The following is a 72,089-nucleotide window of genomic DNA, read 5'->3' as shown; positions in this document are numbered from 1 at the left end:
AAATGTGAATATAAAGAAAGCAAAAATCAGAGCAGAGAGAGGCTAAAGGGCTGGCCAATCAAAACGTATTTTTAAAAGTACAATATTGGCAATGTGTTGACAGCCAAATTATTTGTTAGTGAAAATTTTTGTTGTTGGAAATGAGCTGGAAATGTTTCCAGCATTCTCCTATGAATGAGTACTGCAGAATTACCTTAAGGAACCAGTTTTTCACTTAAATGCAGTCAAATACCTATATGTAGGGCCTGTTTCACTTGTACTCGTTTCTCACGGACTTGCTTCTCATGCTTAAGATGCTCTTGATATCCTGCTAGAATTTGACCTGAGTAACTGGCATCAGCACTTCTGAATCTCAAAATCTGCTATATTTTGGCATAATAATACTTCCAAAAGATATGCATTTTATTTCTTCATTAGATCCCTGTTGCTTTTGAAATTTGCATCTTTATTCACTTCTTACAGAAAACCAAGGGCTAATGCCTGAATGTGGTCTCTCTTGGGCTTTTCCATCACTTCTATGCCCAAGTACTTCTGTTCCCAGGGAACTAATTCCTCTGCCTGAAATTTCCATCCTTCTCTTTTTCACACTTGATTCTATCCTGGTTCAAACACTCTATGCTCATGTGGTTGAGACAGATAAATTCTTTACCAAAGTATTTTCTTTCTCCTCCTGGGCATACTGCTAGATGACCAATTAACTCTTGTCATGTTACTAAATTCTGGCCAAAGTAATATGGACAGAAGTGACATAGTCATTTTCAAGCTTATTGACCCTCTGTTCTCCCCCGCCTACCTCCAAAATATATCCCATTTATTTTTTATCTCAACCATATCTGTTGGCTGAATGGAAAGAACCAGAACCTGAAGGAGGGCATGGTTACAACATGGAAGGAGCCTGGGTCCTTATGTCACCACTTAGAAGAAAGTTGCCCAGGAGAGACATTCTTCCAAAAATACCCATCCTGGACTGTTGTGCAAATAAAAATAAAAATTATTGAGATAAGAAAGACAGTGAGACTATAGTACCTCTTGGTGGATTAAAACGACAAACATTATTATCTCATATTTTCTGTGGGTCAGGAGTTCAGACATGACTTAGCTGAGTGCCCGTGGCTCATGGAGTCTTGTGAAATTCAAACTATAAGGCAGGGCTGTGGACTTATTTGAAGCTTCACTTGGTGGAAGGGGGAGGGTGGCATTTGCTTCCAAGGTCATTCATGTGGCTGTGGGCATGTCTTGGTCCTTGGCTTTGTGGGCCTCTCCACAGGACTGCCTCATGACATAGCAACTCACTTCACCCAGAGCAAGCATTGAGAGAGAATGAGAGAGAGCGAGCAAGTGAGCAAGAGTTCCTGACTGAAATAAATGTTTTTTGAAACTTAATCTGAGAAGTTCCATTCCTGCAATGTTCTATTTGTTAGAAGGGTTTTGCAAGATGTGCATACTAAGGTGAGGATCACTGGAAACCATCTTGGAAATCTAGCTCCCATGTTATATATGTTTCGCTGATTATCTCTCTTTTCTGGAACAGAATTGATCACAACCTTTGCCTTATTGGGCTATGGAAGGAAGTCCAAAGATGCCATGTATGAACGGGGAGAATGCATCTTATATGCAAAATACCAACCCAAGAGTTCAAAGTGGCTGAAATTCAGCCCATGTTTGTGAGTCTTATACTTACAAAGACACTACACAGGCTAGAGATGAATTAAATGGTGAAATTCTCACTAAACTTTAAATAGAAAAAACAGTTTCAGGGCAATCATTTGTCCCTTTCTGTCTGACACATTGTACTATGACCTGCACTTGGCATTAACACAATACATATTAGTTGATCAAAAACAAAAGCATACTTGAAGACGCAATGAATGAGTGCTTGAATGATGGCTAAATTCTCGTTATTTTATATGGTTACTTCGGGAGCAAAAGTCTTATTTGGGAGGAATTACAAGGAACTGGCTCAAGAAATGCTTGCAAACATCAAGTACTAATTCAGAGCTCCGAGAGCAAAATGTACATGACATATTTTAAAACTTTCAAGTTTCTCAGTGCAGTTCACATATAAAGAACAATTAATTCAAGGGCACTCTGTTTACACACTTTGACTAAAATTCTTGGACCATAATTTGAAATCATTAAAATTATATTAAAGAAGAACATTCCTCAATAATGTAGAGAATTTTCAGAGATATATTTGCCTCTCATATATGGTTATTTAAGATAATACTCAGATCACACTTTTTTCCCTAATTCACAACAACATTTATGAATGGATTCAGCCTACTGTACGGGTGATACACAGACCATGGTCAATTCTAGCCATTTGGATTAACTCCATGGTGATCAATAAGTTGCTTGGTGAATATTATTATGACTGCAAAAGTAACTATCATCTATAAAACTGTATACGTGGGCATGTGTATAACAATGGATTGTGTCTTTCTTTAGTATTCTCTCCATTCACTCTCAGTATTCAAAAGGAGATATTGAACCTCTGTAGAGACATTGATGTTTACAAAGGTCACAGAAAACAGACATCGATGCACTGTCCCAACTACTGAAAATTTCTGGTAGAAGAGATGCAGACTTGGAAAACTTTCTATGTAACTAAGTGTTAAAACATGTTATTGAATTTATAATAGAGCATGTGAACAGCATTTTTAATTAAGTAGAATAGATGAAGTTATTGCTAATTTTATTTTCTAAAACTTAATATTCCAAAACAAGTTTGGTTTTATTTTAGTTGTTGATTTGAAAAAATATTCACCTATCTTTGACTCTTGAGAAATTCCGTTGTGAGAAATTTAGACAAGGATATCATCATTAAAAAAGGCTAGAACTAGGCAAAAATTAAGAAAAAACTTGTACCATTTGGGGAGAGGAAACTCTGAAAATAGAGAAATATCTTCTGTACTCCACATCCCTAAATTTATATTCACAATATCATAAATTTGACTCCAAGCAAATTTTTAAAATAGTTTTCCTTTAATGCCATTCATATAATAAATAATAAATATTCTTGTAATTGTGCTATTAAGGATCTTAACCACAATACTAATTATGAGGTTATTACCCTTAAGGGCAACATCTGTGTATTTCTACCAGGATGGGAGTGATAAATTGCCTCGGTTTCTTTTTAAAAAGGTAGGGTTTTGAGATAATGGCGGTAGTTCATTAATCTTTGATTCTGACACATAATACAAGCTTATAAGTATTTTCTGAATAAATGAGTGAATGAATGAAAAGAAAAAGGAATGGAATGAAAGGGAAAGAGATGAGTGAGGGACTCTGTAGGGAATCCAAACTGGTCTGGATTAAATAAGGTCTGTGAGCCAATCGCACGTGAGATGATTTGGACAAAGATTCCAGTAGTCTGAGTGCTTTACTTTTTAAAAAACTTTTACTTGTAACACACTCTTACCTAAAAGAAAAATAATAAAAATCTACTATCTCCAAAAGTCAATTCCATCAGTTACCAGGTAGGAAGCACTATTCTTCCAAACATTATGTAGAGTGTATTAGATTGAGCATTTTTCATACGCATAAACTATATTTCCCATGAACATTATCATCTCTCAGTACATTATGTATTTCTGATGATCAATAAATAATGAAGAGTAACAATAACAACAACATCAACAAAGCCCCTGGGGACAGCGAGGTTTGCACTCAGGCAAAGGTCTGAGCAAACACATGGTTTCTGCCTTGTGCCCTGAAAGCAAGCTCCGTTGCCTTCTATAGAACCACTAAAGGCAGTAAATCCCCAAGCAATTGGCCTTCCATCAAAAACAGTCTGTATCCGGTCTCGGGGAGTTCACAACGAGGGACTTTTGGCAATGGCGTCTCAGTTGATCACTTCTGTAATGGGGCAATTATAGTCAGAGAGGTTGTCTGTGATGTCACCCAAGCCCTCATTTCTACACAGCTGTGCAGACCATCAACTCAAATTGTACCAAGAAGTCAACTGGGAGCCTATTCAGAATATGGGATATTTATTGGCTGAGGATGAGGAAAGCCTATTTGTTCAACCACAGTGGAATTTATCTTTGTCGGCACTGGGCACGGACATTCGAGCATGTACAAATAGCAGCACCGCTCCCGCCAAGCAGGCTGTTCTGGGCTCTCCTCTGACCCCACTCTCTTGGGCCCTGTCTGTCACTCCCGTCTCAGACCAGCCTGCTGCAGGGGTTCCCTCTGTACGTTCTCTGACTCCACGAACTTGCACACACCAACTTCTTAACTTCTGTGACTGCTCAAATGAATTTTTCAGAATTTTGATATTTAATCAATATATAAGGACAGTGGCGAGGGCCCAGCTGACAGGAGCCAGCATAATATTTTTAATAGAGGTCTTCTTGACTTTCCTTGATAACCTTTGGCCACTTGAGGGACAACTGAGATTTGGTAGTGAGACTTCCCCAGAGCCAGAGACTGGCACAGTGGGGGGAGCCAATGAGGTAAAAGTTTAGGAGAGTATTTAATGCATTCTCGTGATGCCTGCCCATATGTCACAGCTGTTCAAGGAGTTTAGGGGAAGGAGGGCACAAGCGATGGCCTGCAAACAAATGGAGGCTCAAATGAATGGAGACTGTGCTAGAGATAAAGAGTAGGTTTGTGGGTGAGGAAGTCAGAAAGGTTTGGGGACAGAGGTTGTGATTAGAGAAGGAGAATCAAACCTTGAGTTCTGGAAGTAATTTGGCCGTGGATGGTTAGTAGTCCTAAGTTTGTTTGACTCTCCACTCTTCTAACTCATAAGAAACAGTTGACATGGATTTCAAGTAATAAAGCTGGATGCATCAAAGAACAGTGGGCATCAAAGAACATTTCCTTAATCTGCATGTATGGAGGGGCTGTGGGGACCAAACAATAGGGAAAAATCAGACTTCGCCGATGTGAAGAAATAGAATCTACAAGAACAGGCTCAAGTTCGCCATACAGCTCCTAAGAAAACATGTCCAGCTCTTATGAAATGTGTGCAACTATTTGACTGATACCAAATTGAGCATTACTTTATTATGAGAGGTCACAATCAATCTACAAATGTTAATGTTTGTGTTTTATTTCTGAAAGAAAAATAGTTAAGTATTTTACATAAGCGGATGGAGGCAGAAGTTACAGAAGGAGAGCCGTACCCAAAAAAAGAAAGAGGCTATTACCGTCAGGTGAGGGGAGAGGAAGGAAAAACAATCTGGAATGCAGACATATGACAGGACAGGAGGACTTTGTCTGCAGCGTGTTGAGATATGTTCCTGGCGCCACGTTAGCACAGCACACAAGTGTGAGCGTGACATGTTTCTAGTTGTCCGGAGTCAGTATAGAGCTTTGGGTCCACGAAGATCTGAATGTGTGCAGTACAGGAGGAATTCAGGGGTCACTTTAATGAATGGAGTGTCAATGAAAGGGGTGGAAGTGAAATTGCCATCTTCTAAGTGCCACACGATGAGAGGGGCAGCAAGCAGGAACGGCTGTGCTGGAGAGGAGGGCAGAAACGATCTGGAAGTGACAAAGCAGAGTGATAAGAGACCACTCACAAGCCTTCTCACTCCCTGATTTCTCATAGTGGTTGCAACTCAGGTATGTGTGTGGCTCCAAAAAGACCAGATGTGGGAGCTCAACCCCTATTGTCTGGAGTGGCAAATTAGGGGGAAGCAAAGCTCAGAATGAGGCCCAAGAGCGGAAGGATTCGTTTTTCATCTTTGCTTTATCCTACTAGCTTGGTCTTGTGAACTCTTTTAATCCCTATGGTTCTTTATTCTCCTAATCTATGCCAATTTCAAAAATATTTCAGCAGGATTTTGTAGATATTTTCTTCTGAGTACACTGAATAAGAATGAGACCTCTAATAAAGTATAATGATGTATTTAGTAGCCATAGAAGTCAAGTATGATAAATGCTTTCAAATAACCTCTCTCAATGGATCAGAAAGATGGAAAATGGATCTCCTAATTATTGATATCCAATGAAACGAACAAACTAAATCCAACAACGAAAACAAAAATATTATATTTGAAACATGTATTTCTAAAGTTCATTGAACACTTATTTGAATAAAAGAGTTAACTGTGACATATGTGCTGGGTATCATCTGCAAATGCCTCACATTATATCTTTGTTGTCGGAACTGACTCCATGCAGTTAAAGTATGATTTCTGTCTTTTTCAAGTAATTGATGTGTACAGTAAAGAAAAGCACGTTTTTTAAAAGTTTATTTATTGGGGCGCCTGGGTGGCTCAGTGGGTTAAGTGTCGGACTTCGGCTCAGGTCATGATCGCCTGGTTCGTGGGTTTGAACCCTGCGTTGGGCTCTGTGCTGACTGCTCAGAGCCTGGATCCGACTTCGGATTCTGTGTCTCCCTCTCTCTTTGTTCCTCCCCTACTCATGCTGTGATTCTCTCTCTCTCCCTCCCTCAAAAATAAATAAACAAACATTTAAAAAAGAGTTTATTCATTTATTTTGAGAGAGGGAGAGAGAGAGAGGAGAGGAGGCACAGAGAGAGAAGGAGAGAGAATCCTAAGCAGGCTCCGCACTGCCACCACAGAGCACAATGTGGGGCTTGAACTCACGAAACTATGAGATCGCGACCTGAGCAGAAACCAAGAGTCAGACACTTAGCCGACTGAAGTCACCCAGGTGCTCCAAGAAAAGCATATTTTGATGCATTCCGTATAGATATAACATCTTGCTCTTTTCCAGACTCTTTCTATAAAATATGAAAACCAAAATGATAACAACTGGAAAACTCTGGGATTATGTTCTAAATCTAAAACACCTTAGAATTTCAGGTACTCTCTTATTTTTACTGGTGAGAAAGTCTGAAACTAGGCTTTACCAACAACCACATGGTTGAAAGCACAAGACTGAGATCTGGGTTTCTTAGCCCCACAGGCCAGGGTTATTCCAGCTAAACTATTGATATAAAGCCTAAGTTATTTATTGTCAATGGCCCTTATTGAGGAGAAGAAAACAAAATGCATTTGATAAGGCAAAATGCACTCATAGGGAACTCTAACTTCTTCTGTAACTCGTAGGAAACACTGACTTTTCCTGTGGGAAGTGCCTGGTTATTCTTTCAATCCCATATTTCCACTCAGAATGTAAAAAAAAGAGGCATTGATCTCCTCTGACTTCCTTAAGTTTTAGACATTCAGCAAGGCACTGATAATGTGAAAACATCATTTAGGTAAACCAGGGAGTCAATTTCAGCCTTAATTCTTAAATTACAAAAAAGTCCACAAAACAGGAGGAATCAATCCCAAGCTTATATTTAATCACCAAAAGGGGGAAAAAATAAGCTGATTCATTTCAGGAGAATAATAAACACAATTATTAATATTGCTTCTAATTTGAATTGTCATTTAAAAGCTAATCTAATAATCGCTTTTTGAAATTTTCTAACCCTCACCCAGAGACAGTGGTGCATGTTCACAGAGCATCGGTGGATGTTCATAATTTCTTTAATTACTGAAAAGACATGGGCTATATTCCTAACACTGCACCAGGATGACAGCTAAAGAGCAGATCTGTGATTAAATTGCTCCCTTAAAATTAATGTGGGTTTTGTGAACTTTTCTACCGTTCTGTAATGGCTTATTTATGATGATAAGTAGTAAACATTCAATCCCTCCTGCAGGAAATTGTGCATCCATGTGCTGAAATATGCATTATAGTTGAAAGTAAGGATGTGACTGAGTAAAGAGAAATCAGAATTCTCAAGAACATACCTTCTTTGAAGACATTAACATTATTTATGTAGAGGTGTCCCTTCATTAAATTTATAAAATGCTGCATCATTCCAAATAATTCACTATGCATAATTCTTTTCAGTATACCCAACTATTTTTAAGTGCTTATGTATTTATTTTGAGAGAGAGAGAGAGAGGGAAGGAGGGAGGGGGAGAGGGGGGAGGGGGGATAGAGAGATGGGGAGACAGAGAGAGAGAGAATCCCAATCAGGCTCTGCATTCACTGCAAGAGCCTGACGTGGGACTTGATCCAACGAACAGTGAGATCGTGACCTGAGCCAAAATCAAGAGTTGGAGGCTTAACCAACTGAGCCACCCAGGCACCCCAACTATTTTCCAACTATTAATGTATTACCATCAGTGAGTCCTTAAAGAACAAAGAAAGGACATCTGGGTCTTGAAGTAGCTGGAGAAGAGAACACAAGTTTCTACAAATCCCTGATGCTGTTTTAACTGAGGTTATTATTTCCAGTTTTAATAACGTTAATCGTGTTATGAGATTAATGTTAAAAATGCTCACCTGTTTAACATTTATTTGCATTGCTTAAAAGTGACCGAAACATAATTACTGACGTAGGCAAAAAAATTGACCAAAAACACTCTAAATTCAAACAAACATGAGGATGTTAATAAGTGCAACCTCCATATCCAATTCACCAGTCAAATCCTTCTAGTTTTTTTTTTCTTCCAGAACATATCCAAAAGAGAACTACGTCTTGCTGCCTCCACTACCGCAGCCGTAGCTCAAACCACTACTATCTTTTTCCCAAACTATTAGCAGAGTGATTCTCCATATGGCAAAAGGAGTGAGAGCTCACTTGTCTTAGTTTGTGAACATACGCTGTTCAATTATCAGGGATTTTGCCAGCCAGTTGATAAACACAGCAATTACTAAAAATCAAATTATATGTACTTTTTTAATCAAGTTGCACTAAAAACAAAACAGTTACTCAAAATTCATCACTGCATTAGTATAGTAGTATATTTGAATATTAAGCAAGCTCTTAAGATGATTTATGTTCACTTGGTCAGTATGGTGTGAATCGTATATAACAATGGGCTACTGAGAATCTCGCCCCAACTCCATATCCAGTGATGTCACATTGATAGCTTAACATCAGCCATGATGGTGAACTTACGCCATTGATATTGGAAAATGCTGCAAGTTACGATTTGACCCACAGTTCTGTTGGTGATCTAGATCGAATCAAAGTAATGGGAAAATAATAATCTAGACTATGTTTAGGAATGAACTGAGCCTGTAGCCCTTACATTTTGAATAACAACAACAAAAAATTAAAGAAAAAAGTCCTCCCATAGCTGCAAAATATTATGTTTCAGCAAAATGGCTCTCATAATAGCTGAAAGAGCAAAGTTCCAACATGCATCTTTGTTGTTTGAATTTCATCTCACTCGTTACCATAAATAAAAACATCAGCTAACATTCATGACAGAATGACATGTTTTCTGAGCACCTATGGTATTCCCAGAATATAACAGGAGCTCACAACATATCTCTTGAATGAATTGATTAATGTAGCCTAACATCTCCTCACTCCCTCTCCTCCCTCATTTCCTCACTGAGGTCAGTAGTATTGATTATCATTGTGACAAAGGAATCAGGTTGAAGGATCCAGTCCTGCAAATGCCAGAGTCACCAAGGACCTGGCCAGACACCTCAAGTCCTTTGTCACCTATCATTTTTGCACTTCCTGCACAAAAATACCACTGCCCCCAAACCATCACCTCAGGGCATTTCTAGCAACTCACTGGAGAACTTATCATGAAAGACAAAAATGAACCCGAAAGGAGCACTGTTACCAGAAAACTTTTGGGGACCTTCCAAATATGATGATTGTATATCTCCTTTAACACTTAAAAATCATAAATGCAAGTCTGTGGTGCAGATGCTATTAAATTGTGGATGCCAATTAAAGTTTAATGGTTAATCTTCACTAAAAAAGAAGTGCTTCATATACCATGCAAAATTATCTGCCACAGCATTAACAAAAACCGATTAGTTAACTAGCTAAACAGATTAAATACAGACTTTCAAGTTTATGGGGAAATGAAAAGGCCTTAACTTTAATAGTATGGAATATTCTTTTATTTAAATTTTACGACTCCTCATCCAGTTTCATTTAAAATGTCAAAATTGTAATGGTAGTGACATTCATTTTATAATAGTGTTTGAAACATATGCAGTAAAAGGGGTTGTAATAATAATACTACAAATTACATGCTTATTTTTCCAGATCATACCTAATAGACTGTAATATCATTTTCAGTCACAGTTCACCGGAGTTAAATTTAAAGCATAATATTAAAGTCAAGGTTCCTTCACATCTAATTAGACATTAGAAACAAATGTGGCCAGGTCTGCATTCTGTTAAATGTATGCAAATAACCCCTCAGAGGCAACAGAACCATTTAACAAGGTAAAAGTAACCCACTCTAAAGGTATACAATAAATTACTGTAAATTTACCTTCCGCATTGTGCAATATGACATCTCAGTTGCTGTAGGACACGCTGAAGCATAAATTGTAGCCAGCTTGTCTCATATTGCAAAATATTCAGGACAAACATAGAATATTTTATGCTTAGAAGCCTAACTTCTGGAAATTATGCCAGGAGTGAGGCAGTTCAACAAAGCACCTATCATTGGGGTATGGATAGCACCATTGCATATCTTGGCAGAGTCATTTATTTTCAGGAGCAGTGGGGAAACATTAAAAAGAATGCATTTTGTTCATTCTTTGAAAAATCATATAAATACGTCTTAGCTATAAACTGTATTTACAGGTGAGAACTGGATTTTTTTTTTTTTTTGATGGTGGTGGAAGGTTTTGTTTTGTTTTGTTTTGTTTTCCTTAAGCCCATCCCCACGAATGGTTTTGCTGTATTCATTCACAGAAATGTATGAAGTATTTCCCTAAAGTTCCATCACAGAAGATCATAGTTAGCTTTTTCTCTACTTCTGCTTTTTATCATCTTGTTAAAAAAAAAATGGCATTGGGAAGTAAAGGTGATTTTACATTTGTTGGCCTGCCATACAGATTGGCATGCTGACTGACATTTTCCAGACAAAGCCTTTTGATTGGCTCTCCATGGACCAATCAGAGTCATGGCCTGTCTTTAATGGCCCTTTAACCACATAGGGGCCAGCAACACAGTGTTACTTGAAAAAGCTTTTATTGAATATTTCTGTAGTAATCCAAACACAAAGAAAATCATCTTTTCTCAACCATTATGTAGGTAGACACTGAAATCACTGTAATAAGGACTTGGTAAATATAAATTTTTAGAGAATACAAACAAATCAGTACCCTCATCTCACGTATTATATTAGACCTTTTTAACATAGAACTTTGGGTTTTGATTATAAACTGCAAATGTAATCACTTGAAAGTAAAGAGCTTAAATAGTGGTCATCCACTCTCCTGGTGCCAAGTTTTGAATGTATCAACATTTTCAGTCTTCTGTAAATCAGTTGGTGACAGAGGAACTTGTTTCTAGATGCCTATCATCATAAAATTGGGTCAATAGAAAGGTGTGGGCACCCATTGGCCATGATTCCTTTATAGCTGAAAACCAAAACTAAAACCAAACCATTGATATTTCTGTAGCCATTCGCCCACCAGGGCAAATCCTGCCCACAGAATATCCCAGATTCTTCATATCTATTATACTTGGTATAGTGACAGATCCAGTTTTAAACACATTGTTCAGAACAGGAGGTTGACCTTGGTGGATAGGAATTTGGTACTTTAATGAGGTAAATTTCCTATCATAGCTACAATTGGCTTAGCTAGAGACGAGAGAGAGAGAGAGAGAGAGAGAGAGAGTTTTGCTAAACCAAATACAATTGCTAATACAATTGAAAATAATTCCAACTATAACTTATGTTAACTAAAGATCTTTACCATTTTTCAAAGTATCTAAGAGAAAACATGGAATGTAACTTTATATTTTGCCCATTGAACTGAGCGAAAGAGCTGTAAAACAAACACCAATACACAAAAAACCAACTAATTACTGCTATTACTCATCAGTGGGGATTTCCATGCTAACAAGGATTTGGGCAAGGATTCCTACACTAGGTAAAACAGAACTCTCCATATCACTTCTGCTTCCACTGGGTCTTGACTTTTGTTTTAGAACAACCAATGTAACAAATGAATTCATTTTAGGATTTATATTTCGCCTGGAAAATTACTGCCGGATAGATGTAGGAAGTAAAAGTGCTATGGATAAGATTTAAAGAGAGAGCTACCTTTGCAAAAAATATTTAGTTCTGCATATCTAAGCACTTTCAACTTGCTAGCATTCTGGCACATCATCACTTCTCCAAAAGAACAAGGATACTAACATTAACATTTGCTCTAACACCTGATGAGCTGGACATGTGGGGAGCCTTAGAATCTATTTACTATTCCAGGATAATATATGGAAGCCTGGGTATAAAAGAAACAGTGAAAAAGGATGACTGATTCCTAGTGAGTATGATGAGTAAAGCAGAAAAGAGTCTGAAGAAAAAGGAGTTATAATAATTGCCCAAACTGCACCTGTACAATTCATTTTGTATAATAGACCCAGATAAATCGGCAATATTTTCCCAACGGAGGATACTGCTTTTCAAAGCTGTTGATAAGAAGTGAGAGACAATTATGATGTTGCTTAAATTTAATGTATTGGTCAGAATACCAAATACAGCTGATTCTGCAATATTCATACAGGGCAGAAATAAGAAAACGCCCTGGTTCCTGATCCCCATTCCTGCCCTACCAGTAACTGATGCTGCCCACCCAGTATGACTTAGCACCAAGGAGAGAACATAGGACCTGGGCAGTTACTATTCTCTCTCTGGATCGGTTTCTTTATTTTAAAAGAAAGAGGAAGAACCTAGCTATGGTTTGAGGTCGTCTTTTGTTTTAACACCTGATTATTCTAGTAGTTAAGGGATCGCTAATTCAAGAAACTGGATCTAAAACAGTAAGGAGCTTCAACAGAGGAATCTGGGCCACAGTAGTGTGGCCTCTTTAGATAATATTTTTGTAAAGAATTTTAAAAGAGATTTCTATGAATGGCTTAGAAAAAAACCAAAACAAAACATAGAGCCAATATTCACACAAAGAGCTGTTATTGGCTATTGATAAGAGCTTGTTTTTTGTTTTTTGTTTTTTTTTTTTTTTACATTACCTTTGTATTCATTTTTTGATTGTGTGGAGGACCAGCTATAGAGTAAGTATAGATACATTTCACTGCAATTCCCAAACCGTATTTTAGACTATAGTTGCAACATTTTTCTCTGCAAAATCTTTTTCAGAGCTGATAACATGTGGAACAATGGATTGATTTTAAGGCACAGCTCTTTGTTTTCCAGGGCCCTCCCTCTGGCAGAGCAGCCAAAGAGCCCCGTGGAGGGGTGGGGGAAGGGATGACAAGCAAGGAGCTCACACCTTTCATAATGGCTTGTGAACAATCAAGAGCTGATGGTATTAGTGAAAGGTTATTATTTGAATTAATCATACAAGTTTAAAACAACTTGGCATTTCAAAATGTTTCTAGGTAGGCGTAGTTTCCAAACTGCAACTGCCACGGAGTGTAATACTTGGCATGCTGGGAGGGGTGTGAGTCTGCGTGTGGAGGGAAGGAGGTGGGTGAGTGTCTGCAATGCAGCCTCTGTCGTCCTTTAAGGGAGAGTCAACAGGGACCTAGGCAATTCTGCACAACTTCATGCTCCCTTCTACTTCATGATTTAGAAGCGGGGAAGGAAAGGAGAGGAGAGAGGGAAGAGAAGATAAAGGAGGAAGAGAAGGATGGAGAGAGACAGAAGGAGAGAGGAGGAGAGGTACCCCTAAGATCTGACTGTAATTCTGCGCGAACTAGTGATCCAAGCAAACCACTTGCTTTGTTTTGGTGACAGTAAAGGAAAAATGCAATGACATTAAAGCTTGAAAGGGCAGACAATAGTAGGTGAGGCGGGTGAAATATAAATGCACCTTATCCGGGCACCTGAGTGGCTCAGTCGGTTACACATCCGACTCATGATTTTGGCTCAGGTCGTGATCTCACAGTTTCTGAGATCAAGCCCTGAATCAGGCTCCATGTTCAACACAAAGCCTGCTTGGGATTCCTTCTCCTTCTCTCTCTCTCTGCCCCTCCCCTCGTTCATGTTCTCTCTCTTAAAATAAATAAACATTTAAAAAATAAATGCACCCTCTCTCTCTCTTAGAGGCTGGGTAATGGTTTAATGGAACAAACATTAATTGAGTACCCAATGGGAAACAGGCACTGTTTTAATCTACACACTAACCGAGGTCTAGGGAATAGAGAGATAGATACGACAGTCTCTGACACCGAGGACCTTATACTCTAGAGGTGGAGACAAATATTTTAACAAACCATTTTGATAAATTATGGAACCTGTTATCATAGAGTCGTCCTAGGTTGAAGTAGACGTGTGCGGGAGATCTTTAGCCTAGACCTGGGAGCCTATGCTGGAGCTGAGTCTTTCAGACTGAGTACACAGACAGTAATGGTGTTGGCAACAAACTAAGCACCAAGGGCACAGGCTCAGGGGGGTGATGAAAGTGTGCTGAGCACCTCCTGGCCACTGGAGCGTGATGTAGGTTACAGCTAGTGTTGGGACCAGGGCTGGAGGGGTCAACAGAGCCATTTCATGCACGTCTTACAAAGGGGTTTACGCTCCATCCTCTACTGATTGGAGCACATGCAAGTGTGCTAGTTACAATGCTATATGCACATTTTAGCTTCTATAAACCTAGTTTAGAATAACCATTCTGGGGAGACGGAAGCAATAAAGATTTTCAGAGCAAAGACAGACATTATACCTCGTGCCTCAATCAGACCATTCTAAGAGCTCACCAGCCCTGGAATACCCACCTAGTCTGCTGTTATCTCCCTTTCACTCCCCTTACTTTCCAAAACAGTGAGGTGTCACCATTGGTAGTTATAAATGGTTTGCCCAGCATGTTCAATATCAAATGCTAAATAGGATACAGAAATTGTAACCAAGGGGTCAGTGATGAATCACTACAATTAGAAATGTGTGCATGTAAACTTGGATTTGTGTGTTTTGGTCCCTAAATTAAATAAACTAGAGAATTAAAAGTAAAGTAATACTCTAGATGCACTTCATTAGGCAGGGGTATTAATGACAAGGAGTATAGTTGTTTTTTGGTTTATACGCTTAATCACAAAATTTTGAGATGGAAGCATAATTGCGTTAATGCTTTTTTTGTACACAGGCCTTGATTTTTGTGTTTTTAGTAAAGGTACATTAATGGCACCAGCCCTCCAGTTATTGTCTGATAAGCCCATGAATAATAATAAAAAAAAGGTAATGATAGTTTGACAGTCCTATATTTTAGAGTCGATGGAGTCATCTATTGTGATGGATTTACAATTTCTTTTTTTTTTTTTTTTTTTAATTTTTTTTTTCAACGTTTATTTATTTTTGCGACAGAGAGAGACAGAGCATGAACGGGGGAGGGGCAGAGAGAGAGGGAGACACAGAATCGGAAACAGGCTCCAGGCTCCGAGCCATCAGCCCAGAGCCTGACGCGGGGCTCGAACTCACGGACCGCGAGATCGTGACCTGGCTGAAGTCGGACGCTTAACCGACTGCGCCACCCAGGCGCCCCGGATTTACAATTTCTTAGAACATTTTAAAATGAAATAACTCAAAGAGAGCAATATTAAATATGTAACTTCAGTTGTTTTCCAAGGCACTGAAAGGGAATGAATTCCTAGAAAGCTTAAAATGACTGTCCATTTCTGGGGCATCGCATATTTAAGGAACAATCATTTCTAGAATGTTACTATGTGTGTGTGTTTTCTTGCAACATATACTTAAAAAAGGAAAATATATCAGTTGTGACATATACTGTAATATGAAGAAATAACTATTTGGTTTAGCAATTTAAAATGTACTAGCAAATGTGGCGGAAGAAAAGGAATCCCCAGAAATGCAAATTCTTGAAAATCTCAAATATTTCTGAACTCAGTTTGAGAAGTAACTTTTTAAATGATTTTAAAGTCTACAAAACTTCTCAGGAATATGTACCAAGTCTGGAGAAAGAGGAACTGTCTTAAATATGCCTTTTACAGGTTCTATTAGGCTGGCTTCCTTTCTGCCTCTGTAATAGTTCTCAGTCAACCGATCCATATTTATTTTGCACCTTGATTATCTACAAACCGGAATGAACAACGTTGGCTGAAGGGAGACAGAAAAACATTTGCCATGACTCAGATGTTTATTTACACAATTAAAAAGGCTACACGTTATGTACACATTCTTAATTTAAATCTGATGGACAGGTTGTTTTTTTAATTGAATGTTCATAAATGTACACTTAACACAGTTAAGATGGGACCAGTATCTTTGTGTTGAGTGGATGAAATAACTTTCTAATTTGTGCAGTTCATAACCCCTTGCCTGCCCAGGCATAATGATATTCTAGACAAGAAAAATGATCAGAATATTAGGATGTCAAAAGGCTTAGGCTGTCATTATATCACAAAAATTAAAACATCTTCACTTAAAACTGTGTCTGTCACACGATTTTTGATGGAGTTGCCCTCACTATTTCCACTGGGATAAGGCTGATCCTTTTTATTTTGCCACAAATACCACTTCTAGGAGGTTTTACGGCATTGGCTTAAGGCTGGTACACCCCTCCTAGGTATCTCTTTAAAGTTTTTTTTTTTTTTCAACGTTTATTTATTTTTGGGACAGAGAGAGACAGAGCATGAACGGGGGAGGGGCAGAGAGAGAGGGAGACACAGAATCGGAAACAGGCTCCAGGCTCTGAGCCATCAGCCCAGAGCCCGACGCGGGGCTCGAACTCACGGAGCGCGAGATCGTGGCCTGGCTGAAGTCGGACGCTTAACCGACTGCGCCACCCAGGCGCCCCTCCTAGGTATCTCTTTAAAGGAAAGCTCTTTAGGAAGGAGGTGGGCTTGTTGTTGTTGTTGTTGTTTTTGTTTTTTTCTGCTTTTTGTTCTTTTTTTTTTTTTTTTTTTTTTTTTTTTTTTTTTTTTTTACATTTCATCACCAGTTTTGTTTTGCTTAAAACAGCAATAGCAATAGTAGAATTCCCTGCAGCCTGCAGCCGATGTGATTATGCGCAGTCACCTGCGGTGGCTGGTGCAGAACGTCCATCCACTTTCTGCTTCCAGAATGGAATCTGACTGGGTCTACAGATTTTGCTGACTTTGAAATGGCCACTTGGGGCCACACAGCATATTTAAAGATAATTCGAGTAGCATTGCTAAATGCTTCTTTCACACGGCCAGAGAAAACTGTCCCTTAGCATTTCTCCCTGTGTTGCCCATGACCTTCTTCTATTATGTGTGATATAATACGGCAAAGAATATTCAAAATATGGACTAAAACATATGAAGATAAGGTAGTAATTAGACACGGGCACGCATACAGCCATCCCCCATTTTCCAAAGGGAAATCCATTGCAAGACTCCGCGTGCATGCCTGAAACAACAGATAGTACCAGATCCTATATAGGTTGTTTTCTTCCCATACATACACACCTATGATAAAGTTTAGCTTACAGATTAGGCACAGTAAGACATTAACAACAATAATAATGAAACGGGACAGTTATAACAATATACTGTAAGGAAAGTTATGTGAATGTGATCTCTCTTGCACACTCTTAAAATACCTTATTGTCCGGTACTCACCCTACTTCTGATGATGTGAGGTGATAAATGCCTACACGTGGAGATGACGTAAACGGCACCGGCCTTGTAGAAGCAGAGTCTTCTGCTCCCATTCCGCAGTTGATTGTACGCGGAACTGAAATCGTGGAAAACCACAGACAGGAAAGACTACGATACGTGCATTCAAACATTTGACTGGTGACTACAAGTAATTACCTTGAAAGATATGAGCTCTTACAGGGATTATGCACCCAGCGCTTCTGGTTTTCATATTTATAACATAAAAAGAGGCCTAGTAAATCTTCACATAAACTTTGAAAGGCATAATCAGAAAAACTGTAAGAACAGATTATTTTTATTTACCTTCCGTCTGTTCAGGGTTCTTTGTTTCGTGATTAAATTCTATGTTGACATTGGAAAGGAAAAAAAAAAAAAAAACCTTTCTGTTTACTATCACAGAATATTAGTCCCATGTTCTCATGCAGCAATGACAGTACTTTAAAACTGATTTATAAATCTATCTCAAATGTGTCCGACTCCACCAAAGACAAGTGACCTTTTAAAGTAACCATCAAATTCTGAGTTGGAGAGTTGGTGCAAAAGCTGTTAGGTCTTTCTGTCCTGTCTTCAAATCTTCATGAGTTATGACTTGTAGAAGGCATATGATTAGCACTGGGGATGTATAAAGGTGACTGATATCACTATGTATATAAATATTGACTAAGCATTAGTGTTTTGGTATAAAATTGAGGAAATCTGTGTTGACAATCGCAGCTCAAACCAAGCAATTAACCTAATTTCAATTATCAAGGAAATATTTAGTATTCTTTTTTCATCTGAAATTGGATTTCAGAAAAACAGGAACCAGTGTCCTATGGGCTACTGCAGAAACACAATCACAAGACAGAAACATCAGACCTCTTTATTTTGACTCCCTTGATATATGCCCACTGAGTTTTACAGACATCTCTCATTGCAATGTAATTATCATTGCAAACTTTTTTAGAATTCGGGTCAAAATGTGGATAGCTTAAAAGAGCTAGCCTCTAGGTGTGATGATGACTGAGAAAATTAAGTAAGCCATTTTAGAATTTTTACTATTAAATAAATCTGTACATAGTAAAGATTTCATATTTGGAAAATCAAGGAAAGAATTTATCAATCTAACTAAAATCTTACCCAGGCAATCGCTATTTTGGCCACGGTCACAGTTGATCTGTGTTACACATTAAGTCTACTTTGCATATTACTTTTTTGTGGGATTGGAAGTTATAGGCTAAAATGCAAGGGCATTTTGCTGGGATTTTGCTATGACTGTTCTCTCTCTCTCAATAATAGAATAATGGTAATTTGGGTTGACATTTCAAAATATAATAAAAGCCGTTCTTTTGCTCAGTGTATTATAGGACAGAGATACAACAGTTTCTCACTAATGCCGTGAATGTCTAATTGCAATTATTGTCTGCCACATATAAGTGCCGCATACTGTCTGCCACTTTTCTTCCACAAAATGGTTTTTAGTTTACATTTCTCTATTATAAATATACAACTAGAAAAAGAAGTTTTAGCTTTTTGTTGTCATTTTTAGTGTTATTTTGAATACACCCTAAGGTAATGAAGTTACTTCCCCAGGGTAAAATGGAGTTAAAAGTCATAACTGACTTTGCATTTTTCAATGTTTATTTATTTATTTTGGTGGGGGGCTGAGAGCATGAGCAGTAGAGGGACACACAGAGAAGGAGAGAGAGAATGCCAAGAGGGTCCATGCTGTCAGTGCAGAGCCCTATGCGGGGCTCAAACTCAAAACCTGTGAGATTATGACCTGGGCCAAAACCAAGAATCAGCTGCTTAACTGACTGAGCCACCCAGTCGCCTCGTTCCATTTTCTATAATGTAGGAAAGAGCAAATACCTACATTTTGAATAGTATTAGAGTTTTGCAATAATCAGGAAGAATATTTATACTAAAATCATAATGCCAGAATAATTGATAATACTTACAAAACCAAGAGTTAAACTGATTCACTACATATATGTGATTTAATCCATCTCACATGCCAAACATAGAGTATAGGATATGATTCTTGTTCGCAATCTTACTATGGTTCAGGAGTAAATCGAGGTGGGTGTACATATTCAATGAATTTTAACCTCTACGCCACTATCCTCTTACATGGATGTAGTCAGATTCTGGTTGTTACTGAAGTTACTCCATCAATAAAGTCACTAAGTAACGCACTCCAGTTTAAGATCACAATTCCTGGACTTTAAAGTTCAATCATTTGGCCACTCCCACCACGACCATTCTCCAACTGTGTCAAGACCCCAGTGCACAAAATCACTACCTGTACCCTGGGTGTCGGTTGCCTTCCTGACTTTGCTGTTTCCTCTATCCAGGCGATACTCCATTACCTAATCAATAAGCCTTTTGCCAATGACCTAAATAAGCTTCCTTGCTCCCTCTTATCATCGCATCGCATGGTGATTTCTCATACTTGGATGAACCCAAATACCCCTTTTCTCCATGCCTGCCTCAAGGCGCCTGAGTTCAAGACTCCAGGTGTCTGAGTTCAAGCGGGGAAGCTCACACAAATTATGGACAATTTATTAACAGTTCAGAATTACCAAATCCACCAGGATTGGTATTCAGATGAAGTTAGGACACCCAGACTTAATTATACTGTCACTGCTGCTTAAGAATCCTACTGCATTTTTCTGCTCATTTCCCATTTCAGATCTTGTTGACGCTCCCCCAAGCTGTGATTACATCATCTCCTTGACTCATCACTCCCAGCAGATGTTCAGGCCACCAAAGTCCTGGAGAAAATAGAAGCCATCAGATGGGAAATCATTCAGCTTCCTACTGTCAAAAGTCTAGTTGCATTTGTAACCATTTTTCCACTCATTTTCTCCAGTAATGATAAAAAAAGGTAGACATCCTCCAAGGTAAGGTCAGTCAACAGCCCTCTGAATACATCCACCTCACCTACTCAGGAAACTTCTAGTATTCATTACCTGCTCGACCACCGGTATCTTCACCCTTTTGTATACTGGGATCTTCCCATAAACATAACAAAAATACTCGTCTGTTTCTGAAACCCCCTCCCTCATGTTCTCCCTCACATCCTGTCTCCTTTCTCTATTTATGGCAATACTTTTATGTTAGATCTATTTTCCCGCCTTCCACTTCCTGTTCAGTTTACTCCAATCTGGCCCCTGCCTTCATCACTGTACTGTAATGGCTGTCACAGAATGATCCAACAAGGCTCCTATCACTAAAATCATTGGTTGTTTCTCACACAACATCACATTTTTTAACCTAAACTCTACCCTCAATGTGGGACTCAAACTCATAACCCCAAAACCAAGAGTCACATGCTATAACAACCAAGCTAGCCAGGCACCCCACTCTTCATCACATTTAGATTTTCAGGACTTTGACAGTCTCTCTGTCTGTCTGTCTCTCTCATTCCTTTCTTCTCCGCAATTTTAGTTTCTTTTTCTTTGCTGGTTTGTGTTTCTCCATCTTGCTAGCTGATTCATTTTTGTCTGCGTGGATTATCCTCCTCAAAGTTGTAGTTCTAAATACACATAGGTGCACATAGTCTTCTTTCCTTTTAAACGTATTTCCGTTGGGCAAGTATACACCTGCCCATGGCTTAAATTGCCATCTGTACCCAGATGACTCCAAACTGAAGTCACATGCACGGATTTTCCTCTGAGTTCCAGATCCACGTATATACCTATTTGACATCTCCACTTATATATTAAAAATTTTTTTTCAAACTTAGCACATCCAAAATGGTCTTGATGATTTTCTCACTAACTTCAATTCTTCAGTGGTACCAGTCTCAGTGCATCTAACTTACTGTACTCATACGCTGGGAAAGGAGTCAACAGACACCCAAGTCTAATTCATCAAAATAACTGTTAATCACTAAATTCCCTGAAGTCAAAGGCCCCTTCCACTGCCATCAATAATCCCAAATCCTAATCATATTCACAGAATGATATGCTTAATATGATCATTTCAGGAGGTCTATATGAATTCATTCTGGCTTTTTTTCAATGAATTCTCCACCATACAGATGCACATATGTTTTTAACACACAATGTTAGTCTTCACTAACTCCTTTTTTTTTGTTTTTTGTTTTAGAGAATCATATATTTAATATGGCCCATGAGGCACTAAGTGATCTGGCTCTGACTCCCATTTTAACATCAGATAGAACCTCTTTCCTATTGCTTTCCACGTGTCAGAAAATTGGCCTTCTGGTCCTCCAACTGTTCATTCTCTTTTTTTTTTTTCCCTTTCTTCTTTTTTTTTGTTTTGTTTCCTGGACTTTGCACATATTGCTTCCTCATCTGGATTATTTCCCTCATCCCACTTTTCCCTAATTAACTCCTACGAAGTTTAGACGTAACATTGTCACTTGAGACTTATCTTTCTATTCTTTCCTACTCTGATCTCCAAACTGGTTCAGATATTCTTGATTATTCCATGGCACCATTCCCTATGTAGATAGATAGATAGACAGATTGTATATATGATAAATAGATATAGATACAGATACAGACATAAATATAAGTAAAGATATAGATGATACAGATACAGATATATAGATACACAGATAAAGATATACACGTACATACATACTCTAATTCCCTAAAATGTTGATTCAGGGAGTAAAGTGGTTGCAAATATTCTGATCACAATTATGACCCCGTGTCTAGGGCTGGCGCAAAATATGGAATATAGAGCTGTTGACTGAATGAGTGGATGGATAAATTGACAGGGGTGGACTGATACTGATTGGTAGATACTGATACTTAATGTGCGTTTTCATGTGTATATTAAATATTCTTATTTTTGATAAATATTGAGCACTTTTGGTTTAATTTGATAATAAATTCTTAAACATGTTTGTCCTTTACCTCTAAAGCCGGTCCTGGAAGATAAGAACATATTGAGTAACTTCCCAGAGCTTAGCACTGAGTTTATTTCATAAGGGGTAGTCAGTAAATGTTTGACGAATAGATAGCAATGGGTAAAAGAGGAGGTAGTTTCTAATATTAAAAACAAATAAACAAACAAAATAATTCAGTGGACAGTCAGTTGAATTTGTAGAGGTGGAGTGAGAGTAGAGAAAGAAGGGTCACTACTCTTCTGCTTAATACAATGAAAGTGAACAAACAGGAGGGGCTTAACATATTCAAGATTATAGTTTGTTTCATACTAATAGTCTTCACTCAAGATTGCTATTCTCCAATAATGTTGAAAGAAAAAATAAACAATATTAAATGAGAGTGTATTTTTGAGAGAGGTAGAGGGAAGATGGATTCTTGACATAAGGGTCTGGTTACTGTTGGGTATTGTAGGATCTCTTTCTCTGAAGACTGTTAAGAATTGATGACAGTTTAAGTATAGTTCTGCCTGGAGCCATAGGAACTAATTGGATGACCCTTCTACTTATCAGTTTCCACTGTGAAGAGTGCTACAGAATTCTCCCTGGAGATGGCCCATAGCAACTAGGACGAAATAGTTACTTGTCCGGGAACTTCAATAATCAAATGCCATGAAATGCATTCCAAAGAAGAGCTTGTTATTTATCACTAATATTTGAAGAATCTGGAAATATTTACTTTAGATAATTTAATCATCCTCTTTTAGCATGTATTAAGCTGTCATTAGAATTACAGCTATTCCAGTCCTTAGTTTGACATGAGTCACTCAACTATGTGTGGAGTGGCCACGGGGTATTTATCATGGCATTAGATGCTTGGAATTAGTAGTTGCTCCTTCAGAATTTTTCAATTAGCAGGGCAGGTAAAACCAGAAAAAATAAAACCTTTACAGACATATAGGTAAAAGTTGTACTGTAGACAAGGAGAATCATGGGGGGAGTGAATGTGAAATTCTGTCAGCACCATGAACAATGGGAAATATTTGCGGAAAAGGTAATGAGGAAAAGGCTTGGAAGCTATAGAGAGGGGAAATATGTTTGTCAGATAGAAGGGGGGATTTGGTTACTGTACTTGGAAAGGCTTCTAAGACATCTGTTTCCAAGAGTGGGAGAGGAGAGTGTATTAGCAGACAACAAGCTGATGGATGGGATTAGTGGGAATGGAGGGCGCAGATTTGGTTTATCTGCATTCAGGAAATAAACTGATCCTTTGGGAGGTCTGTCTGGGATACTTTAACACATGCATCTAGTATCCTTGGCTAGGTTACAGCCACTGTTCCCACGAGCACTGTTCCGCCCAATAGTGCTTATGTCAGAGCTTCTGTATTGTCGTAAGATCAGATTCAGGAGAATCCAAAACCTGGGTTTATAGGTCTGTTCGGCCACCATATTCTGTTTTAGCTGTGTGACTTGAGGTAAGTTACCTAAATTTTCCAGGCTTCAGTGTCCTCATCCATGAAGTAAAGGTGTTGAACTAGACAGAGGTTTTCAACAGAAGCAGTAATGCCCGGGGGTGGGGGTGGGGCTTTTGAAAATTTGCGGATACACAGTTCTTGGTATAACCATGTTTGGGAGTGCTATAATCACCTAGCAGGTGAAAGCCCGGAATGCTATAAACCTGGCAATGCACGTGACACTGGGGATGGAGGAAAGAGCCTCACATTGGGTAGGACATCCTAGTGTAGATTTTCAACAGCGAAATCCTGTTTGTAATTGCCCACGCCCATAACTTAACTCCGGTTGATTACGAACACAGAATACTTTTTTGTGAAGTTTTAATATGAATAGACACTTCCAGGAGTGCAACGAGTGTATAATAGAAGACTGCACTCTTTTGTTTAGACTTTTACTAAAGCTGTTCACCATTTCAGACAAGCGTAACATCAATGGTAATGTTGCTCATGATATTTGAGCAATACATTTATACGATTGCACTTATAGCTGTGCCTCGTAACTGCTCCTGCGGAGCTGTAAGATGTAATGAATTGGTGATGTTTTCTCTTGTAGTGGCACATGAATGAATATTTGCATACTGAGATATTAATCCATTACAAACGTCCTTCATTTCTCCCTTATATTACTGAATTACACTGTTGTTGTTGTTGTTTGAAATGACGATTACACCCAAGTTCTATTTTCTATGAATTCCATTTCACAGAATTTTTGTATAAAAAGGTTTGGTATAAAAGGGAGCTTTCAGTCTAATAGGGGTGAGAACCAGTGGACTGGACAATCTCAAATAACTTTAAGCTCTCAAATCCATGGGTTTATAAGTTTTACTTTGATCTGCAAGGAAGAAGAAACTCTTAAATGATTTTCACTTGTGATATTCAATTCAGTGTCTAAATTCTAGAGGAGAAGGAGATTAACTGAAGCAGACTATATATTTATTTTACCATCTTTCCACTTAGTTCAACTGAGATGAGAGATGGATGTATAATTGGGAGATCAACACTAGTTGACCATCCACTACACATCAGGTACTAATAAGAGCTCCACAGAAATGAGAGAATATTTGTTGCCCTAAGGACATCTTTTAGAAACAGACTTCACTCACAGACAGCAGATTTCAGTTTAAGGAAGAACTGTACTTTTGTTCTAAAAAGTTAAAATGTTTCCTATTATACGAACATTCTGTTTAATATCAGAAGTGGAAGTAGAAAGCTATAGCATAATGATCTTTCAAAGCACATGCTACACTTCATTATTCTCACTGCTTTGACATCTGGATAATTCCCCTCTCCATTGCCTCCCGTACGCACACACATACACACCAATCATTAAAGTAATTAAGTCAGGCAAGACCATACCCCCTCTATGGGGATGATGTTGAAAGGTTTTCTAAATACGATGGCATACAAATATTTTAGTAGTATAATCAATAAGTTCCATTCTATAGGGCTTTTTAATTTGCACATGTCACTCCTTGAGAGTAAAGCACAATACAGTTGGGCTTTTACAGTCAAATGGCTCAATTTTTGTTTCATATTTCACCCCTGAAATATGACCATGTACTAAAACGAAACCTACAGGGCAGAAAGGCATTTTCCCGTTTCGCAAATGAACCAGAAGCGTGAGTGTTTGCCAGGAACTCTAGCAGCTCTGTGCTAGGCATTTCTTATCCCCCCGTTAATGTGACCTTCAAATGACAGAACCGGATCAAGAATAACACATGTTGATGGTACTTGTAAAAGTAACAGAGCTGCTGGAATAACGATGAAACTTGAATACATAGCAGGTGCCGTGGGCAGGACAACAGGAGCTGAAGTTTTCACTCTAAATGTTGCCCTTATTAGTGTTTAACTTGCAAAACTTATTTGACATCTGTTTTCCAATGATTCAAATAAGACAGTATCATTGCAGCAAAAGAGCCACTACAATTGAAGGAAAGGTATAACAGCCTAATAATGCTGGTTCATGGTATGGTGCCAGTCACTCACTCCCCCGTCACTTACTCACATCTACTCCCTGACTCTCTATGCAAAATAATGTTAGTTGCTAAGAGTGATAAAACAGGATGGCCGTTGAGGAGGGCACCTGTTGGGATGAGCACTGGGTGTTGTATGGAAACCAACCTGACAATAAATTTCATTAAAAAAAAAAAAAACAACAACAAAACAGGATACAAAGCTTTATTTACATTCCCAAAGAGCTTCTGTTGAGTCTAAGGACACTGAAATATTCAGAAGAATGTATGCTTACTCCTTTTCATCTCCACATTTGCCCACTGAACAAGGAAAGATAACTTCAGTATTTGGAATGAAGCCTTCCAAGAAGCCTTCTTGGAAGAGGTAGCCCTTGAACTAGACCAGGAGAGAAGAAGAATTATTCCAGCAAATGGCATTCCATTAAGATAGAATTCTGTAAAATCAGGACCTCCAAAATGTCTTCTGGAGAGTAAGGAATGATTCTATTTGATTCTTAGGTAGTGTATTAGAAAAGACCAGATGTTAGGCTGATGACAATGCAGAGAGGGATGGAGAAAGGATTACAGATTTGGCTTGTATTTAGTAAGTAACTAAAATCTAATAAAGCATGTGCTCACAGAAGATTTTTAGAAAGACAAATTAGCATGGCAAATAGGACACTTCTGTTCTCAAGTCTGTGCTCTGGGATTAGTTACTGAATAATTCTGTTATTTGGTCACATCCTAATCATTCCCTAAACCTGAGTAAACCAACAATCATCCCATATTCTCTCTCCCTCTCTCTCACTCTGTTACTTGCCCCTCCGTAAAAGATACTATAGCTTTGGAAAGGACTCTATTATTACCTGAGAGATTCACATGCTTAATGACAATTTCAAGCAAAATTCAACCCTGAGTCTACCTTTCTACTCACAACTTACTGAATCAAGCATGATCAATTCACAGATTTGCCAGAGGCTTCCGAGTGGCCAGCAGTAAGAGCTCTGCCTCACAGGGTCCAGAAGGACCAGATGACCAAGCAGATTCTCTCTTCAAGTGGTTTCAATAGGAACACTTACAGTTAATGGGCAGCTGGGGGCAGAGAAGCTAGAAAAGAGAAGAGGTCAGCAGAGGAAGGGACAGAATATTTATGTATTTATGTTATTTTTTATTTACTTTTGAGAGAGAGAGAGAGAGAGAGAGAGAGAGAGAGAGAGAGAGAGAATGAGCAGGGGAGGGGCAGAAAGAGAGTGAGACACAGAATCTGAAGCAGGCTCCAAGCTCTAAGCTGTCAGCACAGAGCCCGATGCTGGGCTCAAACTCACAGACCATGAGATGATGACCTGAGCCAAAGTCAGATGCTTAACTGACTGAGCCACCCCAGTGCCCCAGAATACTTAAATACACAGAAATGGAGAGGCAGAGGGAAAGAGGAGACAGAAGTTGGAGGGGGGGCAGGAGTGGAATGATCCACTAGGATAATCCGGTAGGTCTGACTGGCATCCAGTGCAAGGCCTGCCTACAAGGTCGGCCCTTGACTTGGCATCTGGACACTTGGATTCTGAGAGGGTTCCCACCACCCAAATGCTCAAGAGTCAAGAGTGCTCACTGTGTAAACAAGATAGTTGATGCTGAACACATGCTATCCTTCTGGGAGTTGGGAATCTCGGTATGCATCTGGCAGCGGCTGCCTGCGCCAACATCCTCCAGTAAAATCTGTAGCCACGAGTCCCTATGAGCTTCTCTGGCAGATGACATTTCACACATGTTGTTGCAACTCATTGCTGGGAGAATCGAGTGTGTCCCCTGGGACTTTTCTGGGAAAGGACCCCTGGGAAGCCTGTGCCTCGTTCTCTTTAGATGTCACCCTGTGCACCTTTCCCTTTGCCAATGTTGCTTTGTACACTTTGCTCTAATAAATCATGTCTGTGTGTGTGACCATAGTCTGAGTCCCATGAGTCCCGGTCAGACACTGTATTTGGGGGTGCTCTTGGGGCCCCCGACACACAGAACTGTTACAGTCAGGTATAAATCAATAGGGAAACATCCATTTGCATATGTCTGTAGTTGAGGGGAAAAAAGCATAATAAAAACAGATTTGGATGCCAATAACTGGTGCTTGGTGACAAAATATTGCTTAGAGATTTGTAGTGTCCTCAGTAATTCTGAGTGACTTTCAGTCTTATTTGGGACTTCATGAAGACCACGTAGGGATTGAAATCCGACTTTTTTTGTTGTTTACAATAAACCCCTATTACTTAAGATAAGCCAAACATGGCTCTAATGCTTTCCTAAAAGATTATAACAAATGCCCAAAGCAAATCATACAGTCAGGTAAAGTGATTGTGTGACCAATGCAGGTTTTCCAATGTTAATACAGCTTTTGGTGCTGTCTGGCAAAGGTAATGTGTTTCTCTCTCTCTCTCTCTCTCTCTCTCTGTCTCTCTCTCTCTCTCTGTCTCTGTCTCTGTCTCTCTCTCTCTCTCTCTGTGTGTGTGTGTGTGTGTGTGTGTGTGTGTGTGTTGTTGTTGTTGTTGTTACTTTTTGTTTGTTTGGTTGGTTTTGGTTTTTTCCCCCATCCTTATTCAACAACGTTTTGCCTTATCATGGTACCTTCTAACTTTAAGCTTCAACCCTGTTCCTATGATTCTTGGCAGAGGAGCTTGATCTCCTTAAAGAAAATGAAACAGGGGCACCTGGGTGGCTCAGTTAAGTGTTTGACTCTTAGTTTAGGCTCAGGTCATGATCTCATGGTTCGTGAGTTCAAGCCCCGTGTTGGGCTCTGTACTGACAGTGCAGGGTCAGCTTGGGATTTTCTCTCTCCTCTCTCTGCCCCTCCCTCGCTCGTCCTCTCCCTGTTTCTCAAAATAAACAAAAAAATAAACTTTAAAAAAGTAATAAAAATAAAATTTAAAAAAATAAAATGAAATCCATTAGAGGGACATCTTCCACCTCCAAACAACCTGAAGGGGCTCTATCTAACTGTCTCAGAACCAATTCCAGGGGAAAAATTATATCTCTTCCATTCCAGGTGAAACTGAGGACTTAATTTCTACACTGATCTCCCTCTTCTCCTCTCGTCTAAGTTTTGATTCTCTCCATTATTCCCTCTTCCCCAATAGCTTTCGTCCGTCCTCTCTACAGCATCTTTCTTCCACGTACACAAAACATTCAAGGCTTTTTCACCCTAAAACAACAAAACAGTACAAACAAAAAGGACACTCTTCATTTGACTCAAGCTATTACTCTACAGAATTTTTGAGAAGTGGCTCATACTCAGTCTTTACTGACTTAAATCTTACTCCTTTCTTGGCTTCTGCCCCACAGTTTTATTCAAAGACCCATTGAATTTTGTAATCCAGTCCAATGGCTTCTTTCAGTCTCAGTGAAACCTGTTATGATGCCACGGACTACTTTAATTCTTGAAATTTTCTTTTCCCATCCATCCCCCTCCTCATTCTTTCCTTTGTTCTCTCTGCCTTCTCTCACATCCTCAGCAGCTTCCTTGTCTTTTCTGCTCTGGCTCACCTTGCATTCGCTGAGGCCCCTCTTGGTCCTCCTCTCTGCCTACATGTGCCATCTTTCTGTGCACCTACACCACCCAGAGCACCCTACACCACCTCTGATGACTTCCAGACTTCTTTATCTCCAGAATATTCTCACTCCCAGGTTCCAGGCCCATCCCTCCAACTATTCCCTGAATGTTTCCACTGTGATCAAAACTTCAGGATAACATGTCTACAATTAGATCCAATACTTGGCTCCTAAGATGTATTCCAACTCCTTTATTTTTGATTTAATTATTGATATAACATCTACATTTTTCTAGGCTAGAAAATGAGAATATATATTCTCAACCTCTTTCTCTTTCCCACATACAGCCAAATAAATCCCCAAATCCTAAAAGCACCCCTGTTCCAATCCTGGAAAGGTCTCTCGAACTTGCTACTCTTTTCATTGTTCCTGGCGCGTCCTTACTGTATGTCCTAACCATTATTGACTTAGGAAATTGCAGAAGATTTCTTTCCTACCCTTCTTGCCACTCTCACTATAACCCTCTCTCTACAAAATCATCAGAGTTAGTATCCTAAAAAAGTAATCTGGAGCTTGAGCTTTTGAATGAAATCACGTAAGTTTCAATCCTGACACTGTCACTGTCTTGCTACGTCACCTTGGGCAAATGTACCGAACTCTGTGTGTATCTTTACTGATAGAACTGAATATTAGTACTGGCTACAAAGACCAAATGGGTTAACAAACATAAGGTGTTTACAACTGCGTCAGGCATGTAGTAAGTGATCAATAACTATTATATTCACCCATAATATCACATGATATTCTTTACCCGAAAAGCTGTTACATCTCTTTTGATACCAAAAAAAGATGCCACATCTGAATGAAGCTTACTGTGATTATCACAAAAAGGGTAGCTGCTTCCTTATCTAGCATCTTAAAATACATGATTTGATGTCCTTTGCACATTGTACCCCACACCATAAACCACAGCACACATCTTCTCCAATAGAATGCAAACTGTAGATCAGACTCTGTATTCTCAGAAGGAATGAATGACTGAATGAGTGAAAGCTTTGACGTAGACCATTTTATCGTGGACCAAATGAAGCATGACATTTTTCTGAAGGCCTTGTGATAGATAAAAGTATCAAAGGCAACTTAAGATTAAACAAACAAGTAACAAATCAGAATGTATAAACAATCCTGTGAGTATTTAGAATGAAAACACAGGCCTTCTCTCAACCTTTGGGAATTTACGCTGTTAAGTACAGACGTTTCCAAAACTAATGTTAAAACTACAACGGAAATACCAATGTAAATAAATGTTTATTGAGTACCTACTGAGTGCAAGGTGACTCAAAAGATTCTTCTCACAGTACTAAAAATACAGTTGGATGAAAACACAAGAAATAAAACTTGAATAAAAGGCAAAGAGTGATACAATAATTGCCTTAAGAATGCTCTCTGGGGGGCGCCTGGGGGGCGCAGTCGGTTAAGCGTCCGACTTCAGCCAGGTCGCGATCTCGCGGTCCGTGAGTTCGAGCCCCGCGTCGGGCTCTGGGCGGATGGCTCAGAGCCTGGAGCCTGTTTCAGATTCTGTGTCTCCCTCTCTCTCTGCCCCTCCCCCGTTCATGCTCTGTCTCTCTCTGTCCCAAAAATAAATAAACGTTGAAAAAAAAAAAAATTAAAAAAAAAAAAAAGAATGTTCTCTGGGGGGCGCTTAGGTGGCTCAGTCTGTTAAGCATGTGACTTCGGCTCAGGTCGTGATCTCACGGTTTGTGAGTTCGAACCCCCCTGTTAGGCTCTGTGCTGACAGCTCAGAGCCTGGAGCCTGCTTAGGATTCTGTGTCTCCCTCTCTGTCTCTGCACCTCCCCTGCTCGCACTGTTTCCCTCTCTCTTTCTCAAAAATAAACAAATATTTAAAAAATTTTAAAATAACCATGCTCTCAGACTCAGAGAAAGAGTGGAAGGATAGATCAGTACTGAGAAGAAACATCAGGTCCTGCGTATTTCACAGAAGAGTCTGATGTTTGCTGAAGGTTTGGAGAATAAGTTTGAAAAGAACAGAAGCAGACGATAAAAAGTGGTGTCCCCGAAGGAGAAAAGAACACATTAAAGAGATATTAGTATAACATGCTTACCATGTTTAAGTCCTACCAGGGGTTTGGTGACGTAGGAGAACAGGCATGTTGGGAATATTCAGAAAAGAAGGTAGAAGAAATGATGGTGTTATCTCGGGGACATCAATCTGGGAGCAGGTAAGAAATGTTACCAGGTATCGTACCTGGAGCATCCTTGCATATGATTCGCTTTGGAGCCACCATAATTGATAACTGGAAGAAAATTTACTGAACATAATCTGTAATGATACTCCCTAAACTTGAAGGCAAAAGAAGGTTGGCTAAGAGAAAAACAGTTTAGATATTTTGGGGTTGTGCTTTAGAGCACAAGATTGACAAGAGACAATTTCACTGAAAATAGCATGGGCATCGATATTTAAGCAAAGCATTCAAAATTACATCCCACTGACGGAAGAAAGGCAGGCACTAAAAACACAAACTCATAACACGAAATGCTCACAGGGATAGTTAGCACTACCCTCCAAGGGGCTGGTTTATTCTGTCGGCCTCGCAAATTTACAGTCAGTGCTTCCAAGCAGTAAATTCATTAAAACCAGGAAATTGCTTAATTAGTTTAAAGTGACAAACACTTCTAAAAATAAATGTTTGAACTACATGGATTCCAAACAAATTTATCACAATCAGAACTGGTACAGTACACCTATAATGACTACAAAATTAATTCGCAATAATAACATTGTACGTTTTGTGGTCTTTGTCCCCTTTTAAAAAAGAACCTACTTCTTTAAAAGGCTGTTGAGTTTGTACTCATCCTCACTCCCTATGGTTGTATCATTCTGAGAGCATGAAGACTTATTTCCAACCTGCTTTGTCTGTTTCTTTCTTTTTTTTTTTTTTTGTCTGTTTCTTTATTGCCCGAATATGTTTCGAGATGTGAGTGTGGATTATGAAACCACAGGGATGCTGTAGTGTGTTTTAGGAACCTGAGACCGTCTGGTCCAATTGCAACGTGTTAACATTACCCAAACTCAACACTTTTTCTTAATGTGTATAAAAATCTACACGTTTAAGGTTCATTATGGGCTACTTGGCCAGAGAAATTCACACCTTATTAATGTACTAAATAGAGGGTAGTTGTGTTATTCCCATGGACATTTGTTTTTGAAAATTAAAAAGCACGTGAGTATGAAATAGTGAAATGTTATTACCTTCGAGGATCTCCCCCCTACTGAAGCCTTCTGTTCTCCTGCTGTAACAACCCACACCTTTCAAAAGAGCTTGACCTTACCAGCATCCTTTCAATTGGATTTGAAGTAGCAAATATAGCCAATGAGATGCTGATTCAAGTCTCTCGTGGTACACAAATAATGACTGAGGCCAGTCTAGAGTAGAGGAGACGATGATATCCTAATGCTAAGGATAACAGAAGTCAGGCATAAATGCAATTAGTATAATCAATTTAGTCTTCCCCAGAAGGTTTAGAGAGAGAGAGAAAAAAAAAAGTGTTGTGTCTTAGAAGACTCCTAATTTGTCTCAAATTTAAGATACCATTTTTACGTTCTTCTAGGATCACCACCGGGAAGCAGAGCACGGCCAAAGGAGAGGACAAGAAGCCATGAGGTTGTAACAATTTGCTTCCATTCCCATCCCCAGAAGTGTTTCCGGTGAGAGGTTGCTAGCACAGATCTGGTCTGATAGTGCCTGTTTGTGAAAGGTACTCAACAACAGCCACACCAATAATTTGTGCAACATAAATACCCAGTGGATTATATCCACATCATATTAATATGATGCCATAAAATTTAAACCTTACAGCAGTTTGTGTAATACTTCGAGTATTGAGTTTTAACTTGGGGATATATTGAACAGTCACTTCAATGATTCACTTGCACATAACATACATGCTTTAAAACAGATATTGTCCTAATTGGGCTCTAAATAGTTATTTTAATATGTACATTAATTGTTATCAAATTATAATTGTGTTCCTAAAAGGGCATGCATTGTCCAGATATATACCAAAGACATTCATTATGATCACTGTAATTTCAATGAACACAAAGTGAATTAATGGTGATTGGCATACATATAAAAAGAAAATGTGTTACTAATTGAAGATTCCTAACTGGAGTTCATTTTGTATTTAATTTATAACAATAGAATTCACAATAAGTTTTATTATTTATTAAAAGATATTTGAGAGTTTGGTTGCCATAAAGCTTTCAGAGGGTTACTTTCTTGACACTGAATTTCAGAGAACACACGTATATACCAAATTTGTAAACTCACCAAGAATCTCTTAGCAAATATAAAGAATTACTTAGAAAAAAACTATTCCTCTTGGAATTATTTTTTCTGCTCTATGTAAACAAGGAAAGACAAATAAATAGAACATTTTAGCAGCTCTCAATTTTAGAAAAAAATTATATATTTACTTACAAGGAATCTAGAAGTCAAAAGAATGACAGTCCATCGCCAGCCTGCAAATTAACAACAATAAAACCTGAGTCAATATTATCTTACTCAGACCACTTAATTGAACAAGACATAAAAGTAGGATTGTATGATTTATGACTCCATAACATATACTTATAGCATTGACGATGCTAAATAATAATGGTGACTTAATATAATTCTTGTGTCCAAAGATTAACTGGGGCGCACCATAAATCTTTTTTTTTTCTCATTTTTTAAAGTACTGTTCTTCCATACACTAAGCAGTTCAAGCTGTCAATTTGCTCATGCGCATGCTGAGAAAAACAACTAGAGGACTCATATAATAATTGAGAATAAAAAAGTAGAATTGTATTCTGAACTAGCATGGACACATATTCACAAATTCAATTAAGATCATAGGAAAAATGAGGAGGCTGTCGGTTGGGTGTCTGACTCTTGATTTCAGCTCAGGTCATGATCTCACAGTTCATCGGTTCAAGCCCCGCGTGCTGCATCAGCACAGAGCCTGCTTGGAACTTTCTCCCCCTCTCTCTCTCTGCCCCTTCTCCACTCTTGCTTGCTCTCTTTCTCTCTCTCTCTCTCTCAAAATAAATAACAGACTTAAAAATTTTTAAAAAGAAGTCATAGGAAAAATGACTGGTGTCATCACTGTGGTTTTCCAGCCAATTTTTACAAGTCATTGTATCTGGATTTGTCTACAGCCTCTCAACAACCGTGGACTGATGGCGCCTTTGTAGTGTGGGTTGGTGTAAGCCACTGGGGTGTTGCATTGATGTTAGCTCTGCTGTTCTGACTCTCTACCCAGATGCTTCAATTTTGCTTCAGTGACTCAGAGCGGAGTCTGAATGCTTCAAACCATGGGTAAAAAGAGTTATGATTAACGCAGTTAGAGTTGCAGTGAACCAGCATCGCCTGCACTGATTTGCAATCCTAGAACTGGTGTGAAAACAGCAAGGTGGTCTTCAGACGGCTTCAGACGTGGGCTTTCAGACGGCTAAGGGCAAAACGAAGCATGCACGAATTCAGGTGTTCTCTTTCGCTTGCTCTCTTCATCTTTTCTTTTCTATGCTAAATGGCTCAGTGTACAGTAACTTTTTGATAAAAGAGAGAAATTCTATGAAAGGTTTGTTATTTTCATAACAGACAATCTTGTGCCGAGATGGTGTCTATTAGCCATTTTTTTTTTTTTTTTTTTTTAAATTTTTTTTTTTTTTCAACGTTTATTTATTTTTGGGACAGAGAGAGACAGAGCGTGAACAGGGGAGGGGCAGAGAGAGAGAGGGAGACACAGAATCGGAAACAGGCTCCAGGCTCCGAGCCATCAGCCCAGAGCCCGACGCGGGGCTCGAACCCACGGACCGTGAGATCGTGACCTGGCCGAAGTCGGACGCTCAACCGACTGCGCCACCCAGGCGCCCCAACCATTTGAATGTGTCTATGCTTGCACAGGTACAATGTTAATACCCCTATGTTGACCTAAATATATCATCAGAAGATTTAACATTGGGTTGTATTAAATCTTGCGTCTCTCTTATCCATGGAAGTTCCTATGAATGTGCTATACACAAAGCAGAACCACAGATCTTTAATCCAGGAGGAGACTCCAACAATAAGACGAGCTTTAAAATGGATTGCAGCTTTTGTGCCAGCTGTGTGTCAAGATACTTGACAGAGTTAAGTAATACAATTGCAAAGTTAAATAACAGAAGGGAGAGGCATCAAGAGGCAAAGAAAAGATAGAAAATTCGTGTTTTCAGATGAGATCTGTGAGGAGGAGGGGCGTCGTCTGAGTAGGGAGACATAAGAACCCTCTACAGCTAAAAGAAGCTGAAGAGAAATTGATTTGGAAAGAATAGGGGCCTAATCATGGTGTTGAATAGCGCATTCAACAATGAGCCTGATTCTTGGAAATGCGGATCCGAAGGTGGGGCCAATAACTCCGAGAATGACACATGCTGTAATTTCCTAAGAAATAGAGCTACTCCCTACCCCTAATGAGAACAGTCTCCGTGGTACAGTTTCAGAAGTGATGTCTCGAGGCAAGAGGTGAATTGAGAATCTGAAGGATACATGAAAGAGATACAATTTCAAGAGAACAATGAAAACAATGGGAACATGCCAGAGATTGGACACAGTACCATGCCAGAACATGCGGATAATATGACTGCCTGTCTTTGGTGGAAGGCAGCTTGACTGAGCTTCATATTGTGCAATTAAAAAGTCCCTGAGCTAGGGTGATGATAAAAAAAAAAACAAAAACAAAAAAAAACCAAAAAACTTGCAAGTGTAGACAATCTGAAACTACTGCAAAAATAAGGAAAGGGTGACTCAGTGTCAGCATACGCTTTAACGAGTATCGGGTAGAAAGTTCATAGATCTCAGTGGCATCACTTTTGATACAAAACCTTGGCTTTTACCACCAGATGTAATGGTGATCTGAAACAGCAACCCAGAGCATAAGGCAGGTAGGTGAGTGGTGCAGTGCCCCACGCGCTGAGGGTGTCCCCACGCTCCGGGTGACTGGTGGGGGTGGGTGGGGGTAGGCGTGAATGGCCACGGAACTCTCAGCTCTACATGCCAGAACATGTCATCAGCCCTCCTGTAACTTGTTACAAGTTTCTTGTTCTCAGGAGTTGTACTTCCAATTTCCCATCACACCATCTCTTGCCCTCTTTTGGCTTCCTTTCTCTATGCCTTCTGTAGACGTTTCTAGCAGCCTGTCTATAGAGTTGGACTGACCAATCTCTTCAGAATAAACCTTAGCTTTTCTCAGTGTATTCTGTTTTTGCATGCTAAGAAGATAAATAGTGCTTCTTGATTTTGTTCATTACACCACCTTCTCACTGGCCCAAACCCTCTAAACACCCTTCTCTGGTCTTCTCTTCTGACCAGTCTGCTAAACCATATAGAAGGAGAGAAATGAGATAGCTTATGTGTGGAGACCCTACTTAAATAAATCATCCTCGGCCAATACTGAAAATTATATACACATACACACACATACACACACATACACATACATATAACACACACACACACACACACACACACACACACATACACACACACACCTTGAATCTAACATACTCCAGGATTCCACTTTAAGTTTTATTATTCTAGAATGAGGCACTTGGAAATTAGTCTATCTAAGTTTACATTTTGTTCCAGAATTATATCACCTAACCTTTTGGCATATAAGAAGTGATCGAGTAGGAACATTTGTGTAACTGAGAAAAGAGCACAATGATCATTCTGAGGTCTGTTATTTGTCTCAATTGCTTATATTGTTTCCATTTCTTAAAATTAACAGAACTGTGTCTGGCATCGACCAAACATAGCTCTGACAAACAGGAAGACTTGACTGAAAGAAGCTGGCGTGTGGATCAAGCACGGAATTCATCAGGGGCAACAATATTTCATAATGTGCAAAATGCACTTATTTCATTGAGATGGCATAATGCAGCCTGACTCCTGTGTTATGTGCCCATAACTCCTTTGCCTTAATTTTCAATTTTCAATTATTCTTCTTAGATTCCAGTCTCCTATGCTATCCCTTCACACTATGGGCCTTTACACAGTATCCTTCCCCAACCCTACTGTACTTAGGTAGTGGATTTACCATTCATTCATTCATTCACTCATTCATTTATTCATTCACCTTTGCAGGAAACTTTGAATTAGGCAAGTGAGGTTGATAAAGGGCACGGTGATATTTTCTGTTTAAATAATAAGTTTGTAATCAAATTCTAAATCCCAGGGTATTTTCTCAAGAGAAGTTAAAAAAGGACAGACTATGATTGCATTCCAAATACATTATATAGAGCTATAGAAGTTAAGAGAAAGTAGGGACCATTGAGATTTAGACTAGTCTATTCGTTCAAGCAATACAGACTATATCTAGCATTGTTCCAGATGCTGGGTATATTGAAGTTAAAAAAAAAAAAAGAAAGAAAAAAAATGTATAGCTTTCAGTTGAAGGGACATATGTATAATGTTAGATATAGAACATTTTTCCTTGGATAAATACCAAGGAAAAAAAAATAATACAGGAGAGGGTAATAAAAATAGGTGGGGAGAAGTTTCCATTTTAGATGAAATGGTTAGGAAAGTTCTCATTGAGAAGATAGTATTTGAATAAAGAATACAAAGTGAGAGAGTGAGCCACACGAATATCTGAGGTAAGAACACAGAAAGACCTTGAGATGAAACATGTCTGCAGTATTAAAAAAAAAAGAATAGAAGGTCAGTGAGTAAACAAGAAGAGATGAGTAGAAAAGTTTGTAGAGTACTGAGTCCAAGATTATCAAGAGGCATACAGGTTATAGAGACAATGCTAGCTTTTGCTCAAAACCAGATGTCTTTGGAAAGTGTTAAATAGAAAGTGACATGTTCTGAGGGGATTACTCTACATGATGTTTTGAGAATACCTTGCTGTAAGGGAAGAAAGGACAGAAGGAAGAAACTATTCTATTAGTCCAAGAAACAGCTGATGGTGGCTTGGAGTAGGGCGATAGCCACAGAGTGATTAGAAGTTTTAAGATTTTAGAGGTATTCAGAAGGTGGAACCTAAATATTCTACTGACTCACTGGATATGGGATGAGAGTATAAGAGGTATTAAGGAAGAAGTCAATTTTTTTTTAATCTAAGCCATTAAAAAACTAGAAAGGTGGAGATACCTCCAACTGACTCAAAGTAGACTGAATGAGGAGTAGGTTGGGTGAGGGAGTAGTGGTGAAGTTCAAATATTAATTTTGCCTGTGTTAAGTTTGTTAACTAAATAGTGAAGTAAAGATGTCAAGTACACAGCTAGACACACAAATGTGGATTCCAAGAAACGCTTAGGAATGAAATATAAATTTGGGAGTCATTGGAATCTAGAACCCATGATCCTGGATAAAATCAACAAGAAAGAATGTAGACTGAAAAAGAATAGACATCTTGAGATTGAGCTAAGTAAGCACCCAATATCTCACATTAGAAAGAAAAGGAATAATCAAATAGATCTAAAGAAAGGTCATTCAGAGAGGCACTATAAGCCAAGTGAAGGAAGTGTTTTAAAGAGGTACGAGCGATCCAAAATGTCAAATGCTGCTGATAAGTCAAGTAAAATGAGGACTGAGAAGAGTCTCTTCTATTTAGTAAGGTAAATATTGCCACCAAAGTGTGTTTTCTCTTCTTTTTAAATTTTTTTTTTCAACGTTTTTTATTTATTTTTTGGGACAGAGAGAGACAGAGCATGAACGGGGGAGGGGCAGAGAGAGAGGGAGACACAGAATCGGAAACAGGCTCCAGGCTCTGAGCCATCAGCCCAGAGCCCGACGCGGGGCTCGAACTCACGGACCGCGAGATCGTGACCTGGCTGAAGTCGGACGCGCAACCGACTGCGCCACCCAGGCGCCCCTTCTCTTCTTTTTAAACTCAATACTGAGACTTGAACAGACTTGTGGTTATAGAAGTAAAAGACTTTTCTGTTCAGGAGTTTTTCTCACTGTAGACTATTTTAATTGGCATAATGGTGGCAAAAATCTTACTGAGGTTGGCAAAAGATAAACTGATAAAAGATAAATTAGAATCAGCCAATATAAATACTTAACAAGTATAGATTTTATGTATATGGAAACCCAGATGAGGGAAATAAGGTCAAAGTAGATATTATAAAATGGAAGAAATAATAACTGATCTTGAAACTGATAGTGATGAACCTGTACAGGGAGAAACACTTATGAAAAAGCAGTAAGAAGAATTGGTAAGTTATATACTTGAGTAAAAGAGAGGATATAATTTTGCGTATCCTTCAATTAGGAGCTTGGATCTCTAGAAGCAGGAAGAAAATATCACACAAGGGAGTAAATGACAGTAGGTGAAAAATGGCATAATGGGAGCTTATGAAAATTCTCTTACTCCTTTAGTTTTCTCCCTGAAATAGAAAAAAAAAAAATAAAGGTCAATGATAACTTAGGAGAAAATAAACCTTGATATGTGAGGTGAGAATAAAAACAAAAGAGAGGAGTTCATTACAATGGGAAAGCAGAAGACACAAAAGTCTACATGGACAAGGCATATCCAGGAAACACTGACAAGTGAAGTTTACTTGGTCTGCAATTCTTACTGGAGAATAGCAAGAAGTAAGGTAGATAAGTAAAGCTTAGGTTTATAAAGGGTGATTGAAGACCAGCATGGATTTCCAGTGTGGGAACTATTAACAGAATAGTTTTGGAAGCAAACTATCTCGTCCTAGGCTAGACTTTGTTACCAGTTTCCATATGATTTCTCTGGAGCTGGCTGGATAAAATGAACTCCAAAGTCATTTTCAGCTTTGCAATCCTACGATGTTACTGAAATTACTCTCTAGCAATAGGAAATGACTGTTTTTTTTTTGTTTTTTTGTTTTTTGTTTTTTTTTTTTGAGGAGTGTTGTATGTGTATTGTAATTGTTATTTGTTCCAGCACCATTCATCCTCCTTCTGGTGGAATCATCCTCCTTTTCTACTGGGGAATCCTCCTCTTCTACCCTCAGTTGGTGAAGTTCACAAGGGAAAATGGCGTCCCTCAGCTCTAGAGGAGAGTGTGTGACCCACATTGGCCATTCGGTACTTCTATTTCTCTTGCTATGGTTGTGTCAGGAATACGCATATGAATGAAATCGGGACAACAAGGCCCAATCTGGGATTTGGGGTGAAATTAGTGGAAACAGATGTTCTCTTTCCGCTGAAACTGAACTGGGTGAGAACTTAAACCTGAGATTTCAGTAGTCATCTAGGTATCACAGGGAAGATATGGAAATTGAGCTTACAAGAAACCTAGATAAGGAAGGAGTCAATTTTTTAAAATTATTTTTAATGTTCTTATTTATTTTTGAAGGAGAGAGACAGAGCATGAATGGGGGGAGGAGCAGAGAGAGAGGGAGACACAGAATTAGAAGCAGACTCCAGGCTTTAAGCTGTCAGCACAGAGCCCGATGCGGGGCTCGAACCCACAAACTGTGAGATCATGACCTGAGCCAAAGTCGGACGCATAACTGACTGAGCAACCCAGGCGCCCCAGAAGGAGTCAAATTTTTGATGGTATCACTTGAACACCTGCATCCAGATGCTTCGTCCGCCAAATCTCTCTCTGAGCCTCCTAAAACTACTGCCTTCCCATTTTTTTTCTTTTGCTTAAGCCAATTTGAGTGAGGATTCTATCACTTTTAGCCATAAGAATTCTAATTAAAACAAAATGACAGAAAAATGGTTTTAATAAATAATCCGGCATGTAGAATGGAAAGGAGGAGGTCAGGATAGATGGAGAGATCTGATAGAAGGATCACAATAATCCAGGCACAGAGGGACAGGGTCCCCTAAGAGATGTGGCTGCAAGAAAAGGAGCTACATTGTAGGAATGTTGAAATGATTTCAGGACTGGATATAGGACGTGTCACAGATGACTTAGAGCTTTGAATTTGTGTGACTGGAAGAAGTGTCAGTAGCAAGGAGAATCAAGTTCTGAAGAAAACGCCAGACAACCGTTGAAATCCAGGAGGGAATCTATGCGGGAATAGCTATGGTATAGTATGACATCCATGACCAGTGGTCCAAGAAAACCACTCTTAGCTACTTCGCAAATTAGGTAAGATCAGATATACAGAATCATCTTTTCAGGCTCTCCATGGATTCTAAAGAAGAAAGATAGAGAAGAGAAGGGAAGGCGAAGGAATAAACTTTTTACCAATTTTCAACATTCTTAAGATAATTGGCATTTAAACACGCTTATTGCCATAGAAATACAAACTCCTATACTTCCTTAGGCTTAAAAAAGTGTCAAAAATGAGTATCACCCTCTTCCAGCTTCTTCTCCAATATGACCTACGAACAGCTCATGTCCACAAAGATCACTTTGATCAGGTTACTATCCTATACACTCAAAATGGGTCCTCAATACCTATCTGAAATAAATCAGATGGAGAAAGGCAAATACTATATGTTCTCTCTTCTATGTGAAATAAATAATAAAGAAAGAAACGAATCAAGTTCATGGGTACGGAGAACAGATTATTGATTAACAGTGGCTGGGGGAGGGGGTGCGGGTTGGAGTGGAATAGGCGAACTGTTGTTTTGTTTTTGTTTTTCAACGTTTATTTATTTTTGGGACAGAGAGAGACAGAGCATGAACGGGGGAGGAGCAGAGAGAGAGGGAGACACAGAATCGGAAACAGGCTCCAGGCTCTGAGCCATCAGCCCAGAGCCTGATGCGGGGCTCGAACTCACGGACCGCGAGATCGTGACCTGGCTGAAGTCGGACGCTTAACCGACTGCGCCACCCAGGCGCCCCTTGTTTTTGTTTTTAGTTGAAGGAAACGGACTTAAAAAACGGAGTGTCCTTAAGAAATAAAATAAATCAACTCAAGTCCCAACTCATCTGTCAGGCTTTGAGGGAACTTGTGGTATGGCCTCATTTTGCCTTTAAAGCGTCCTGTCTCATTACCACCTGCTCCAGTCCTTTCCGTCTCTTTGTGCCCCTGAAATGACAAAGTTACTCAACACCCTCGGCTTGGTTTCCTACCTGGAGAGGAATCCACGAGTGGTGGTTCCAGAGTGCCGGGTATGACCCCCGCTCTGCCAATTCCTGGGGGTATTATTTCATTTCTCTCTGACTTAATTTCCTTGTCTTCAGAATAGGTATAATAAAAGTAACCACCATGGCAGGGAATGACAATTAAATGACAATACATGCATACGCAAACCTAAAATCTTGCTGTTCCCACAGCAAATGTTATGTAATCACACGTTACTAATATTTTGTTTCTTCTCTTCGCCTTGCTTCATTCAACCCAACAAGGCTCACCTCCTGTGTTTACTCAGTTCTGTTCCCTTACTACGCTAAAATCATTAGAAAGGCACTCTGAGGATGTGAGTGGCACGTTATTTTATGTAGTGTAATCTTTCTCTACATCCACCCAACGTAATTTGTGAAATCCCTGTGGACGGGCCCTCCTATGAAACTTCGGTGTTTCTGGAATGACCTTGTTCTTTCTCATTTTACACTGTATATTTGGTACAAAGCACTAGAAGGGAAGATTCTTTCCTAAGAAGGAGGACAGAAATCCATAGGAGTTCAGGCTAGGGATTAGGGTTAGGTTTCCCAGTGAATCTGGGTGCAGGAACTTTCATGCCTCCTGCCCCCGTAAGCATGTCCGAGATTGTGCCAAAGCTTGGTCCTCACATCTGGAGGAAGCTGAAAATTAAGAAGGAATCAGGGACTGAGGCAACAGCGACAGTGTTCGGGAATGATACAAGCCTGCTCTGGGGCAGCTCAAGCCTGGAAGGGCTGCCAGGAGTGTAGTGTCTAGAGTGGGACCAGCAGGAGGTGCCAAGAACATTTGGGCAGGTGCGTAAAGTGGTCTGTGCCATTTTATGTGGATTATGCGCCTTGTAAAACCTGGGTTCAGATGTGCTTCATCCTAATGGACAGTGTCAGCTTTCCATCCTAATGTCCTAAGTCAGCATCGCTAGAAACTGCTGTTACTTATTCTAGGGGAATGACATGGGAAAGAAGTTGGCCACAAGGCATTTATGAGCCTCACCTCCTCTATCCCCTGTATTGTAATATGAATTGTAACATACAGTTACAAAAATAGCAAAGCACTTGACCAACTATGTTCCTTCAGTGTTTGCATATCTGTTACTGATAAGTATGGAAGAAAGTCCAAAATGTGCAGAAAAGATTCACTGAGTGATTGGTGTCAGATCAGAAATTCTCACTTCCCTTAAGCAATCTTTAAAAAAAAGATTCTCCCTCCCATTTGGGGGAGATGTCCAGGATATAAATTTATAGTTTCTGTATTTTTGGACAGCTTAATGTAAGACAATCATAGTATACTGGAAAGTATACTAGCCATATTTTAGAAGAGGAAAGTTTGAATCCTAATTCTGCAGAACACTAGCTGGGGGTCCTTTTGTGCGTCAACTTATCGGTCTTAGTCTCGGTTCCTCATCTGTAAAATGCAGTTCCTATAACTTACTACATGCGCATGTGAAGGTTGAACAAGGTAATAAACATGAAAAACTAAATACTGCAAATCGCTATTCAAACATGTAGCATAATTATGTCCCAATAATTAGGAAACACGTTTCTTTTCCTGCTGAAACCTAGTGGTTTCCACCCTACCTTGCAAATAAAATAGATTTTAACATAACTTTTCAGAAGTAGATTAAATAGGCCACTATTTTCTGTGGGAGAATATAGCATAGTGGATAGAAAAATTATAGGGAGACAATAGTTGGAAGCGTGGAAGGAGACAGACGAAGCGTCAAATCTCAGCTCTACTACGATTACTAGATGGCTTTGGGCAAGTTACTTACCCCAACATTCACTGACAGAACAGTAATAGTACAGATTCTGGGTTGTTGTGACTGAGAAGGAGGTAATCTATGTAAAATTGTTAGAGTCGTATCTGCTGAGTGGTACCATTTACTTTTACAGGTGAGAGGTCAGGGATGCTCTAGAAACCAATCCTCATGGAAACAGACATGTACATGAAGCCAACTGGAGACCAACTGGTTTGAGATCATTTTAAGTCTTTAGGTATTCTTCATAAAACCCAGCTATGTTGAGCATTCATGAAACACCAACAAATTAGAAGGGATTTATTTCCTCACTTCTTCCAAATATGGATAAAAGCCCGTGGTTTGGTAGCAGGAAGGAGGATTAGGAAGATAGGGAGCATGAGCAGACATAGGAAGGGTGCTACACAGAAAGGCTCCGAGTAAGGGTAAGCAAATCACTCATAGGAGGTGGAGGTAGGGAGAGGTAGGGATGTGGGGAAGAAAAAGAAAAATGTCCAAAGGGGAAGTGAGAGTTGATAATCAACTGCAAAATGACTTATTCTGAATGAGTTAAAATAGTATCAAAACAATAATTTGCAGGTAGACAAATGCGCCCTATTTTGTAGATAATTGGGTATATAAAACTCTGCTAGTGAAAGCGAAAAAATTGGGGAAACACTGTTTGCCATATTAAACGTACCCCATGTTATAAAAACCGGATTAACCTCAGGGTGCTTTTAAGATCTCCATAGCTCATTACAAATAAAATTCAATGGCCAAAACTGTATATGCATACACACTTTCTAATAATGTTTGCTACTGAAAATAAGTGATATTATTAGTTTTCCATTAATCCAAGAGTCACAGAAAATAATTTCGTTGAACTGTATGTCTCTCAGATACTTCATTGGCTTATCTTCCTCCAAACGTGAAAAGAACACTGCATGTGGTGATAAAATAGCTGAACAACTAGTACTTTACATTTGGTAAGCCTCACTATTCTAACCTGAAAAACATGCCTATTAAAGTATCTTGTAATCGTTTCACCAGTTCATTTTGAAATCACATGATACTTAGCAAAACAACTTATAGAGCATTGTGGTGGTAGGTTGTGCTGCGATAGCCAACAGGAAGGAACAGTGCAAGAGCTTTTTTTTTTTTTTTTTTTTAATTTTTCAATATTTATTTTTGAGACAGAGAGAGACAGAGCATGAACGGGGGAGGGTCAGAGACAGAGGGAGACACAGAATCTGAAATAGGCTCCAGGCTCTGAGCTGTCAGCACAGAGCCCGACGTGGGGCTCGAACTCACGGACTGTGAGATCATGACCTGAGCCGAAGTAGGACGCTCAACCGACCGAGCCACCCAGGCACCCCCAGAGCTATATTTGACTTGGGGCAGATCGCTTGATCTTGATACAGGCTCTTTTCTTTATTAACTATCTGCAAATTACTTTTATACATAACAACCCGAAAGGAGTTTTGTGAAGTTTATCAAGGTAATATTTATAAACTTCCCTGAAATCCCCAGCTGAAAGACAAAATGTCATGTAATATTACTTGTCTAAAAATGAGACCTTTTGTAAGCCTTCATTATAATTTTAAATTCACTTCTATTAAGGAATGTGAATCAATCAAATATAATGAGCAATGACTATTTGCAGATTATTAGTTCTTGAGAGCCAAGAACTGAGCCATACACTTCTTTTTTCTTCTTCTACAGCATATAGCTCTTAAAATTGTTGATGACAGGGGCGCTTGGGTGGCTCAGTTGGCTAGGCATCCTGCTCTTGGTTTCAGCTCAGGTCACGATCTTGTGGTTTGGTGGGTTTGAGCCCCACATCAGGCTTTGCAGTAGCAGCATGGACCCTCCTTGGGATTCTCTCTCTCTCTCTCCCTCTTTCTCAGACTCTCCCCCTCTCTGCCTCCCCCCACTCATGCTGTCTCTGTCTCTCAAAATAAGTAAACTTTTAAAAAAATTGTTAATGGTGACAGTGAATATTATTAGGACACTAATGGTAGCAATTACAATAATAATATGATAATTATCTGGATCATGGCCTACACCACTAATCTTTTTGGGCATTATTAAGTGGGAGGTGGGGGTGTCATTCATGGTTTCCTGATAGGGTTCAAGGCACAGGTCAGCACCAAGAATAAGTTAGCATTAAACTTGGCTATGTTCAAAGAAGCCAGTATCTGAAGAAGGAGCACAGACAGTAAGACTAGGTGACAAAAAGTCACGTGTACAAGCATCAGAATCCTCATATATCCTGTGTGGTGATTTAATTAATTACTCTGTTAGTCAATTAATTAAGTTTACTTATTTATTTCAACTTCACAACTGACGGTGCAGGAGGCCTGCCCTAATTCTGCTCTTGAGGTATAATGCCCAGGAGGTTCAAGTTTCCAGCCCTTGTTAATAAAGTCTATTTTTATTACTAAGTACAATTACCTTATTTAAGATCCAGGGATATCCAGTTCAAAACAGAGTTACCTATGATAGTTCTTTTTGTATTTTTTTAGAAACATCCATTCTGTTTTCCATAGGAGATGTGCCAGTTTACATTCCCACCAACAGTACACAAGTGCTCTATTTTCTCCATATCCTCGCCAATACAGGTTCTTATCTTTTGGATATTAGCCATTGTCACATCACAGGTGTGAGGTGGTATCTCATTGGGGTTTTGATTTCCATATCCCTGATGATGAGTGACGCTGAATACTTTTTCATGTACCTATTGGCCCTTTGTAGACTGTCTGTGGAAAAATGTATATTCAGGTCATTTGCCCATTTTTTTTAATTGGATAGTTTTGGGTTTTTTTTGTTTTTTGTTTTTTGTTTTTGCTATTGAGTTGTAGAAGTGCTTTATATATTTTGAGTATTAATCCTTCATCTGATATATGGTTTGCAAATATTTTCTATTTCCTAAGTTGCCTTTTCATTCTATTGATAGTTTCTTTTGCTCTGCAGGAATTTTCAATATTTACATTGTGTGGTAGAATGAACGTATGATTTACTGTCCAAACCAAGGCACTTTGAAGAGTGCAAAGGGGTATGAGTGTCAGGGTTGCCAAAGCAATAGGTATACTGTCCTGGGTCCAACAATTATGTATGGTTACCTTGATTACATGTCTTTAGATGGCAGGAGAAAGTGAGCCCTTTGCTACTCTCTCCCAGTGTTAAATGAAAGTGGATTTTATTTATGTTCTTGAATAATTCTTTCTAAATGGACTTCATAATAATTGAATCACATTTTCACTGCACCAAAGGATCTTGCTATTTAAAGGAACTGTATGGCCATTCCTATTGCAAATTGGATAACGGTAAGTGATTATCCCCACCCCAAATTTCTCTTTCATAAGCACCGTTCTATTACCTAGTTCTCAGCAAATCTATATAGTACTTAGTGCCCTCATAGCTGTGCAAAGGATATATATTAACTAATTTCGTGACAGAATGTTTGTAATCATCCTTTACCCTTTCCATTCTCTAACATCCCAAATCTCATCCACCGGTAAATCTAGTTGGACATTCCTTTAAGATATATCCTGAATCTATTTCCCACCTCCCAAAACCAAGGGACCATTACCTCTCACTTTGTCGACTCCAGCAGCCTATCATTCCGCCTCACCTGCAGACTCTTCTTCAGAGATTATTTTAATCACAGATCACATCAACGTTCCTACTTGAAACTATCGCATTGAGAGTAAATTACAAAGTTATTACTAGAGTCCATAAGGTTTTACCTAACCTGACCCTGGCTGTATACCTCTCAGACTGCACTTCTTCTCCTTCCTGTTCACTAAAGCCAGTCCAGAATGACTCAAGCACACTGAGCATGTACCCACCTTAGTGCCTTTGCACCCGGTATCCCCCTTATGCTTGCACAGCTCACACCTTTGGCTTTATTTCTCCCCTCAAATATCAACTCTTCCGAGAAAGCCCCTTAGGCCATTCTGTCTCAGAGTTACATCTCCCACTCCCTCCCCTGCTTTATTTTCCTTCATTGTACTTACTCACCTTTGATGTAGTAGTATGTGTATTTGTTTATCTTCTGGTTTTCTAAATAGGATACAACTTACATCAAGATAGAGGATTCTTTTTTTTTTTTTTTTTTTTTACTCTTTCTGAAGCATTTACATACAGTAAGCACCCAATTCTAATTTGTTGGAGGAATATATAAACAAATGAATATGTGTAAAGGTTTACGTATTAGGTCAAATCTCAAATTGAAAAATTCAAAACCAAGATCTAGCATTCAGTCAAATCTCTTTCTCATTCTACCTTTTGCATTCTAAATGGGAGAAAGGTGAGAAAAAGGTCAAACAAGGAAGTGGAGTTGTAAACCAGTGAATGCAGAAGGCTGAAGGCAAGAAATAAGAAACTACAATTTGTTGTAATGCTTTAAGGAATCAGACGGTTCTCACCCAATGCGTTGTTCTTTTTAAAGAGTAGAAATCTCTGCTTTTCAGCTCTGATTAAAAGATGGGCTTTCTGCCATGCCCTGAAGTTCACCAGATTAGTTCTTTGTTGGCTAATGGAAGGCAAGGCCGTCCATGAGAGAGGGCCCTCCTTGGAAGAGCCTGTCTCTGGTTCGCTGTAGATGGCAGCTGGGAAATACAGGAGCAGTCCTCCAGCTGATCACAATTGCCCTGAAGTTGCCCAGGGAGGAGGCTGATCTCTAAGTGGTGAAGGCCCAACCATTTAGTGCTTTATAGACCATAGACTATTGCACTCAGAAGCAAATAGGCAGGCGGTACTGACTGCAAAGTACTGATGGAATGTGTTCCCGCAGCTCAATCCACACAGTAGTCAAACGACCCCCCATCCCGCCCTCGCTGTAGCTTCTGGATATCTTCCAAGGGAGAACAAGTTGCTTAACCCGAACAACAGTGTGAAGTTACAAAGCCCAGCGTCGCTTTCTGAGCTAGAGGTGTTCTTACTTCAGGGCCAGTCTTGGGATGGGAATCATGGAGATTCATACCATTTAGAAATTGGTTTTAATCACGATGCCTCTCTGCCAAACAGTAAAGTTATTGATAATGCTGTAAACCTTCCAAATAAATTTGGACAGTTTTGTCTTTTGAAAAATCCGAAAAAAACAGAAATGCAGTTGCTGTTATCTGAACATCTGAACAGAGTTTTCAAAAGACCTCGACAGACGGTTTTTACTAAAAATCCAGGTGAAGTTTCCTTTTTAAAACTTCCAAAAGCATATCATATCTTTCTAAATAATACGGGGTTTTTATAGTTTGCCTATATATTTTGTATCTATATTATTCTTTTTTTAAAAAAATAATGTTTATTTTTGAGAGAGAAAGAGAGACAGAGCATGAGTGGAGTAGAGGCAGAGAGAGAGGGACACACAGAATTCAAAGTAGGCTCCAGGCTCTGAGCTGTCAGCACAGAGCCTGATGTGGGGCTCGAACCCATGAGCCGTGAGATCATGACCTGAGCTGAAGTCGGACGCTCAACCGACTGAGCCACCCAGGTGGCCCCTCTGTATTATTCTATCTACGGCAGTGAGGACCGCTTGGTGCTGTGGTAATATAAGCATGACTATAGCAGTTCATTAAAACGGATTCACTTTCCCTTTAATTTTTGAAAAGTTCGAAATGATGCCCTACGAAACTGGGTGGATGAGAAGGGTCTGTTTTCATCCAGTCCCCAGGGCCCTGTTCCTCAAGTTTGGAAATATCAGAATCTACATGTAGCAATAATATCTTCCATGATCTCATGCTTTCTGTGCATAGGCTGCTTCTGCATATATTGTTTCACTTACTACACACTTGATCATCACAGCAGCTTTGCTACCCTTATCCTCAGTTTGCAAAAGAGGATATCAAGACTTAGGGAATTTAAGTCATGTGGCCAAGATGTCCAATTAGTGGCAGACCTGGGACCGGGTTGCACATCTAGTGCACAGGGCACAGCGCTAGACTGCTGTCTAGTCTCCTCACTGTTCTGTGTCACCTCATTACCATTGTCCACTGTGGCACATGGTTTCCCCAGCAGGGCACCTATGTAGGAGCAATGCTGTATCTTGCAGACCCCGGCTTTTCTCTTATAATCCATTTATAAATGGCCTCAGGGTGCCTGACCGGCTCAGTGGGTTAAGTGTCCTAGTCTTCATTTCTGCTCAGGTCGTGATCTCACTGTTCCTAAGATCGAACCCTGCGTGGGGCTCTGTGCTGACAGCATGGGGCCTGCTTGGGATTCTTTTTCTCCATCTCTCTCTGTCCCTCCCCTGCTCACACTCTCTCTTTCTCTCTCTCTCTCTCTCTCTCAAAATAAATAATAAACTTAAAAAAAATGGCCTCAAATCCCAGTATCTTCCAATCTCAGAACACAGATTAAATTGTCCGAAGGTATATAACATTAGAGTTTTTTTTTAAACTCTGAAATATGAAGAATATTTTCTAAATACATTCCTACCTACCTCTAAAATTATTAATAAAACAAATATCTTACTAAGGCATAAGCAATAAGATTACTTTTAGCATAGCTCTAACCAAGTAAACATCTAATTGCAACAAAGATTCAATGGTTTAAGCAAGCACGTTCTTATTTCACGAATAACCTAGCTTTATCAATAAAATATTTGTATCTGAGTTTTTTAGATGCATTACTTTAGGGAATAACCCTCCAGAGCTCCATGGTCCCATGTGGCCATCAGTAACCACAGGGAGCTATCAAGCGCTCCAAATCCAGAAGTGCTATGAATATAAAACACACACCAACATTTGGAACTTTGTACAGAAGAAGAATGTAAAATATCTCATTAGTAATTTATATGTATTGAAATAATACTTTAGATATCTTGAGTAAAGTAATACGTATTAATAAACTTAGTTTCACCTGTTTCTTTTTACTTGTTAAAGAGGAGCTGAACTAGGGAGCATCACGTTAAGTGAAATATGTCAAGCAAAAAAAGACAGATACCATATGATTTCACTCGTATGTGGAATTAAAAACGAACAAACAAACAAGCAAAGGGAAAAGAGAAGGGGGGCAAACCAAGAAACAGATTCTTAACTATAGAGAACAAACTGACGGTCACCAGAGGGGGTGTGGGTGGGGGCTGGGGGAGATAGGTGATAGGGAATAAGGAGTGCCCCCGAGGAGGATGACTTATGGAAGTGTTGAACCACTATACTGCACACCTGAAACTAACATCACACTGTATGTTAACTGACTGAAATTGAAATAAAAAACTTGAAGACAAAGGAATAAAATGACATAAAAAGCAGCTCCGAGGAAAGTGAAAACTACACATGTGATTTACCGTAGTTCCATATGGCAATGTTGCTCTAGCAGATATCAAACACATGACTTTTGTTCTGGCTAGAGGATGAGGTTTCCGTATGTAAAACAGCTAGAGGTGGGAGGGTATATCTCTCTAAGTAACAAGTGATTGGTAGAAAAGAAATAGAGTCTCTGAATAAGCTCAAAGGAGGAGAAAATCAGCGTGTCTAGAATACGTGATGTTAAGGCCTGCCCGTGAGCCTTTGGACGCGCTTCGTAAGTCAAAGGGAGAGGGCAGAAGTGCTGTCAAGGTCCAGGTAAGGGAAGACAAAGGTGAAAAGATGGTGGGACAACGAAAAGCTGACTTTTCTACGAGCACAGAAAGGATAATTCCTAATAAGAAATTCGGTATTTTTTTCTGATTTTCTCTTAAATTATTAATCAAATGTTGGCAAGTTAAATATGCAACAGTGTAGGAAGCAATTTGACCTATGCTTTCCACTCCCGAAAAGAAACCATGTTTATTAGCCATAGCTGGAATTCTCTCTGTCTGTTACTCTTCTGAGTTCAATTCCCCCTTTATTTCTACAAAATCACCCAATCTGAAACATCTTTGCAAATCATTACGGGCTTTCGGTGCTATATGGCTCATCATTCCAAGCATTTATCAACATTTCTGCAAGTAGAGAGATAACCCAAGGACCCAAAAAATTAACACATAAATTAATCACCGATTCTAGCTTGGGTTATGAAATCAATTAGAAAAAGAAGTCATTTTTTTTTAACTTAAATGAAAAAAGACATACCCAGAAGAGGTGTAACTGATAATCTGGCTTGTTTCAGTACGGAAGTGTGCTGGAACCGTATGTCAAAGAGAACACCAGAAAACATAATCCATAACGCAGGTTTTGTTTTTAAATTTGGAATCAAAATGGTAGAGTGAGAGCTGGGCTTTATTCCACTCTGAGAAAGTTGCCTAATTTATAGAAAAGACCAAAGTAACGAAGTTGTTTCTGGGTTATTGGCCTCTTAATCTTGTATATTAATTCAGGTAATGCACCACTACCAGCATCTTGTATTTAATTATTTTTATTTATGTACCATTAAGCTCCATTTTCTTTACTTTCGGAGTATAAAAAAAGGACAAACCCGGGGTATCTGGGCAGGTGCCATCGCCTCATTTACAATCCTCACAAGACCCTTTTCTTGGTGGAGAATACAAATGACGGTCCGTGACATTCTTTAAAAGCAGTTTTCACTTCTTTAATTAGGAGTTTCAGGCAGGACCTTCTACTTGAACCCTTCACATTTTCACACACTCCTGCCTCACTTCCTGGCTGCTTCTCCCTAAATTTGTGCTGAATACATTCTTGATTTGCAAGAAAGCTGCTTTTGGGCTTTTCCTAGTCTGCTATAATCCCTAGGTAATTACAAAGTCTCTCCCTGCAACAATAGGCGAACCCAGGAGGAATTCGGGAGCTGCGCCTCACATGTAAAATGGTACTTGGACATCTCAGCAGAATTTGCCTCCCAGGGGCCCCCAACTTAGAAAACAGTCCTGTTAGAAATGCCAAAACAGAGGAACTCAAAGGTTATGATGACAATAACGGTGTGTCAGTGGAAAACAGCGGTTAAACAAAGTAGGGCACACCATCTTTCAGTGGAATGTTTCCTTTAACAGTGGAGAAAATCTGTAAGAGGTTCAGAAATTCCAAACTACTTAGCACTCCACATACAACAATTTCTCACCTTAATACATTTCAAGCTGTGGGGAATTTCTCCTTTCCTTCCTTCTCTTTGCTTTCCTGTAATTACTTGTATACTTTTTCTCTCTCTTTTCCTCTTTCCCTCCAGTCACTGACATGAAAACCATATCAGAAATTCTTTAACACCACAAACTGAAGAACATCAAAATAGTATTTGGGTTAATTACTCTACGTTTGGCTATTTGCAGTTTATCTTGTTACTGCATGACAGTCATTAGACATAATTATTGATTTGGGTTAGCGTTTTACAGTGTATGTGAGCTGTTTGTTTTTGTTTTCTGTAAATTACAACAAAACATGCAATTCACAGTTATATTTGAGGAATTCACATTAATATTTGAGTAATTTTTTTAAGTTCTCACTCACCAAGATACTTTAAATGCTCCTGCCCGGTTTTACTCCAATGGCAAATCCATGATACATTTCCCACGGTTATCATGGAAATCAGTTATTGAGATATAATATGTAGGGTGTGAAAAATGTGTCACTTGCTCTGTGACACTAAGGTAAATTTAAAATTGTTCAGTAATAGAATAAAGGGACTGCCCTAATCAAGAGAGTGGAAAGCTAAGAAATGCTATTTCATGCTTTTTATATATGCATTTTTTTTAATCTTCTCAATTAGGCTGTGAATTTTTGAGGAACTGATTACTGCTCTTTTCTGACCCATCCCGCCCAACATCTATGCACTGAGCCTCATGTAAGATAGCTACCCATTTCATGCCTTCTAATAACAGTAGTAATATCACATCAATGTCATTTCTAGGTCATTTGGAAAACCATACAGAAAAATGACAAAATCAAACTTTTTAAAGGGTAGCAGACAGGTGGTCAGGAATAAACATTGCTGAGGGGCTTATGGAAATGCTTTGCTTCTGCTTCACTGTGGGATGAAGTAAACATGCAGGGTTTTAGACAGGTCATGAGTGGAGACAGCATTCAACTACATCTTACAGTCTCAATAATCTTTGACAGATAAACAACATGTCAATAATACCCAAAAGAGTATCGAACTGCATGAGCACATACAGGGTTGGAGAGCTAGGTCTCATGTGGTCCTTTAAAATCCCCAGAACTTCCAGGCTACCATGAAAGATTTTTCAAGGAATCAGAAAATAAACTGCGGGATGGACACTATAAGTCCTAGGCTGATGTGTGTTTAGAATTTACCCAGACTGTAGATTCTAAGATTAAAGAAGATCTAAGGTATAGTCCCTATATGAAGGGAGAGGAAGTAAAGGCCAGTGACATCCCTACAGACAGATATGTCCGTGTTCACCAGATGTGAAGAAAATGATATGGGCATAAATCTCAAGCAAACACAGAGCTGAGGAAAGAGTTAAATGTCATGATTAAACATGGAGTAATATAATGTAAACAGCAAACCAGAACGATTCACTAAAAGCACTTATACACTCAACCCAACCGGTTTTCAATAAACCATTCAAGAGGGGGAAACGTACAAAGATATGTTTCCATTGGCAAATGCTTGTTAAATCTCCTAAAGTAAGTTTTTGCCTTACCCCCTGCTTCTAAAGTACTCAGCTCAATCCAATAAAGTGGTTGAGGTGGGGAAAAAAATCAGCTCCTTAGGTCTTTGTAAACATTTCACTTTTATTTTTAGGGGGGAAAAAGATTATTTTTCAAAAACGGCAGGTGTGAGGAAAGTAATATTGAAAGTCTCCTGTGCACTGTTTCATACCTTACCCCATCAGAGAACCCTTGGACTAAAACAAATTGGAGGAAAAACACAAACCTTATAGCTTCGGATACTCAAAAGCTTATTATAGCTGAAAATGAGTAAAATATTACAGCAACCAGGCCTATTATGATAGAGAACAGATCTACCTTGCGCTCAAATGTGAAAGTCATCCCATTATAGCCCCCAGAGGCAAGCAAATGTGTGCTCTGGCCTTCTACATGGGCTCCCATTTAACCCACACTTTAAAATATCACCGTGTCAATTTTTAATTAAAATGGCTAGTTAAAACAATTAAAATTTTTGTGAGAAAAAAATCTTGAAATAATATGGAGAAATAAATTGCATTCAGTATTTACCTTCATCTGTAAAGGTCACAGTCTCTCCTGAAATCGAATTCAATTTTACACACTAAACACTATTCCTATACTTAGCCCTCCCCAAACAGGTAGTGAGATATACTCTCAGTTTACCAGAAATACAAAACAAATATCTAGTGCTAGGTTTTAAAATGAACTCATGTACAAATGATATTTTTTTTCAGATTGTCTAAAAGATGAAAAGTAATTGGAACCCATACGCAAATACGGATCTGGGTATTTGGGGCAGCTAGGCTCCCAGATGAAATACAACCTTAAGATCCTTTTTCTAACTCCTGTACAGATGTTATCTTTGACTCCACAAGGATAATTTCCAGGTTTCAGAAAGAAATGTCTCTCTTTGGTGCATTTCTTACACATACAAACATACCCACACATACTTTGCCTGACATAAGCATAGAGATAATGATAGGAAATGAAGCCATTTACTCCTCAAGGATTACCTCGTCTGTGGTAAGTACTATAAGGAAAATAAAAGTAGTAAAGAGCCACACTCAAGATTAGACCTTAAAAAAAAAAAAAAAAGTCTAAGTCAGTGGATTGCTAATGTTGCTCTTGGTTTTTTGTTTGTTTGTTTGATTTATGAGGGTCTTCCATCCATCTTCATTCTTGATCTCTTATTGAATCGAATTTTATTATAAAGCCTACTCAACATATTCCAATAACAAAGTAACAGAGGTTCTACTAGTCTCCTTTATAAAGCTTACTTTCCAATAATTTATTTTTTGTAGAGTTTTCCTTCACGGGGGTCTTTCAAGGTTTTCAAAATTGTTTTGCACATGAACATGAAATTGGATCTTGGACCGATATGAACAGTTTTCCTAATTGTGTCACGTTATTTCCTGCAGGTTGCTAGAGGTCAAAGAATGGTGGAATTGGGAGAAAATTCTCAATATTTCAGGTTGAGATGAGGAAGTGGAGGCTTAAAGGAACTAAATGATTGTCTTAAAGTTATGAACAGAACTGAAAATACTTTTCAGTATTTTTTGGAATCACCAGGCCATGTTTCTTCTTCCATATCATACCTCTGTTTATGGCAATATTTCAAAGAAACACAGTATATAATTTTATCATTGCTTAATTTGATGATAAAGCTGTATTTACATTAAGCAATTATTCTTTCCATGTGCCGGGGTAGATGCTATGCTATGTGCCCCTTTGTTACAGTTTTCCCTGATGCGCACAAAACCATCTCTCTAATAACCAAAAAGAAACTGATCTTTATTTTTTTATTTTTTTTTTTTTTAATTTTTTTTTTTCAACGTTTATTTATTTTTGGGACAGAGAGAGACAGAGCATGAACGGGGGAGGGGCAGAGAGAGAGGGAGGCACAGAATCAGAAACAGGCTCCAGGCTCTGAGTCATCAGCCCAGAGCCTGACGCGGGGCTCGAACCCACAGACCGCGAGATCGTGACCTGGCTGAAGTCGGACGCTTAACCGACTGCGCCACCCAGGCGCCCCAAGAAACTGATCTTTAACATTAGCTTTGATTGAAAACAAGAAGAAATACAGCACTGCAATCACCATAAATCATTTCTTGAATATTTTAGTAAATTAATATCATCTACAAACTCACTTAGCACCAAACCTCATCTACATCATTGATAAAGTCATGAAGGGTAAGAAATCAGAGACAACCCTGGAACTGCACAGTTGCAACCTTATAAAGTCATAGAAATACTTGGATCTCTTTGTTTACCCCGTCACCTACTAGGTCATTGGGATAAAATTATGCAGTTGCCTATTTATTTGACAAAATTTTCCTTGGTATTCACTTGCCTCAAGTGACTGATTTACTCCCAGGAAACTGAGAAACCAGGGAGTGACAGGGACAGTGAAGGTAGCTGTCCCTACTAATACAGATCTCGGGGATGCAGTATGGGCTTGGAAGATGTAAACAGGGTGAAAGGTCAGAGCCAGAGACTTGTGTCTCCGCATTTCAGCCAAGACTTCAAGTGGAATAGGGATACTGAGTCAGGACCAAGGGGTTGAATATCAATGGCAAAATGGCTTGTTACAGGGAAAGAAGGATATCTGAGCACATCCTTAAGACACATGAATCTGTGGTGAGTCTTTCTCGTGTTTCTAGGACAGGTTGGTGGGACACTGGACTCATTTGAAGCCTCTGGGGAGGCTACTGGGGAAACAAAGATGAGTAAGACACTGGTTACTGTTGAGTGGTCAAGGGAAGAAAATGTGGGGAGATATTCCATAAGCAAATTGTGATAGTGTCAGGTATGTGCTGGTAGATATATGTGTGACAGTATGGATGCATAGAAGAAGAGTGAAAAATTGTGCCAAGGAGTATCAGTTTCCATTACCACTGGAAAAAATTACCACCAATGTAGTGGATGAAAACAACACAACTTAATTATCTTACAATTCTGGAGGTTAGAAGTCAGAAATAGATCTTATTGGGATTAAAAAAAAATCAAGGTGTTAACACAAGTGCATTCCTTTTGGAAACTCTGATAATCTGTTTCCATGCCATTTCCAACTTCTAGGGGCTCTTCGTGTTTCTTGGTGTGTGGCCCCCTTCCATCATCAAAGCCAGCAATAGCTGTTTGAGCATTTCTTGTATCAGATCACTCTGACTGAGGCACTCCTGCCTCCCTCTTGCACTTATAAGGACTCTGGCGATTGCAATGGGCCCAAACAGATAATCCAGGATTATCTCCCTATCTCAGGATCCTTAATTGCATCACATCTACAAAGTCCCTTTTGCCAGTGAAGGTTCTGGGGATTAGGATGAAGACATCTTTGGGGGTAGGGGCATTATTCTTCTAGTCACAGTGTCAGAGGAAATTAACATGACCTGAGAACATTTCTAATGAGATGGTGGTGGTGGAGTCCCCCAGGATGAGCAGGAGATTTCCAAAGAGGTAATGAACATGATGGAGACAGGGAGAAGATGGAATCTGGGCAGAGAGGGCGCCATACAAAACGCAGACAAAAGTCTTTTCATCCATTGCTTTCTTGTTAAATATACAATCTGCCACATAAGCAAACTGTTCTGCTGTTCCTAGTCATTGCACTCACTGCCAGATTTGCTACTCTCCTGGAGATTCCCACAGATTAATATCATATTTCTGTAACTAGCTGAACGCTGAGGTTAAACTAGCCAACCTATTCAAAAGGCTCACTCTTCCCTATCTCTTTCAAAACACATACAATATTTTCCCTTGTTCAGAGTTCAAAGATCTTTTCGTCATTCACGAGGACTAAATACCAGAATTGCAAATACTGCCGAAATCCAACCTGCCTCCTCCTTAAATCAACAAGGTTCTTGTCATCTGGTCCTGCTGAATGGATACAATCTATTTACATTTACTTTTCGTCCAAAGAGTCAACATTCTTCAGTCTAGGGCAGCGATATGTGGAAGCACATCAAAAGCAAATAACAAGATGAGGGGCACGATTTGGCAAGCCCGGGGTCCTCCTTTCCGATCATTAACAACAAACCGTGAACAAACAACTGCCTTCGTTACACAGCCGAGGTGTAGGGACCTTCTAGTCAACCCCATGCCTCAGCCACATTCACAGAGGCCAAGGACTGTCCTGAAACAGAATCATTATGGCTCTGGGGAGTATCGGTAAAGCTGCCTCCAGCGCGTAACCCCAAACTACTAATCATGCTCCAGTCTGAGACTGATCTGAGATGTCTAGATGGTTCTAGGTTAGATTAGGTTGGCTCAATTTTTCTCCGACTGTTCAGCAGCGTATCTGAATCTGAGAGTTACACAGAGCTTTGTTATCATTGAGGGGTCTCAGATCAAGCTAGATAATTGCAATGTTCCCCTATGAGAGTTGATATTTTGTGACAGACTCAAACCTGTCTATTCTTAAATATCCCTCAGGTATGAGCAAGCCACAAATTTAACTAAACCTCAAAGGTAATGTAACTAACCTCAAGGGAGGAACAGTGACAATGAGGTTGGGGTGGAGTCCAAATCCTTCCTATTAAACATTACTTTTCATAGACTGTGGTTTTATGTTTTTATTGCAGAAAAGAAAATCTACTTGATATATAGTATTTAAGAATATCTTTATGTTGCCTTTATATAATAACATATTTCTGTTTCTTTTGTGCTTTGTCCCCCTAAATATGTCCCTACACTCTTGTGCTATTTTTTTTTTCTCGATCTTTCCTCGGTGACCTAGCCTAATTTCCAAGGATAGCTGCACTCCCCCTTGCTTTTTCAGATTGCTTATTGCCCTGATTTTTGCAAAGTTTGTGTTTTTCTATTGTTTTGGGTTTTTTCTGCGCACTAAGGATTTGGGCTATAGAAGTTTCCCTAAGGAAGCACAGTCCCGTTAGGATTTGTTTAACAAATCATCCAGGAAAGATGGCAAAACGTACCATATGATTGTTTACATCTCCTCACCATTCAAGGCAGTGTCAAGGAAGGATTGAGGAAGCCTAGATATTTAAGCAACAGCCAGGGGCGCCTGGGTGGCTCAGTCGGTTGAGCGTCTGACTTCGGCTCAGTTCATGATCTCACAGTCCGTGAGTTCGAGCCCGGCGTTGGGGTCTGTGCTGACAGCTCGGAGCCTGGAGCCTGCTTCGGATTCTGTGTCTCCCTCTCTCTCTACCCCTCCCCCGCTCATGCTCTGTCTGTCTCTCTCTCTCTCTCTCTCTCTCTCTGTCAAAAATAAATTAAAATTAAAGAGAAAAAAATTTATTTAAGCAACAACCAGTATTTAAGTTGTTCCTGTCACAGGCCAAGTACTGTGATGACAGCGAGGGATCTAAGTATGAGATGAGAGTGAGAGTTTTAGGTATGAGTGAGATATGGTTCTTGCCACAAAGGAAAAAAAAAAAAAAGCCCAGAAAGGACACAGATATGCAAATAGTTATAATGCAATGTGATAAGTGCTTTTACAAATGTATGAACTAACTCCTTTGGGAGCACGGATAAAGGAGCAATTAATTCAGCCTGAAGGAGTTCAGGGAAGCTTCAGATAAGAGGTCACATTTCAACTGGGCCTTGAAAGAAGAGTAGGACTTCACCAGGGATTTAGGGACATTGAAAGAGATAGAAGGAGAAGAGGAAAAGTAGGTAAGAAGTAGAAGGACCAGCGTAAACAGGGGTTCACGAAAGTTCACGGCTCGGTCCCTGGAACACGTTCAGCTCCAATCAATATGCGAGAATGAATGACTCATGAATGAATAAATGCTGGAAGATCTGGCCGCCAGCCTACTACTCTCTTGTGTTCAAAGTGTGGTCATTTAGGGGTAAAAACAGACTGTAATTGTGGCTGATTGCATAATACCCCTGGTGAATATTAGCCGGCATTCCTCCGCTACCGTTACCGTGACTGGGCGTGGCAATACAGGCCCTCCAAGAAAATCTGACGCTTTCCCCTCCCTTTTTTTGACAAGTAATGAGTGGAGGCCAAGGAAAGGAATTGCAACCGTAGTATTCCTTAGCTTACCACTGTGGCCGCTCAAGTGCAAGGATTTAAGAACTGTATTTATAGCCGAATGGTTAATCACTAGCTAAACAGGGAAGAGTGGGCGGAGCATGTCAGGTAGAACAGGAAGTAAAAATTCCTCTGAGAAGAGAACTTGCAAAATCGCAGTGATGGGTGGAATGAAGAGGAGAAGTGCCCCAGAGGGCTTAACCAAAAGAGCCAGACTCTGCTTTTCCTTGGAACACAAGTTGAAAATGCAGGTCTAAGAGGGATGAGAAAATTTAAAGTGGTTTAACTAGGAGTTTGATCTGAGAAGATTTGGGTTTAAAAATAAAAATCACTCTGCCTCAGGAAGGCCTGTGGATTTGGAAAATGTGTGTGAGTGGTATTTTGATGGATACTGAGTCAGGAATCTATGGCCCTTGTTCAAGATGTGCTGATAGCTTGCAGTAGGTAATAGCAGTGGAGTTGAAGACAAATGGACACATTCGAGGAAGATTTAGAAGGTAACATAGAAATTGTAAGCCAAATTTTACAAATTTAAGTATTTTAAACATTTGCAGAGAAATATGTAAATCAGTCCAATTAGGGTATTCATTGGTTCCTGCATTTTTCAACAAATATCTACTGAGTACTAATTATGAGTCAAGCAAAACAGGCCAACACACCAAAGACACAGCTAAAGCCACATAAACAAGATCCTTCACCTAATGGAATTTATAGTCTGGTGGGTAGAGAAGCAATAAACAAAATAACTCTATGAGCAATCATTTCAAAAGGGGTGTTGAAAGAGAAGACATCTGTGGCCACCTGATTACAAGAGGCCAACCATCTAGGAACAGACCAAATATATTCTCATTGTTGAGTTACATTTCCTACTAGATCTTATCATCTTGCTAATCTCTCCCTTTTTTGAAGATTCAAACACTTTTCTCAAACATTTGTCTATGTTCCCCAGTCTCAGAATTTCAAAAATCAAGAAGAAAAATACATACTAAATGGTTCTCAATGCCACTACATAAATCCTTTCTAAAATCCATTTGAACAGATTCATGTATAAAGCTGATTAAAGCTTCATTATCTATTTCCTTTAGAAAAGAAAAGCTGAATAACAGTTGAGCAGACATTTAATTGCTGATACATATAATGAGAAGTCGTTCTCCAAAGTGTTATATTTGTAAACTATAGTTCTGTCAATTTTTAGTACTTTGTTTTGAGTTATTCATTTGAGCCTTTTAAAAAGTTATTCTAGGTGAAAATCTTAATAGTAATTAGAACTGTTTTATGTGTGAAATCTAAAAAAGGTAGATGCATAAGTAACTTTCTACACACCTAGGTCTATAGAGATATGTCTTTATATATGGATATGGCATTTTTGTTTAGGAAATAGCAAATAGTATCTTAAAATACAATCAAATTGCTTGGGCTACTTCTATTATGGTATCTGTGATGTTCATTCTAATTTTCCATGTTCTTGTAGAGAAAGAATCTGAAATCTTAAGGGAAAAAGAAAACATACAAATGCTATTACAGTACACATTTTCGAGCAGCAGGAAGTCAGTAGTAAGTGTCAGAGATTGATCAGGATTGTGTTCTATATATAAACAACTGCCATCAGGTGTGCCCCTGTACGAGGTCATCCGTGCACCCAAGCAGTAATTTGAGCAATTTAGAATTTCAGGCAGCCTAGAGAGGGAATAAATTATTGAAAAGTTTAACTTCAAGTGTAAAATGTATCTTTATGGCAGATTTCTCAAAGAAACAGATTCTGTCCTTTCGTATTAAATTAGATTTGTTTGTTGAATCAAATTTGTTTTTAATAATTTATTTACACACACACACACACACACACACAAATATGTTGATGTACCATTAGTTGTACAGAAGTAGGAAGTGACCCTAAAGTGGAGAATAGATGCATACATATATGTGGCATTTTCTACCTACATCAATCCATAAATTACATCTTTAAAAAAAGGAAGGGCTTTATTGCCAAAGAGTTTTACCCAAACTTTGCTTTTGTTTTGCATACTGTTGAAATGAAACCAAAGCCAGTAATAAAGATATAGGTACCAAATAAAAATATGGGTACGGGGAGACTGGGTAGCACAGTTGGTTAAGGGTCTGACCTTGGCTCAGGTCATAACCTCTCAGTTGGTGAGTTCAAGCCCCACATGGGGCTCTCTGCTGTCAGCACAGAGCCTCCTTCAGATCCTCTGTCCCCTCTCTCCCTCTGCCTCCCCCTCAAAAATAGATAACCATTAAAAAAATGTATATGGGTTCTCAATTCTTATTTCTAGACTGCTACTCTAAATCATACTGACTCTCTTATTGAAAAAAAAAATAGTTAAGAATTCATTCTAGGGGCGCCTGGGTGGCGCAATCGGTTAAGCGTCCGACTTCAGCCAGGTCACGATCTCACGGTCCGTGAGTTCGAGCCCCGCGTCAGGCTCTGGGCTGATGGCTCGGAGCCTGGAGCCTGTTTCCGATTCTGTGTCTCCCTCTCTCTCTGCCCCTCCCCCGTTCATGCTCTGTCTCTCTCTGTCCCAAAAATAAATAAACGTTGGAAAAAAAAAAAAAAAAAAAGAATTCATTCTAGAATCCAGAATCTCAACAGATTACATTTTTATTAGTTTGGAATCTACTTTAATCAAATGGAACATTCTTCATGTTAGAGAATGACACTATGGCAGAACGTGCTGGTCTTCAGACACATTCTTTTCTTTTCCCTTTTGACTAAGGCTCTAAAGACCTCTACTATATAACTATATGTCAAACCATCCTTGGAAAATGGGCACATGATGAAGCTGCTGTTACTGGAATGTAAGTGGAAGTGATGTGTACCACTGAGAGGATGCACTCGTAAAGAGAACAGGCTTGTCCTGAACCAGCTTGTCCTCACTGGCTGGGATGCAGAGATGCCTATCTGGAGCAGCGGCAGCCATCTTGAACCCAGAGTCAAAAGCCATGTGCTCCTGTTGGACCTTCATTGTTACACAAGAGCCTGATCAACTCTTACCTTGTTTAAATAACTCTGTCTGGGGAGCTATGTAGTCTATAGCGTAGTATATACCTCTGTATCAACATCCATCTATTCCTGGTGTATCCCAACTTTAAAACTCTTACTATTTTATAATTCATGGAATGATCATTGTGAATATTAATTTTGAAGCGTATCCATGAATCGTTAAATTTGTTATGTTTTTTTAGAGACTTGGGTCTCAAATGCAAATGAATGTTCTCTTGTTTTAAAGTTGTTTTGTACTCTCGCTAGGTAAAGTTTTGGGTGACATTGGAAATGCTAGAAGTACACATATGGTTCCATGATATGAATGAGATTTCACTTCTGAAGAGGGTGTTTGTGACATTCACTTTGCCAGTGCATCACAGGACAGTTATGAAACCATGAGTCACCTCAAAGGATCATTACAGGTCCACACGTGCAAGCTGGAACTAATCAGGGGAGGAACAGAATTGATCAAGAAGAGATGTGACCATGATCCAAAGTAAACGTAAACAATTTGTATTTGAAAAATGCTACACTGCCATCCTGACTTTTGGAAGTCATGTTGTGATCTAGATAAGAAAAACTCACTCCCCTTATTTGCTTTTAAGATTGAAAACTCAGTAAGGGTATGGACCACATCTATTTTATTTACCTCTGTATTCCCAGTGCTTAATGAAGAGTCTAGGTCAAAGGGATTTAGTATGTTTGTTGAACGACTCAATTAACGTCACTTTTCTAAAGCAGTATTTCATGTTGGAATTCATCCTGTCTTTGTTCTGCAAATTGGCATCAAAAGAGAATATGAGAGTACAGAAGCATACCCAAAACATTCTGAGGCTTCAAATGTGATGCCAAAGCTAATTTACAAGAATGATAGGAGGGGAGATGTAAATAATTCTGCAGACAAAACAGCATGTAAAAAATTACCTATACCAACAAGTATCGTACTAGTTGACCCTAGGAAGACACTGAATCTGCATATTTAAATATAAAGATAACCTAATGACCCCACAATCCCACTCTTAGGTAAATACCCACCCAGGCTGAAAAGAGGTACTCAAGTTTGTATGTACGTGTGTTCATAGCAGCATTATTCACCATAGCCCAAAGGTGGAAACGACCCAAATACCCATGAATGGATGAATGAACTGTGGTATAGTGCATACAAATACAATGGAGTATTATTTAGCCACAGAAAGGAATAAAGTATGGATACAAGATGCACTATGGATGAACCTTGAAAACATTACGCTAAATAAAAGAAGCTAGACAGAAAAGGTCATATGTTGTATGATTTCACTTATATGAATGATTCAGAAAAGATAAATCCATATGACAATAATGCAGATTAATGGTTGCCGGGGCTTTAAGGAACAGAGAGAAACCTCTTAGGTAAGGGGTTTTACTCTGGAGTGACAGCAATGTTTTAGAACTAGATAAGCATCATGATTGCGCAACACTGTTACTCTACAGAACACCACTTAATTGTTCATTTTAAAGTGGTTAATGTTAGGTTATGTGAATTTCATCACAACAGGTTATCTTTAGAGAAAATAAGCTAGGCCTTAGAGCTTCATCAATCACTCTCGAAGGACTTTTTCATCGGCATTACAGCAATGCTACCATTATTCCTGGATGTTATGATGTTTTTCTGAATGTATTCATGTTACAATAATTGGTCCGTTCCAAAGCCAGACTTTCGCAATTAAAACATTCAGTTTCTTTAAGTGTGGTATTGGAAAACCAATCATTTCAGGCACTATGGAGGAGAGGTAGTTGAATGCGGTAGAGCTAATAAACATTCAGGGTCCCTGTCCTGGAGATCATACTGGGTGGCCCGCATGGCCAGCACCCAGAACAGGGCTTGCTGTGGATGAGGTCCTGCCCGCATGTGAGCAGAGCTCTGCTCTCTCCCGCACTATGCAGGTTGACTGTGTCCTCTACCCCTTAGAGGCGTGGGAAGGTTCCCTCTGGATGGTTTTCACATGAAGGAATTGGAAGATTCTGCTCACTTTCAAAGAAGGAGGCAGCTCATGAATTTTCATCACATGCACAGATGCAGATACGGGTCAAGGGGAGTTTGGCTGAGTGTCGGAGGCGGGCTCAACACCTCCTACTCCCTGAGGGGCAGAGTCGGAAAAGGGGGCACTTGTAAGTTTTACATTTTCAGTAAAGCTGTCAAAATGAATTAAGCATAGTGGGAAGAGGGAAGCGATGTCTTTGAGCTGAAACTTAAAAATAAACAATTCTAGGTGGCGTTAATACAATTACACAATTACAAGTAGTTTTACCGAACTGTAATGTACACGGGGAAAGGTAAGCTCGTTATTAAAGACATCGTCTACATCATTTATCTCTGAGTCACTTGCAAATAAGAAGAGTGATTTCTGATGGGGTGCCCTGATGACCAACACAGCTGTGGATGGTGATCACATTATCCAGATGATTACTTTTGAGAGTATTGACCGTAGAGTCTGCAGTGCAAATACAGTGATCCCGATTACAGCAACAATAATAATAGGTTATACTGCTTGAATGCCTACTATGTCAAACGCTTTAATTTCATAAAATAGAATCAAATAAGTATCCTTTTCTTTCATGACATAGTGGGTAATTGCATAGACTCTGGAACCAATCCTACCTCCAACCTTAATCACTATGCCTCAACCTCCTCATCTATAAACCAGGAATAACAATTATACCCACACCTTAAAGGGTTCATGGGAAGATTAAATGAGTGGATGTACGCAGAGCACTTAGAAGGGTGTCCTGCATAGCAAGCGCCATATAAGGGTAGATACTGCCTTTATCTCTTAATAGAAGCCCTGCTGATTAATTTGCTAAATTTTGCTCAGCATAAAATCAGTAAATCGAGTAAGATGTGGGTAGTTTTGAGACACCCAGAGTTTTGGCATCAATCCTTTGTACAAGTTGTAGCAATGAACTTGCTGCTTTTGGTGGTGCCCCTTGGATGACCCAATCCTTCTCACGCCTCGCTGCTAAAGTGCACAGAGCAGCTCACAAGAATAGTGATGAAGTAGTCATTTTTGATTAAAAGGACACTGACCAAAACAACTCTCCAGAAAAGCAGATTTCCCCATGGTTTGGATGAGGTGTATTGTTTTATTTATTTATTTACGTACTTACTTATTTATTTTCAAGTACAGATAGCATCCCCACAAATTTTCATTTTGGCCTCCGGCACATGCATGCTATTTGAAAACAATATTGCACATGTGCTGGCTGTTAGCATGACACTCTTTGGGGACTGCTTCACACAAATTAGGTGAGAACTTATCTTTGTAAAAGAATGTCTGTCACTGACAATTACGCTGATGCCCAGCCAATGCCCACAGTGCAAATACAGAACGTCAACATGTATTTCTCAAGTTTTATGTTTCAAGGAGGAAACATCAGGCTCAGATGGAAAAAACAGCTTGGTCATCCGACCGCCACACTTGCGCCCCCATTAAAAATGGTGGAGTCTGGACTCCATGAGTTAGCCTCAGTCACATCCAAAGAAAGAGGTAAACCAGCCGCAAGACAGTGCTACAAAATGTGTCACTGCTTCAACGAAAGAGGGCCTTGTTCTTAGTGTATTTAGATACCAAATCAAATTATGTAGTACTAGAGACCAGATACCTTTTTTTTTTTTTTTTGATTTAGCAGTCTTTTTGTGGCTTTGGAAAGGCTTGCTTTTGTGCTGAGCTGTTCAACTGAATTTCTTTTTTAAGAAGATAACCAGGACATTCAGGCTCACACACTAGCTTTCTGCAAACTTTTCTATGGAATATTTTAACATACATGAGCAACCTTGAAATGTGTGCTTAGGGTTTTGAGTTGAATATGAAAGCCAAAACTCAAAGTGATGTTTAGTTTATTGTCATTCACAGTGACACTTGTTATGTGTTTCCTGAAAACTTGATATGGACCTTGGCCTTTAGAATTTAAGGTTAATATTTTTAAATCATAGCCCTGGTAGCAAATATTTCAAATAAAACCATCAACATCCCATTATATTTGACATTCCCCTTATAATTTCTCACACAAGTTTTGAAGCTACAACGTGCCATACGCAATGTACCAAATAAATGTTTGCTTACTGAAAAACTAAAACGATATGTACAATACTTTGAAAGGGATTATGAAGTTTTAAAATATTGCTTTTAATGTTCATTAATGCAATCCTGTCAAAACCTGGCTAAATCAATGGAATGGAAGAGCATTCAGGATGAAACCATGCTCGTTAAGACTCAGACTAGAATAAAATGTAAATACTGTTCTGCCTTGTTTTCTCTTTCTAGTCCTGGTGAATGTGATCATCAGCTCTGCTGAGCTAAAAGAAAGGGAGCAGTTCACCCTCTATCTCCCCACCCTGCCCCTAGTTCTCGGCCAGTATTATTTCGGTCATGCCAGTAACCTGTTTCACTGCAGGTACAAGATGAAGCAATTTCCTCAGCTACCATCAAAGACTGTCTGCAGGGTATGGGATAACAGATCTCATCCTAAGATCATTTTGGCAATTCTACTCCCACTCATGCAGTAAAAAACCCAGCTAGCAGCTAATAGCAGCTCATAGTTATGGAGCGCTTACTATATGCTAAGTGTTTGCTTGTATTATTTCATCCGATCTTTGTACAATGAGCAATTCCACTCTACTTCCACGGTGAAATGAGGCTATATTACAGCTATCAGCAGCTTGTATTTATTGAGTATTTACTATGTGCTAAGTACACAGCTTGCATTATCTCATTTAATCTTCACACCAGACCATGGTCTTGTAATCATAGACTATTTTTAGTTCACTGACTGGGAGATAAAGGTCACTTGTATACTTTTCTTGACTTGATGTATGCATGGCTCACAGTAGGCTGTGATTTGAAAATGAGATGGCTAAGGAGAAGACGAAGAAGAAATAAAAGGAGGGAAGGGGTGAATAAAGAAGGAAGAAAAACTCATTTATTGACTTGCCTCCCAGATCCTGGCTTCATTTCATTTAATTCCCACAGTAACCATTAAGGTAGGTATGTTCATCTCTCCCATGGTGAAAGTGAGAAAAGTGATGCTTGTCAATGTTAAATAATTCTGGGAAGTCAATATGAAATGCAGGTGAGTTATCCAACATCGGATGTGTTCACATCCCAAGTTCGCATGCTTCACCGATCCATGCTGCCGTTGCCCAACACCTGTGGGAACAAGCAGAGCCGTGGACCTTGCTGGAAGACAAGAAGCATGGCTGGTTCCACAAGATCCTGTGCTGGCGAGAAGCAACGGGAAGAAGAAGAAGAACCTTTTAATGCAGAAGCCATGTTTGGGGCACAGAATTCTCAGGAGTGGGTAGCTACATATCACCCTGCAGCTCATCTCACAAGGCCCAGCTTTGTATAACGTTGGTAATTGGCGTGACTCCCCAAGCCCAAGAGAAGGTGAATACCATGCACGACATAATGGCATCTCCTTTTCCTCTGTCTCCATTTGTATTGTGTTCAACATTGTTAGTTTTGTACCTGCCTTAATTGAGTTGTTTTTTTTGTTTTTTTTTTAAGGAAAATGGGAAGTGGTTGGGAATGAGAAGCGAATCATAGTATATAAATACAGTATATCATAGTGTCCTTGGCTATTTAGTTTAAATGCTTTCCCCAGACTTTAAGCATCTTGAGGTCAGGGACTTAGTTTATTTACTGATGAATCCCCAGGACTCTTCACAGGGCCTGGATGGACTCCTATATATATGTGTTAGGATATCTAATTAGTACTTGGGCAGAAAACATGAATAGACACTTCTCTAAAGAAGACATCCGGATGGCCAACAGGCACATGAAAAGATGCTCAACATCACTCCTCATCAGGGAAATACAAATCAAAACCACACTCAGATATCACCTCACGCCAGTCAGAATGGCCAAAATGAATAAATCAGGAGACTATAGATGCTGGCGAGGATGTGGAGAAACGGGAACCCTCTTGCACTGTTGGTGGGAATGCAAATTGGTGCAGCCACTCTGGAAAACAGTGTGGAGGGTCCTCAAAAAATTAAAAATAGACCTACCCTGTGACCCAGAAATAGCACTGCTAGGAATTTACTCAAGGAATACAGAAGTGCTGATGCATAGGGGCACTTGTACCCCAATGTTTATAGCAGCACTCTCAACAATAGCCAAATTATGGAAAGAGCCTAAATGTCCATCAACTGATGAATGGATAAAGACATTGTGGTTTATATACACAATGGAGTACTACGTGGCAATGAGAAAAAATGAAATATGGCCTTTTGTAGCAACGTGGATGGAACTGGAGAGTGTGATGCTAAGTGAAATAAGCCATACAGAGAAAGACAGATACCATATGGTTTCACTCTTATGTGGATCCTGAGAAACTAACAGAAACCCATGGGGGAGGGAAAGGAAAAGAAAAAAAAAGAGGTTAGAGTGGAAGAGAGCAAAAGCATAAAAGACTCTTAAAAACTGAGAACAAACTGAGGGTTGATGGGGGGTGGGAGGGTGGGTGATGGGGAAAAAAAAGGATATCTAATTCGTACTAATCAGGTTTAACACAAATGTACTCTACAGAAAGACAAAGAGAGACTAGCTATTGGCCTAAGACATCAGATACCCTGGGGTGGGGGGGGGGGATACTATTTCTTCATACAATTTGCTTCATGCTTTGGGCTGAATTTTTGCAATACCTCTCTCCCCACCTCTCTGATGCTGTCTCCTATTCTTCAAACCTCAACTGTAAGAAGGTGAACTTTGAGTCAGATCTGTCCTTGACGCTTTGTCATTGGGTATTTCAGAGGTGAGTATGGCTCACTGCTGCCTTTATTCCATGATTCAAAGGCCAAGTTGCAAGTCATTTAAAATCTGGCATCAATTTTTAGTTTACACCCAAATCATAAAAAGATTGCTTAACTTTGAGCTGGCTGTAGTGTTGTCTACATAATCATCTCAGAAGATTTAAAGCACCATAGGAAGCTGATAAATTGTTTTTAAAGCTAAGCATCGGCATCGTCTAATGTAGATTGCATTGATTCTGTTAAAACATCCACCATGAAACACTTAAAAAGGTGATTGCTTTTCACCCTTAAGCCCCGAGTAGCTGCCCTTAATAGTAAGTAAAATCAGAAACTGTTAAAAGTAAGCAGTATGTTTATGAAGGCTAAGGAATATTCGAGAGCAATATTTAAATATTTTTAAAATATGTCTGATGCAGAAGAAAAGATTTCACTTTCTCTTTAGAGTTACTGAGGCGCAAGATAAGAGTAGCAAAGTTCACCCGGCCATGTATATTTCACGGCAAACATGTCATTTTAGACATCTTTCAAAATGTATCTGGAATATGGAAAGCAATCCCACTGAGCTATTGTTTGGCATAGCTCATTGACATATTTATGTTTGTAAAATCAATCAGATCACAGCAACGATGAGGATTGTTTTTGTTTTTGTTTTGTTTTCTCCTTATTTGAGTGAACAGAGTCTCAAAATCTTTTAGTAAAAATGAAAATAAAAGACCCAGGCAATACATTCTGCCTACTATTTTGTCCTTAAAATTCAAACAAAAAGAAAATAAAGAAATCTTGAGAATAAGTTAGGGTCTCATCTTCAAAAGAAGACTGGAATACATAGCCAATCTGTTAAAATAGAAAGATATTGATACATATTCCAGAAGCTGTGTTCCAGGACCAGGTTCTCACCTTAAATGCTGTATGAACTTTCAGGAAGTCTAAAGCTACCAGAAACTCAAGTGTCCCTTCTAAAACAAGGGTAACACATAGCCCTCTGCTTCCCAGAATGGTTATAAGGATCAAATATCATAAATAGCATGCATTAAAGCACTTTAAAGAAAAAGAACATTTCATGGATAAATGTTATTTGGTAACAATGTAACAGTCGTCATTATTTAATTAAAACAAGCTATTGTCTTGGAAATTCAATACGCTATGAACCTGTTTTCCCCATTTATTATATTCTTATTCTTTGCACTCTGAGGAGAAGAGACATACGTGTTTGAAATGACATTTTTAGAAAATTGCACTGGAATTAAATGTATCTTATGCTCTCCCTCCACCTGTAGCGGAATGGGGTGAATGTTAAGCTTAACAAAAGCAGGCTTTCTTTTAAAATTAGAATCTCCAAGGAATAGATTTTTACAATAGTTACAATTCTGAGCCAAGATATGAATTTAATAATATAGGGGACAAAAGAAAAGGAAGAATATTTGAATCACTATGCAGGAGAACTCGCAGAAGAGTCTGTTGTAAAACAATGATCAGACGGGAGAATTGTCTCCAGGCAGTCAAGAGTCACATCCAACTATACCTTCCAAAAGTTTCCCAAAGTTCTGTTTCTTTACTTTCTTAAACATCTTCTGGTATATCAATTCCAGCAATATTTTGGCA

This window comes from Puma concolor, chromosome B1, assembly GCF_028749965.1.
Source record: "Puma concolor isolate L17-30 chromosome B1, mPumCon1.1.hap2, whole genome shotgun sequence".
Taxonomy (NCBI): Eukaryota; Metazoa; Chordata; class Mammalia; order Carnivora; family Felidae; genus Puma; species Puma concolor.
The sequence above is the reverse complement of the archived record's forward strand: the minus strand, read 5'-3'. Positions refer to the sequence as shown.